Source organism: Pogona vitticeps, chromosome 6, assembly GCF_051106095.1.
Source record: "Pogona vitticeps strain Pit_001003342236 chromosome 6, PviZW2.1, whole genome shotgun sequence".
NCBI classification, from domain to species: domain Eukaryota; kingdom Metazoa; phylum Chordata; class Lepidosauria; order Squamata; family Agamidae; genus Pogona; species Pogona vitticeps.
This window is the reverse complement of record NC_135788.1, coordinates 92604326-92665231: the sequence shown is the minus strand read 5'-3', so window position 1 is coordinate 92665231 and position 60906 is coordinate 92604326. Positions and strand designations below refer to the sequence as shown.

The following is a 60906-nucleotide window of genomic DNA, read 5'->3' as shown; positions in this document are numbered from 1 at the left end:
GCATTTTGCTGCCCTATGCATTAAATCTGGGTCTGATAGAACAGGCAAACACAGGGAAAGGATGGGAGAATGGAGACAAATGTCTGTATTTGAGTGCATAGCAGCCATATTGGTTCTGCCCTGAACCCACCTTTCTGTTTATATTTGCCTAGGAAAGAGCACCTAGAGGCTATTGTTTCCAATTTTCTCTTGAATGCCTCCAGTGTTGGAGTGCTCACTACTTGTTTCCATTGTCATACTGCTCTAACACTTAATAAGTGTATTCTGATATTCAGCTAAAATCTGGCTTCCTGTAGCTTGAGCCCATTATTATGTGTTCTGCACTCTGGGATGACTGAGAGCAGATCCTACTCCTCCTCTGTATGACAGCCTTTCAAGTATTTGAAAAGTGCTATCCTATCTCCTCTCAAGTCTTCTTGTCTCAAGACTAAGCATACCCTGTTATTGTAGCCTTAGTTTCCTGGTCATCCTTGTTGCCCTCCTCTGAACTTGTTCCAGTTTGTTGGCATCCTTCTTAAAGTGTGGTGACTAGAACTGGACACAGTACAGATGAGGCCTATTCAGTGTTGAATGGAGAGGAGCTAGTAGCTCATTGCACTTGGAGACTATACTTCTATTAATCCATCCTGAAATAGCACTTGCCTTTTTTGCAGCCACATCCTTCTCACTTCAAACATGTAGTACCATGTTTCCCCGAAAATAAGACAGGGTCTTATATTAATTTTTACTCCAAAAAACACATTAGGGCTTATTTTCAGGGGATGCTTTATTTTATTTTTCATGTACAATCTACGTACAGTCATGTCATCTTCTTCTGGTTGCTGCATAATGGTGGAGGGCGGGCTTTCACTTAACTAGGGCTTATTTTGGGGGTAGGGCTTATATTACGAGCACCCTGAAAAATCATAGTAGGGCTTATTTTCAGATTAGGTCTTATTTTCAGGGAAACAGGACATTACTGAACCAAGTATTCCCCGTCTTGTAACTTTACACTTATACCTGTTAAATTTAATTCTGCTGTTTTCAGCCCAGTGCTCAAGCCTATTTTTTTAAAATTTTGTCCCTGACTTCCAAGGTATTAGCTATATCAGCCCTAATAGGCCACAAGGCAAATGCATTCTCCCTGCCCCACCCCCACCACTATTCTTTGCCACTCTCTGTGCTGTGATCCTGTGGGACCTTAACTATATCATCCTGGTTTCAGCCTTGACTACAGCACTGCAGATAGGCACATTAATACAGTCAAGGCAACACTGAAAGCCCCACACCCCAAAGCCACAGTCTCTATGCCGCTTTTGCCAAAGAAAGAACATTACAAAGGTAAAGGTAAAGGTTCCCCTTGACAATTTTTGTCCAGTCGTGTTCGACTCTAGGGGGCGGTGCTCATCCCCGTTTCCAAGCCATAGAGCCAGCGTTTTGTCCGAAGACAATCTTCCGTGATCACACGGCCAGTGCGACTCAGACACGGAAACTTCATATATAAAACTCCAAACATACTGTAAGGTTTTCTTTTCCTTTCTTTTCTTAAGACAAATTCAGGAAAACCTGCTGCTTAGTTCAGAAGAAGTCATGCAAAGTGAACAGAAAAAGTAAAGCTACAGTTTGCATCATTTTATTGCAAACCCCCAGCCCCCAGTATTGCAAGAGACATTTTTAAAAATGTGTAATACAAAATGCATCATTTTATTGCAATTCAGATTATCTTGGTGAAAACTGTAAACTCAATCCATCTTATTAGAATTCAAAAGAAAAACAGCCATAGTTTCAGTAAGGTGCCTGCTTTAATGTGCCAATACTGCTCTCTGCTGAACCTACGGAGATGCTCTTGCTAAAATTCTCTCCCTCCCTTGCTCTAGGCATTTTCTCACAGTACAAGGAACCACTTTAAAGAGTTTGGTCCTGGCTCGATGCCGAGGGCTCGACCTAATCTCTGGAGAAAAGAGTGTTGTACCAACAACAGCTGAGTCAGAACATGGTTCTTATCAGACAACTTTGCAATAAAGTTACGAGCCACCTTTGATCTTGAATCATAATTTTTTAAAAACCTGAGTAGAAAAGGCAGGAGTGACTTTAGCAAGAAATGATAGGATGCAATTGAAAGCCAAACCGCAACATGTCCCAGAGTTTCTCTACAAGCCATGGACTTGCTGATTGGGGAACCCTGAGGCCTTATAGTCCAAACAAGTGACATTCTTAAATTCTGAGAAGTGGAACAGGCTGCAAGGCATGTGTAGCTCTGCCCCCCCCCAAAAGAGAGGGGAACAGCCAGGAAGCTCAGGAGGACCAGTAAGGGACTGTCTGCTGCTGCCCCCCCCCCCAGCGTCTGCCATTGCCTCACTCTGCCTAACAGTAAGGCGAGAGCTGTCTGAGGATGCTGGAGACATCAGTAGAAGGGGGTAGAGTTACTGTGCACTTCCTCATTCTCCTTCCCCATGGGATGGAATTGGAAAGGCCTGAATGGTTATTCAGTCATTCTCTGTTATATATACTCTGTAGTATAACACAGTTTAATAATGCTGCTAATTTTGAAAAGACTTCTTTCAAAACTAAAGTTCTGAACAGTGTGCAAGTCTGGCTCACACTTATATTTTAAAGTCATTTGGTTCCAGCCAGGGAAATACCAAATGGCTGGTGGTGATGGAAGGGGAGACCCTTTTGAAGAACTGGCTAACATTGAGAAATAATCCTTGATTAATTCAAAAACTGTTATTCATACCTCTCCTCATCGGACCTGAAGGATGGGAAGTTCAAAGAGTAAGAGAGAGAGAGAGAGAGAGAGAGAGAGAGAGAGAGAGAGAGAGAGAGAGAGAGAGAGAGTGTGTGTGTGTGTGTGTGTGTGTGTGTGAGAGAGAGAGAGAGAGAGAGAGAGAGAGAGAGAGAGAGAGAGAGAGAGTGTAAGTTTCCTGGATAGCTCCAAGGCCATGAATCTTTGACACCTGGCATGGAAACAAAGAACTGCAGGTCTTAGTGCTATTTTCTTTTTTAAAATGCATGAATTAGTTCTAGTCAATTAAAATCTGCCCATAGATTGTAGTACTGTAGAACCTCCCTAAGCAGGGACAGAGCTGTCCACCTGTCCTATAAGCATGTCCATTTAGTGCCTTCCCCATGTAGAGCCCCCAAACTGTTAGAACAATATGAGCAGGGAAGAGAGATAAACTCCTGGTGCCTAGTAGGAAGGGAAGAAGAGGTGGGAGAAGGAAAGATTAAATGAGCAGCAGAGCAGGATGAAAGATCGCCATGACATTAAAAAGAAGGAAGCAGAGCAAATCGAAAGAGGGAAGGGAATGGGAATGGGAAACCCATGCAAAGTTGATCCAGACTGAGTACATACATATTGGGATGAAGAGAGCAATAGGAATAGCACTGTGAAGTGAAGATGGAGATGGCAGTAAAGGAAGGGAGTGAGCCGTCCCCTCACATGTCTAGGACACGATGATGCAGTAGCTGGTGTGGCAGGAGGAGTGAAATGTTTGGATATAGGAGAAGGAGGGGCAGGAGGAAAAAGGGAGGCAGAGCCTAAAAGGGAGAAAAAGAGGGGTAGGTCTTCCTTATGACAGAAGAAGAAAGCGAAGGAAAGGAGGAGAGTGTGGTAGCATGGGAAGAAGATAGAAAGGACGAAAGAGAGCCTTATGTGTTCAAGGTACCAGAAAGAGCAGGTGCAAGAAGAGAAGGGTGTGGCATAGTCGGGCATGGATGGGGTGAACAAGGGATAGAGGTTCAACCTAAAGGATTAGATCCCTTAGAATGGACGTTTTAGCATACCCTCAAGGTTCTTGGAGGAAGGTGGTTTGCCCAGGACCAAAGCCACCAAATCCCAGACCCCAAGAAGGAGATTGCGTCCGTCACCCATGTTGCGGGACCATTTATGCAGTAAGGAGCAGTCCACTAAGGAAGTCGATGGACCAAAAAAGGTTCAGACCCATCACCATGGTGAAAGATGAAGAATTGAGTTACGGACTATCGTTATTTTGAGCAGAGCTCCCTTTGGACCTTGGCCCTGTTGGCCCGATATAAGTAGTTGTTGATTCTCCTTCCACTTTTGTTAATAAAAGTTTAAATGAAAGAAACAGGACTCCTATGGTCATTCCTGCTGAAAAGGAGGAACTGCTTAGCTTGTCTACTGAACTTGATCACAAGCACCTAGTGGGTTTCTAATCAAGGTGAAACGAATATGTCTGCTATTTCTGAATATAGGACAACTGTTTTTAAAGCTATAAATAATCTTTGGATTTAAATACCTGATGCAATAAAACAAAGCAATTAGTTTCAGTATAAATATAAGAGGCGCAGAAATAGAAAGAATGTGGAGACTATGAATATATTTGGGCATCCCCTGGGCAACAGCAGTGCATGCCAGCTGATCCTTCCGCTCTAGAAATTATATTGGATTGCTTCCAACATAAAGTAAGATGTAAGTACATTTAATTCATAAGGACGGCTTATGAACTAAAAAAAAGACATGCTCTTTTGAAAAAGCAAACACCTCATATCTTACAGGATACTGTTACTCCAAATGGCCATCTCTCATATGCAATAAACAAAGAGGAAAGAATCACAAAGGTGAACTAGATTAATCTCAAAGCATTGAAAAGAGATGTTTCTTGGTCCACCTTTTATACTCTACTGACAGCTTCTTGGACTATAGCAGGAGAATGAAAATCAATCTCCCTAAAACTGGAAAGTAACTAGCTACAAATAACATACAGAAGCTACCATAACTAGTTATATTTTAAGTAATGAGGATGTAACTAAGTTTCATTTCAATAGCTACAAAGTTGCTTTTTGGTATAAAGAATAACATTTCCTAGTTATTATCAACAGTTATTTTTAAAGATCAATTAAGGGCATTTTAAAAGACATTTCATCAGGAATTTTTCAGGTTTCATGCCATTTATCTGTCATTCTAAAGTCAGAAAAGAAAGATAGTTTGTTATTTCTTTTTTTTTTAATTTTCGAGGCACTACATCAGAGCAGAAAGTAGAGATAACAACTCATTTCAAAGAGGGTTGTTGTTTTTTTTTTGTTATAAAATCCAATCTCCAGATTATTCTTTACTTTATCTCAAATTATCACAACCCATTCACTTATATACTTATGAAATGTCTCTACTACCACCTGAATAAGTTTCCATGACAGTTTACAAAAAAACATAAGATACAATAAAAACACTACTAATTGTGTGCCATCAAGTCAATTTCTGTGCCATCAAGTCAATCTCTTTTCACAGTTTTCTAGGTAAAGATTACTCAAAGTGGTTTACTCTTCCCTTCTCGAGTCACCCTGGGACTGTGTGGCTTGAGTACCATAGAAAAAGAATTCAGCCACAAAACAACCTTTAGAAGACCAATTCAAAAATAAGTTTTTTTAAAAAAAAAAAGTAGTGGCCTTAATCCTATAGGTGGAGGGGTTGGGGGGAGTAAGATTTACATAACCTGCTATGGCTTATTGACAAGAAGTCAAAGTGATCATAGTCATTGTGCCAAGAGAGCCTCATCACGGGGAGAGATCTACAAAAACAGTAGGCGGTATGCTGGCAGTTTAACCATCAACTTACTTCAGTACAGACACCTAGAAAAGTGCTGTCAAAGAGCTGTACAGGAATTTCTGACTGAAACATATGAATTAGTTGCTTTTCATGAGATATTTTATTACAATACCTTTGAAATGAGTCTACACAAAAAACATATTACACAAGATTTGTAATATACACCAAGTATTAGGCTACTTCAAGATACTCCAATTCTTCTTCTACAATGAAAAAGAAGATACCGTATGATTCCTTTATGTTTAAGTCATTGCTTAGAAGAGGAAATTTCACCAGGTACAGCTTTTAAGGCAAGCTACACTGCTGAAATCTCTTTGGATTTCTACAGTATCCAGAAAGGTAACTCTGCCTATTATTCATTGGTTCACCCTAATTCCCTTGGATTTCCCTAACAGGCCTAAACTCTCGTGTTGGGAATGAAAATGGAGATTAGGAAAGATTGCTTCTTCCAGACACAGCAGCTGTCCTCATCAGTGAGGGTAAGTGTCTAAATTTCAATGTTCTGCACTAGTCCACTCCACTTCACAGCACCTGAATTCAGCTAGATTTAGGAGAACGATAGTTCATTATCAGGAAATTCCTTAAGGGCAGATTACAACACGAACTTCTCTCACCTACCAGGCTTTACAAAATAGCTTGTTTTGTTTCATTGAATGGTCTTCAGGAGTTGGGCCTAAGCATGGGACTCCTTTGAATTTTGATTTCTGAAAGAAAGCCTGCAACACTAATATGGTTTCATTGGTACAGTCTCAGTGATGCTATTTCTGCCCTTAACTGCACTGTACGACTTACATCCTATGTATATGTGTTATATTGATCGATCAGTCCAGTTACCGTAGAAGGGAATGGTAAATCATCATCATCTACACATTATTTTAAAAATGCCCTTTGTCAAAAGTTGCCATGTATGAAAATACCCTTCCATAATTCTCAATTCTCCTGGAAAAGATTCAGTCTTGTACAAAAATCCGAAATCCCAGAGCTTCTCAGAAAAACGACAAATAACAAATCTTGTATTGTTTTTAATATGATATTTTGATATTTTACATTGTGTCCTGTAGTTCAAGGTATTTCATGACTTGAACACATGTTTTAAAGTTTTGCATCCCCTATTTGGGACCCAGTGTAGTTTAGTGGATAGACTGATGGACTAGGACTCAGGAGCCCTGGGTTTGAATCCCCGCTGAGCCACAGAAACTTATGAGGGGTATGTGGAACTGGTAGAACCACTCCTTAAATATCTCCATGAAAACCTTATTAGAGCTGTTCTAAGTCGAAAGCTACATAACAGCAACAAGAAACACAGCTCTAATTTTGAACTCCAAAGGTGTTGTAGCTTATGCTATTCAAAAGGCAGAAGACAATCCTTTCACATTTATTTGTTGTTTGTTTCATTTCTAGGCCACTTTTCTCCTCATGAGGGGATATCCAACCTAGTCTTGTCAGCTCTGACTGGCAGTATTCTCTAGGGTTTCAGGCTAACTAACTTCTTAGCCCTTTCTGGAGATCCAAGTATTTCTTGGTGGTCTCCCTTCTTAACTTCTCAAATCAGAGATGGTCAGATATGTTCAAGGTGGTCCAGAGCCTATTTTCTACCTGGACAGGGCTTGTATGAACAGAACAACTGTTAGACTAGATTTAAAAAAAAAAAGAAATCTTTTTCAGTGATGCCATTAGGGCAGAACTTCAGGGCAGACATATGGGTCCCCATTCAGAAAAATGAACTTGAGATCCTCACCTTACCCATAAAGTAGGGCTGCCTTGTTTCATTTCTTAAAACACAAGCTATTCCAATCTAATGAAGGTGGGCTGGTTTAGACCATTCACTCCAACATTCTTCAATTAGTTTATTTTGCTCGCAGATTCTACAAGAAGAAAGAGGCAGAAAAGAAAATTCTGTCTCTAAGGCAAAGGACCAAGGCATCAATATTTTTGTTATGGGACTGAACAGAAGAAACCTGGAGGGTAATTGAACGAATGTATGTCACTTGGGGATTTCCTCGGGGAACAAGGTGTGTTATGTCTGGGTTTGAGGAGAAGAAGAAGAAAAGAAAAGGAGAAGAACTCATCTACAATTACAACATCATAATGAATTTTTAGCTTTGTTCCACCCTGCTCCACCCTTAGCATAACAAACAACCTCGGGGCACCAAACTGCAAATGGACACAGTGTTGGATTAAATGCTAATGTACAGTGGGGGTGGGTAAAGGGAGAGGAAAACGAGTTGCAGGCTCAGATCTGCTGAGCAGATGAAAAAAAAAACACAAAAAAAACCACAGGTTGGAGGAATTATAAAAGCAACGCCCTAATGATCCCATATAAAAGGAAGAGAAAACGTCCCCATCAGCAGATTAACTACCTAGCCTTCCACTGCGTCTGCTGCCATTATTGCAAAGCACACCGCTCAGATATACAATGTCTCTTCGGATTTCTACAGCATCCAGAAGAATTTCTTCTTATGCTGGGGGTGATGGAGGTGTCAAGCTGCCGAGCATTGGAGGCAGCAGTGTCCATGGCTTTGGTGCGAGTTCTGTGGCAGGGCTAGGCAGTGGCTTTGGTGGAGCAGGCTTTGGGAGTGGAGGAGGCTTTGGGAGCGGAGGAGGCTTTGGGAGCGGAGGAGGCTTTGGGAGCGGAGCGGGCTTTGGGAGCGGAATGGGCTTTGGGAGTGGAGCAGGCTTTGGGAATGGGATGAGCTTTGGCAGTGCCTCGGTGGCAGGTAGTGGTTATGGAGGAGCCTATCGCCCCAGCTCTGTGGCAAGCTTGGGTGGTGGATATGGTGGAGGGGACAGCGTCTTTTTGGCTGGGGCTGAAAAGGAAACAATGCAGAACCTCAACAACCGCCTTGCAAACTACCTGGAAAAGGTGCGTTCTTTGGAGGAAGCCAATGCGGAGTTGGAGCTGAAAATCCGCCACTGGTATGAAAAAAATGGACCTGGTGCTCCTGGAGTAGTCCGGGATTACAGCAAGTATCATCAGATAATTGAAGATCTTCGCCATCAGGTGAGAAAACCCAATGTTTGTGGAATTCAGATGGAAATGGAAACTGCAGAAGAGGTGTACTCTTGTGCAGCTCCCATTCCTATCAATAAGCTTGCACAAACAGCATGAGAGATGGTGAGAAGTTTGTTTCTCTTTGCCTGCCCCCCTCTTTGGGGTGTGTGTAGGAATTTATCCATATTTACAGATTTCTCCATATTCTGGATGGGGAAATAATGAGATTTTCAAAATTCAACTGTGGGAGAAACTGAAACTGACAGCATCATCCATATAGGCTTAGGGATGCGATCCCATTGCCTTAAAAAAATCCGGGCGTTCTCTTGGAATATTATTGTATCAATTTGTGTCATGTGATCATTGTGTCATATTATTGAATCAATTTGTCATGGAATCGTTGTGTCACACTGTTCCTATGCTCATGGGATAAGCATAATGAAACCAGTTTGATTGGGTGCAGGAGAGCACATCTCTCTTTAAATCACCTTAAACAGACCCGAGGTTTGTTAAATAAATAAATAAATAAATAAATAAATAAATAAATAAATAAATAAATAAATAAATAAATAAATAAATAAATAAATAAATACAGTGACACAGGTGTTCACACAACCAAAAACAGGTGACTAATATCTGCAGAGAGATTTAAAATAAACAACCTCCTGGTGGGTCATCAAAAAGAAATAATTCCTTGAAAAAAAGTCCTAGTTTCTCCCATACTTACAATAAGATCATGTACTTGGGAAAATTTGAACCTATTTATATCATGCTAATCCCGGAATAACTGAAGGAGTGTATTGCAATGTAGTTGCACCCTTAGATGCTGAGGGATACATGCTTAAATGTTTCGGTTTGAATCCCTGTATATTCAACAATGTTTGTGTTGAGTTATGGCTGCAACCTCTGTTTCTCAGAGGCATCTCATCTTTAACATCCCTACACCAGACCAAGTAAAACATGGCATCTCAATAGTGTTAATAGCCATGCCTGCTGAAATTAGTGTGAGTAGAGTCATTGGAGATAATTTTTGAACAATCTACCAAAATTTGCAAATCTCTTCATACTCAAGATATAAAGAACATGAGTGTTAAAAAAATTCAGATGTCTGGTGAGGAGGGAAGTAAACGTGACAGGCTTCCCCATTCCTAGATGGCATTCGAAGGGTTCTGCTGACCATTGTGTATAAAAACTACGAAATTTGATAAGTTTTATCTTTGCCTATGCTACAATATGTGGATTTTGGAGTTAAGGAAAGCCATCAAAATTGCTTTAAGTATTTCATCACTCGTATTTCTCTGAAACATACACGGGCAGCTATTGTCTACTCCTGTATATCAAATTTGCTGTGTAGACAGGTAAATGTTAAATGTGGAGAGGTGAAAGTAAAAGAGTCCAGTGAAATCAGTGAGAAAAATTAGATATGGTTATGTTTCTCTTTTTTTGGCACAGAGTATTGTTAATGAAAGTACAATAATGTTACATTCAGATTATTCTGCTTAACTAGATTGGATTGCCTAATCTATTATTTAAAACAATAAATTCTTTTTCTTTCAATGCATAATGATTAGAGTGGATGTTTATGTTCATGATTCGAGTCTACATATTAATTCCACATACCATACACTTGAATTTATGTTGTATCACGTTTTCACTGATTTTATAAATTATAACCAGACAAGTGTTAGTTTATATTTATGTACTGTAGCTGAAAGAATGTGGGCTAAATCAAGTTTTATTGCTAATCCTTATATTTAACACTTTTTGGAATAGGGAAAATCTGAAGGAACAAACTGAAGGACAATGTTTGTTGCAGCAGGGCGGACATGTTTCCAGTCTTATACTCAATTTCCTAGAATTAAGTCCCACTGAGTAAGCTGCAGGTATAGGATCCCACTATAAAACACTGTTATAGGACAGTGATTTTTCTTTGTTTATTGGAAATCCCTGATTATGTAGAACTGTAAATGATGGGAAGGTGAAAAGGTGCCATAAAACTAACATTGCTTCTGTTCTTTTCATGTTTTCCATTCAGATTATGAACAAGACGACTGAGAATGCCAACATAGTCCTACAGATTGATAATGCCAGGCTTGCTGCTGATGATTTCCGCCTCAAGTAAGCTAGATGCCAACAGTTTTGCTTTTAAAATGCTTCCACAGTGTAGCTCTTTGTTCTCCCAGATTTCAAAACCACTTCAAGAAATGTTATGTCATTTCGTTGTAACAACAAAGATAGTGTGAAATACAAATACAATTTTTTTTAAAGTTCACAGAAGGAACCTTTCGTTTCCCCACCACTCTCCTTTCATCCATCTGTAGGCTTCAAGTACCGCTTCTCTGGAGGATTAGCTACTTTCATAAATAACATGAGATTAGCTCAGGAGGGAAGAATCATCCAAAACTGAGATTTGCATTGTAATTTAACTTAAAGAAGTTCATGAAATGAACATTCCCCAAGTCCTTCCCACATTAGTAACTTCCTGTATCCCCATTCCATATTGTTTAGGACAGTGCTTTCCAGTTTTGGATCCCCAGATGTTCTTGGACTAAACTTCCCAAAAGCCTTCACCACTAGCTGTGCTGGCCAGGAGCTTTGAGAGTTGTAATCCAATAATATTTGAAGACCCAAGGTTGGGAACCACTGGTTTAGAAGAACCTCCAATTCAACAGAGAGGTTTTTCATGGTCAGGGTCAGGGTCAGGTTTTTCATGACAGGTGGATACAGCCCATGGGCCATTTTTTTCTTTTACGAATATCCTAATATGATGTAAATGTACAACTGCTGACCATATACAATATGCACATGAAGACATGGTCTACAGTCCACATAAGCTTATGCCAAATAAAATGTGTTGGTCTTTAGGGTGCTACAAGACTCTGCTCTTTACTTATGGTAAGAGCCAAGCCAACACTTTTAGTTTGCAAAGTGCTTTCCGATTTTGATTTGGACTTTTCTCCTCCTGTCTTAACAAACAGCTAAGGTGAGCCATTGTCACCTATATTTCATACTTCCATTGATTTCCTTTCAGGTTTGAAAATGAGCTCTTCCTTCGCCAGAGTGTTGAGTCAGACATAAATGGTCTGCGCAGAGTCCTTGATGATCTGACCATGAACCGCTCTGACCTGGAGGCACAGCTTGAAAGCCTCACCGAGGAACTAGCATATCTTAAGAGGAATCACGAAGAGGTAAAGAACTTCAATTCCCCTCCCCATCTTTTACAATATTTCATTTTCTGCCCTAATCAAAAGCCATGGAGCGTCCATGTTCAAACATCACCCTTAAATATAGTTAGTATGATTGCTGCTTGCAAAAGTGAGCAGCAATGCTGGCAGGGAGATTGTGTGAGTTACAGTTTAAAAAAGAAAGAAACTTTCTGATACTCTGACATAAACAAACTTCAATGCAGCTTGGACTCCTATGATCACCGTTTCCATCCTCTTCCAGTACAGCTATGAAGAATTCAGAAGCCTTTGCTTCTATTTTGCTTAACCAGAATCTGTTTGAAACCATTTCATTAACCACAATTCAATGTTTAGAAAATGGCAGCTGACAAGATATGACCAGGCAAAACAGAAGCAACATCTTCCAACCTTGCAACAAAGTCTGAGCAAATTCCTCCCCCCTAAACTATGGATTAGTGTAGCATCTGGACTAAGCCAATGTGAGAATTTGGATATACATTGTGATTGGGGTGGCTGTTTAGGACAGTACCGGAAACATCAAAGCCATTAAGCGAGTCATTCTTAGTTTTATCTATTGTAGAGAGTTAATCAAGTTTTAATAGTCTACTTAAACCAAGCATGGGCAACTTCAGAGAGTCTATGGGTCAATTTTTAACTCCCATGACCCACTGAGGATACAAAATGAGCCTAAAATGAGCTAAAGGGGTTGGGAATCTAACATTCCTAAAAAATTAGATCTGATTTCATTTGTGTGGGTTTGGTGAGGGGTGGAAAGACATTGTGCCTTTCTTTATTGCAAGCCACAGTTTATGAATGTTTCAAAGAGTGGGAAATGATTTCCGGGGGGCATTCAGGGGCCAGAAAACAACATTGGAGGGCTTCATGTGGTCTTCCAGCCATACTCGGTTCAGTTCTGGTTTAAACCCAAAAGAATGTAAGACTGGTGAAGTAATTACATTCCCAACATTAAAACGCATCATGGATATGACATACTCATGTGTTTAAGTGTGGGTTTCCAAAACAGTTGGGAAAGCAGGCAGAGACAAGCAGAGAATCCTGACAAATACGTCACATGAAAGTCAATGCCCACATCTATTAGGTTTCTTTATATTTCCGTTTAAACTTTGGATCATGTAAAATTCAGTTACATCACTGTTTAGAAAGCGTAATACATTTCATACTGTATATTGTTCTGCCACTCAATTTCAGTTCTCCATCGTAGCTGTTATATAGTACTTCTATGGAAATGCTACATGAGCCCAATGAGAACATGAACTCTTTTCAGAGATTCTGGAAAAATTGCCAGGAGATGAGTATCTGTCAAAATTAATGCATCTCAGTTGAATCATACAGTGATTGATCAATTAGTTTATTCTAATGCCTACCCAATACTGCCTGCGTGGTCCAACATTAACACGTAAAAAATAGGAACAGGGTACTAGGGAGTCATGGACAAATTATTGTCTAGGTTGAAAGTGTAAGATGAAACTGGCACATCCAGACTAGAAATGTGTGCTACTGGAATTAACTCTTTAACCTTTGGAACAAGAAAGCTAGTCTCAAGCTTTTATGCCTGGCAGGTGTTCCCGAGCCAACCAGAGATAACAAACAAGTTCAAAAGCTTTCTATTTGTACAGTTAATGAGATGCAGATTGTTTTCACTGTTGTTCCAGGAACAGTTCCAATAGATAGTAGTTTAACATCTAAACATGCTGAATCTTCTTAGGGAGAACCTTTCACCTCTCAGAAAAGTGCACAAAGGTGAAACATAAAACAGAATTAAATTATATTAATTTATAAGCAAAATGGCAAAATCCATGATCAGGCAATATCTTTATCAGAACCAGCCAGAAATGCAGAAAGATGAGAGCACAAAATTTTGAGCTTTCCACATTTTTAATCAACCAATATGTCACACAAAGCAAAGTGGGAGGCAAAAGACAAACAGCAAAGGTGGCATGATGTTGAAGCTATGAAGCCTGCATTATCAAAGCTATGAGACAAGAGTGTTAAAATGTATGTCACATTTTGCTTGATAAAGGGAGTTGGAGATCTTGAAAGTCTAAGCTCCAAATTCTGTACATTTTCAGTTGGCGCTCACAGACCTCTTGTCTGACCATAGATTTAGAAACAATAAGGTTATGATGATTTTATTGGCTATGCTTTGATGGTGGTTAACGTATCCAAGTTTCTCAATTGCAGGGAACACTAACTTTGGGCAGTTAGAAGAATCTTGTGAAATTCACAAACTGGCACACAACTCTGTCCACTGATGTATGTCCAATGAACAATAAACATGCCTTTGCTAATTATGCAGCTCTTATCTAACATCAGCATGCCAGCATACCAGGAGAAAGTCTCTTAGCAGATGCAGAACTTTTTTAAATGCAGAAGGTTTCAAAGTCTCAGGAATGGGTTCTAGCCCTTGGCCTGCTAGCAACATGCATAGACAAGATGTATGGATTTGTACCACTAGTTTCTCAGTGATGAGAGAGCTCTGTGCCCATCAGAGGTTTTCCCTATTAGTACTTCATGATGCCCAAAGGAACTTATATCAGATCCTCGGGATGAGCTTTCCATGCAGGGTGGAACTTTCTAGGGATGAGGACTTGAGTTGCAGGACTCGCTGTCAAGTTCGACTTAAGTCACACCAGTGACTCAACCCAGACTCAACTCGGGTGTGTGTGTTGTTGTTGTTGTTGTTCCCTTCCAATGACTAAGACTCGACTTGCAGCTTGGAACCCATCCAATCCCTTCCTCTGGGGAAAAAAGTTGTTGTTTTTTAATAAGGACTCAGACTCAGACTCGGGACTTGAATCCAAAGACTTGCCAACATCCCTGGAACTTTCACACAAAAATGATTAGATGTACAAAAATAGTATACTAGACGTTTATCATAGAGTTTAGCAGATATCTTGCTGAAGTGAGTAAATAGTTTGAGAAGTGTTTATGGACTGAGGGCTTAATTTTTCAGCTCAAAGTATTCTGTTTCCAATATTTTGCTTAGGAAATCACTATGCTAAAGAGTAACTGTACAGGCGATGTCACTGTCGAAATGAACGCTGCTCCAGGAGTAGACTTGACTAAGCTACTGAACGAGATGAGAGCACAGTATGAAGACCTTGCAGAACAGAATCGCAGAGAAGCTGAAGAGCAATTCAACAAAATGGTATGGTGAACAACTGCTGAAAATATAGGATTCGCTTCACTTTCAATCTGTGCTGCTATCAATTCAATATATTAGACAAGAAGGAGGAAAAGATGAGACTCTTTGTAGACAGCATTTCAAAGCATTGGGATCAGTGCATAAAGTGTTGGCTAACATAAAAAAATTTGGAATAGAGTTTCCCTATGAAATCTTAAAATGCGGAGGTCCCTCATGATGGAACAGTGTATTATATATGGCAAAAGGGCTGTCAGGGTGGCTTAACTGAGCTTATCCACTACACATTTCTGTTTTTCTAACATATTCTTAGATCATAGTCATTTAAAGCTGCTGATGCTATTCTTACGTAATAGCATGCAAAATGATTCTGTACAAAAGTCCTCTCTCACAGAAACCCACTTTATAACAACAATAAAATCAGTTTGGTCTAGTGTTGTTTTACTCTTGCTTGTTTTTTCCTCTTCTTTCCCAGAGTCAACCACTGCAGCAGCAGATCCACGACGATGCTGGTGCTGTAAATTCTGCCAGAAACGAGTTAATTGAATTAAAACGCTCCCTTCAGTCACTGGAAATTGAGTTACAATCCCATCTTGCTAAGGTTCGTTCAAAAGTAGTGTCTGCATAATGAGGTTTCTTTCTTTGAAGCACTTCAAATGAGCAAGAGCTTCAAACTCTATTTTGCTGTCTGTAATTCTAGATTTATCATTCCATTTGTGATAGCATCCTTGTATTTGACAATTCACTTGGGTATCATAGGTGATCAGGAACATCATGCAGACAAGTGCGCAGATTCCTGTGCATATGAATGAGCAGGTTGGCAATAGAAGACTGGGTTCTTCCCTAGCCAGCATAAAAACACAGCAGGGAAGGAATGATCTCCCTTGCATCCACTCTCCTTGTTTTAAGTCACGTGATTTTCTAAGTGGTCTTCCAGAACTATAATGTATTGCACTTTCCTTTTTTTTTCATTCTGTACCACTCTTCTTCACACTTGTCATTTTCATATCCAAAAACAATTTCCATAATTTCATTCCTGTTACTGAGAAATTTCTAGCACAACCTGGAAGACCCTCGAGTTGCCTTTTCTTGCTGGACATACTGGGAGAGGTTTACTCTGCTAGCACTGAAAAACAGCAGGCTGCTAGAGTTTAAGTAGACTAGCATGGCATTCTTGCTGGTTATTAACTTATGTGAGCTTATTTACATGACTGGGGTAGAGAAATCACACAGATTGTCTTTATATTTGTTAAGGGTTGCCGAGAAGTCAAACTAACAAAGCAACAAAAATATGCTGCCTGTGGAGCAATCTTCAGGGATACACAAAGTATATACACTGGCCCAGAATTTGTGAGATAAACAGTTTAGAAAACTTTAAATGACAAGAGAAAGCACATTGGACATTTTGCTTCCATTTACATTAGAAGCCTCACTTTATTTATTTCTCTTAAAAACAGAAAGCCTCTCTGGAAGGCACATTGGCAGAAACTGAAGGAAATTACAGCAGTCAACTTCAGCAGCTGCAAATGCAGGTTAGCAGCCTGGAAGAACAGCTACAGCAGATCAGGTCTGAAACTGAGTGCCAGAACTCAGAGTATCAGCTACTACTAGGCATCAAGACTCGACTAGAAATGGAAATTGAGACATACAGGCGCCTACTGGATGGGGAAAGGTAAGTAAATTGTCTAAATTAAACAACAGAGATGGTGGCAATGCATCCTGCAGAAGACAAGCAAAAAAAAGTACATCCTATCATCATCATCATGATTTTACAACTGCAGAACTGGAAGGGAACCTATGGATCACTGAGTCCGGCCCTTGTCAAAGAGGCACCGTCGGGAATCGAACTCTCAACTGCTGGCTCCACAGCCAGAGACCTGACCCACTGAACTATGCATAATTTACTCGATATATTACTTACATTGCTTAATACTTCCTATATATTTAACCCACTGACGATGGCTGAAATCCAGTAGTAACCACAATTACAATAGGACCATTAAATCAGTGGAACATATAGAGGAAATGACCTACCAAATTCCCACTGATTTAACAGACCTAGTCTAGTTCCAGTTTACGACTGGATTTCAGCCAATGAACACACAAAAAAAGAGCATGTTTAAGACTCCAATATTTATTAAACATACTCATTAGGAGTAAGCTACTTTGAATATAGTGAGACTTCCTTCTAAGTAAACTTGCCCAGAATTATGGCGTAAAAACATTTCCCCGCTCCATTTATTTATTTATTTATTTATTTATTTATTTATTTATTTATTTATTTATTTATTTATTTATTTATTTATTTATTTATTTATGTTTCTTTGCTTGTTTATTGTTTTGTCTTGTATACCATACCACAGTGCTAGAGCACTCTCTGGGCAGTTTACAACAGTGGTTCTTAACCTTTTTGAAAGAAACGCCCCCTTGAGCCATTGAGGAAGTTATCATCGCCCCCCCTCCCCGCGGTGATGATATCTTATTTATTTATTTATTTATTTATTTATTTATTTATTTATTTATTTATTTAAGACACTTAAATCCAATGACCCCTGAAAACAAAATTCAATTCCAAGAAAATGAAATGCCCCCAAAAAGTAACATTTAATGATTTAGTTGCAAGCAAATTTTAAGACGCAAAAAGAAATTTAAAAGGGCATAAAAACAAACCGCAATGCAGGAACTAAAAATTTCAAGACGAAAACCCTGAAACTAAATTAAGATTGGAGGAAAATATATAATCATGCACATTGTAAAAAGGCTGCAGCCATCTTCACAGGTTTGGCTTGCTCCAGCGCCCCCACACCGCCCCTTTTCGTTCTACCGCCCCCCTGAAAAATGAAATCGCCCCCTGGGGGGCATTATCGCCCACGTTAAGAACCACTGGTTTACAACATAATTATGTAAAGAACACTTTCATTTCTTTTCAATTTTTTCCCTTTCAAATATTTTTTGTTTTGTACAATACACTTCTGAGTATTTCATTTAGTCCTCTTATATACACATATTGGTTATTTCCACTCTTGAATTATATTTCCTGTTATTATTTATAGAGCTGTAATTGCTAAATTATTAAAACAGATCAGATAGGGTTCCTATTTGCATTGTAGCCAGAAAGATACATAAAGCAAAAGAAGCAATACCTTTTTTTTGAACACATTTATGTAGAAGCAAAATTTATGTAGAAGAAGGATTTCTGTGTGGCTCAACTCACTCTAAGTGTTCTAAATTCTACATGTCCCAAGACAAGTTATCACCTCACATTATCAATGAGGCAGAACTAAGGCAGGTAATGAGGATCCTTTCAAAATGATCACATTTCAAAGCAAAAATTTGTATTAGATATAAAAAGGTTTTATTTCATTGTGTATATAACACCAGCAAAATCTACAAATGATCAAAGGTTGTCTACTCACAAAACAGCCATGAATTCTAATCTGCCAAATGTCATTATTCAACTGTTTTATCTCATATTAATTTATGATGGCAACAGCAAAGAATCCATGGGAATATGAAGCACACACCACACAGTGTAAAAATCTCATTTTAGTGACATATTTATTACTTTTGTACCCATTTGTTGTTTTTTGTTTTGTTTTGTCTTTCAAAGAATTCCCATCAGCATTATAAGATATTGTTGTATTTTTGTTTGTTAACAGCTTACACTCTTACGATACAAAAGTCCATATCAGAGGTAAGTATAATTTTATTCTTTTTTTAAAAAATGCTGATTACCATCATGCTTTTAGAAGGCATCACACAAATTTGAAAAAAAAAATTACTTCAGGGCCATCCCAGGACATTTTGCTGTCTGAGGCAAAAGGCAAGAGGGCACTATTTGTGCAGAAAATAACAGCATTTGTAATGTTATAGAATAGAACTGAGTTGGAAAAAGAAGTAAGAAGGTTATGTTTGGTATAAAGATCTTTATTAGATTTATTAGACTTCTTTAGCAGACCTTGAGGAAATTGTTTTGAACAATACCTCCCAGAATCCCTCAGCCAGAAGGGTTTCAGATTCATAAGCCCACATTCTTAAAAATAGAGCCAGCTTAGTAGAGAAAGAATAACCTCTGTATTATACGTAGAGGTTGAAAAGCTTTTTCAGTGCAAACCCGTCCCCCCAAAAAACTTATTAAACACCATCAACCAAAAGTGTAAACATGTATAGTCACTGACTGTTGTGAGGTAACTTTTTGGTGATTGGCACGAAGTGGCCAGTAGAGAGTGACTACTATAATTTGTTGGCACACAGAAGCCAAGTGAATTTTGATAAATCTGAGTATCAAAACTTGCCAAGGTTATATTGGCCCACCCTTATGCATGTTTAGCTCTAGCTCAGTTGATTTTACAAGCTGCACAACTTTTGCAACTTTCTTATGCAGTGGTTTGCACCACCTGAAACTGCTGAATTTTCCTTTTGCACATAGTTCAGCACTAAGAGTCTTCAAGTGCAATGTTACTTATGCAAGCAGAATTACAGTACTGTATTAGTACTAGCCTTAGTATCAACATTATTAATGGACAGCCTTGTCATTATCCATTTTTCTTTCTCAGAGCCCACCAAAACCAGGGTGGTTAAGACCATTGTGGAAGAAGTGGTAGATGGCAAAGTAGTTTCTTCTCAAGTGAAATCAGTTGAAGAAAGAGCAACAAAATGAGCAGCATGAAAAATGGAAGAGGGGACCTATCTGTGCATGCATCAAGGGGGAATCCAAGTAGATTAAGACTTCCAGGAACCAGAATCTATTGCATCTTGGTGGCTTCTTGCAGATATGGGTTCTAGCAGGGGGGGAAACCCCCACACAGTATGCTTTCTTCTAACTTCACAGAGCTATACTCTTGTACCGGTACTGAGAACTATATACTGCTTTCTCCTGCAATCCAATAAAACTTTCAGTGTTGCAAGTTATATCTGCCTTTGACTATTATATTTTCAATTAGAATTTGGTGAGACAACTCCTCTGTAAGTTCCACTGATCCAGCGGGCCTACTCTATTTACAACTTACTACACTAAGCAACAGGATTTCAGTCAATAGATTCTTATAATTCACATCCTGCCTATTAAAATAAAATAACTGATGCATTTAGAATCCAATAGCCAGATATGCTTCAGCATTCCTTATTATGATCATGGGACAAAGTGGTATTCATCATGCCTTCTGTTATTTATCAGAATACACTGAACCACAGAGCAACTACAGTATCTTTGACAAAGAGCATACACAGTACAGCTACATAAGCCTAGGGTACTTTGAGCCTCTGAGACCCAAACTACTTCCCCTGACTTCTCATATTCATCCTGCAAGGCCAGCTAGTTTTCTAGGCTTGCCTTTTAAAGAGACACTATAAAACTGCTGGTTAAATTTGCCTTCTCCATTCAACTTGCATGTTTTAATTCACATGTCACAAGCACCAACTGGCTAGTTTCTATGACAAGAAATAAATTTCCACCATCACTATGTCTTCATGACTTGTAACATACAAGAAAACGGTTTTCATTTGTGATGTGTACTTCAGAAACACAGCCATACAGGCTTTAAAAATGTAGTAAGTGTGGTTTATGAACAGGTCCCTACTGTACAGATATCTTAGGACAGTTGCACAACAGGGGCTAACATTGAAGACAACAATTACTTTTGTAAAAGAACACACAGATTGATCTCAGTATTGGACTGACACTGCTTTTATACAGTACTTCACAATTTCTCCGCACGATTAGAGTGGATCAAAGTGGGGGACTCTGACAATAGGCAAATTATGACCAAAACACTGTTCCCATAACCAGAACATTATTCATCGTCTGTGTTTAGATAGTCGTATAAATCAGGATCCCAATGAAATGATGGACTCTTTTGCTAATAGGTAACAATGAATAAGGAACTTTGCAGGGAAACCATCTTTTCAACAACTATATGATATACAGCACAATATTATTGGTCTTGATAAAGCTAAATTTAATTGTGGCTAAGTCTCGTTGAAGACAATGTGACAGGAGTTGATAATGATTGGTTTCCTTAGGCCCCGTTTCTCTGCCTGCATAACCCAGTGAGTTAGGTTTCTGGCAACACAGCCAGATGTTGGAAGTTCAGTTCCCCATAGTGCCTCCCTGAGAAAAGCCAGGGTTGCCATAAGTCAGAATCATCTTGGATTATACAGTACATTGTTGTTATTGCTGCTGCTAATTGTTCCCAACTTTTGTTGGCCACTCTAGCATCAGTGGAGCTAAATCAACCCAATAGTCATCTCTGTTCCATGCAGCAAGAAACACAAAGTGAATCATTCCATACTGGAGGGGGACATAAACAAAGGCATTTGTATTCTAAATTTCTCCAAGGTACCACATCCAGCTGCTTCAGACTAAAATGTCTGATATTGTAAACTTTGTTGAAGGAATAAGAAAAACTCCCTTTTTTTGCGGTAATAATAACAATTATGTGCTGTGAAGTGAAATCTGACTGATGGTGACCCTTTCCAGGGTTTTCTAAGTAAAGAGTAGTCACAAGTGGTTTGCCATTGCCTTCTTCTGTGTGTGCCTGGGGACAGTACAGATTGCCCAAGGCCATATAGGCTGGCTCTTCTGGGATGTACAATAGGGAATTGAACTCCCAGCCTCTAAGTCACTGAGCTATGTGGCAGTACTGGTCAATTTAAAAGCCAGGACAGAGTACATATGCTTGTCTACCAGGCTTTCTAATACAGTACTTTGAGCTGGGTACAGGCTTAAACAACTTCAGTTACCAGAAAAACATGGCATAATTCTCTTTACTTAATGTTATTTCTGCATGTTCTCTGCCATCAAGTCGGAACCGACTTACAGCGACCCAAATAGGGCTTTAAAGGAAAGTGAGATATTTAAGGAGTGGTTTTACCAGTTCCACTGCCCCAGGGAGTTTCCATAGCCAAGTGGAGATTCAAACCCTGTTTTCCAGAGTCCTAGTCCATCACTCTGTCCACTACACCGGTGGTTCTTAACATGGGCAATAATGCCCCCCAGGGGGCGATTTCATTTTTCAGGGGGGCGGTAGAACGAAAAGGGGCGGTGTGGGGGCGAAAGAACAGAAGGGGGAGGTAGGGGGGCGCTGGAGCGAGCCAAGCCTGTGAAGGTGACTGCAGCCGCAGTGCTGGCAGTAGATCCGGTGCTGCTGCTGCCGCCAGATGATCCAGCTCTTTCTACCTGCCACGTCTCGCCTTTTTCCTTTAGGGGAGCACTGAGTGTGGATCGGGTGGAAGGAAAGGGTCTCTTGGGTCCTCATCCTCGCCCCGTGAAGTGCTGCCTCGCACCCGGGTGGGGAGGGAGACTAGGTAGGTAGGTAGGTAGGTAGGTAGGTAGGTAGGTAGGTAGGTAGGTAGGTAGGTAGGTAGGTAGGTAGGTAGGTAGGTAGGTAGGTAGGTAAGATATCATCACCTCAGGGAGGGGGGCGATGGTAACTTCCTCAATGGCTCAAGGGGGCGTTTCTTTAAAAAAGGTTAAGAACCACTGCACTACACCACCCTGGGAATCTAATCATGTGCCATCAAATCAATTGGGAAAGCTTTGCTTTCAAATCAATACTTCATTCATATCTTCTTTCCCTTTTTTCCAATTTTCACTTTGCTTGTTTCTTATTTATAAGTTCTAGATATGGAGCAATAATTATTATGACATATATTGTTAATTCTGGGGAGGATACAACTGTTATTATTATTTATTTAGACAAATATTGGATCCACTTTCCCTAAGGACAGCATGAAGATAAAGCATAAAAGTAAATGCCTCCACCTCCAGCATCAGTAGCTTTTTGAACTCAGATTCAAAGGACTTGAGCATCTGAATCTTATTTGATAGCATCTTGTTTGAACATGCATATCAGTGTCAAACATAGTTTTCAGTGGCATTTGCTTGGCAAAAGCTTTGAGAAATCTTTGCCTAGATGATGTTGTTTCCAATCTTTAAGACTCTGAACTGTCAAGTTGACTGATTATTATCATCTGGGCCAGCAGAGTTCACACAGAAGACATCTATTGCTAGCACCCCATTGTGTCACCAAGGTTTGCAATCATATCCCAGACTGAAAAGTCATATTCAGTTATACATGCCTCAGCGTGAATTAACAGTGCATTGTGTCATCTTCTAGGATATGGTGTAGGAGTACAGATATAGTGAATTAAGGAGTTTCCAAAGAGCAGAGCTTGGGAAAGCTTCTGGTAGTAAAGCTCACAGGTGTAAATTAGGGGGTTGTGAATAACATCTAATCTGTCTAAGTATTAGACATATAAATCAAGATCAATTTATCCAAGCTGATCTTGCAATGGTATGAATCCATTTCTTTTCAGCTCTCTGAAAGTATTTGTATGATTCTGGACTGGAAGAAAAAATGGTAGTGGGGGAAATAAAGGGCTATAATCATAGATAGGAGTGCTATACAACACCATCAAACTAGAGAATATGGTGGTCTTTCTGCTTATAGGCAAGGCTCCTACCAGCTTCTTCTATGTCCCCCTCCACCAGGGAGACATGCTCAGGGAAAATGCATGTTTGGGGTGTATAAGATGTCCCCTTAGTGTCTGTAGTCAGTAGCCTGGCTTGCCCAAGTGTGCCCATTCACTGTATGATGAAAATCAGAGCACTATATGTTTGGTATAGGTCTTCTAAGTCTATGCATCAGATACATAGGCACACCAGCAAGAAAAAAAGATTTCCTTTGTATCTGTAGCACAGGAGAGGCTGTGCCCTATCAAAGCACTTTGGGATAGAATTTTCTTCTATTGTAGCGACTATAGGCTCATCCAAATGCGGCTTGTGTTGATGTGAGGACGAACCGTTTTTCCTTTCCCCCATAGATCTAAAATCACTCACTCCAAGCTTCTATACTTGTATGCAACAGTTTAACAAACATGTGAAGATGATGACAATCAATCAATCAATCAACCAACCAACCAACCAACCAACCAACCAACCAACCAACCAACCAACCAACCAACCAACCAACCAACCAACCAACCAACCAACCAACCAACCAACCAACCAACCAACCAACCAACCAACCAATCAATCAATGTATTTTCTTGGTAGCAAAGCATAACACAAACACCAGCAGGACTTACTTCTGAATAGAAGCACTCAACTCCCCCAACCCTAAAACATTTTTGGCAGGCAGCACCTACTACACCAAGTAAAACCAGTGCTGAGGAGCAGCGATTTTGGGGAGGAAAAATCCCACCTTTTTGCCTTGATTTGAAAACCTAACTGGGACCCAGATGAAATTAATAATTATGAGTCAATTTAACAAAAAGGGAGAATAACATATTGAATTGGAAACCTCCCACCTTTTTTCTTTTCCCTCTCAGAAATGTTATGCCCTCCCCTTCTCTTGGGGAAGGGGGCATGAAATAAATTTATAAGGCAAAAATATTTTTGGAGGGTTTTGGAAAAATAACAAGAATGTGCAGATTCATATGACAAACAATGGAAATATACATTCTCATATATGCTTTAAGAAAGAACAAACGAATAATCTGAAATCAAATTATTTATATAGCTTATATTTTCATAATAACTAACCTGGAGATGCAAGAAAACAATGATAGTACAATCAAAAATACACCCCATCTGAATGAATTTAATGATCTTTATTATTATGTCTAAAAAATCTAATAAACATTTTTTAAAAAACAACAACACTTCAGGTAACTAAGAAGGTATTTATATGTGGAAATAGTAAAACAATTGTTCCATTTATCACCCTTAGCAAATTCCTGACTCCAAACTATTTAGTCCATGTATGTCTTTTGTATTAGGCTCTGATTAAAAAAAACAACGTAGGTGCCACACCCCAAAAATAGTTGACTTGAACAACTTCTAGCAAATATGATAGAACTGGCCCTACTAAAATATGCTGGTACTGTATCTTTTCACCTTTAGCCTTGCCCTTGCCCATCACTGGAAGGTCTCTGTACAGTGGTGCCTCACGATTGCTTTGCAGGACAATTAATCCGCAAGACTATTGGTTTTTGCGATCGCTGTTGCGCTTCGCAAGACGGTTTTCCTATGGATGATTTTCGCAAGACGATGTTTGGGTCCATGACTCGCAAGATAATTTTTTTAGAGACGCTTTTTCACAAGACGATGTTTCTGACAGTTGGGTCCATGACTCGCAAGATGATTTTTTTAACAGATGCTTTTTCACAAGACAAATGTTTTTCTATGATATTTATAAAGTTTTTTTATTTGACTTTGTTCTGACTCTCTTTTTTTGCCCATAGGAACGCATTAATTAGATCTCAATGCATTTCTATGGGAAACCACATTTCACAAGACTTTTTTCCACAAGATAACGATTTTTCCCCCATTGGAAAGCATTAATTAGATTTCAATGTATTCCTATGGGGAACCGCATTTTGCAAGACAATGTTTTCACAAGAAGACGTTTTTCGCGGAATGAATTAACATTGTCTTGCGAGGCACCACTTTATTCCCCACCCCCCCAAAGGTCTCTGAAACTGAATACAGTTCTCAAGCTGAAAGAAATTCTGACCTTGAGTGAATCCAAACCAGAGTAAGAGAGAAGTGCAGTTCTGTGGATTCTCCACATCAGCCAGATGTGACTACAATCGGAAGAAACATCTTATGCTCAGCAGATAAAAACATTATTTGAGTTTACGTTGGCACAACTATTTCTAATTTGGTGGAAAAAAGAACAAGTGATAACTTGTGCTAGAGGCTGCTGTCTCTTTGTGCTGTTACCCCCATCCCTACAGTCAAAATGAAAGTTTCAAAGTTGTAGTTGCAGAAGAGGTAACCATGTTAGTATGTGCAAGCATTATAGGTAAATAAAATAAAATAAAAATACGACTTAAGAAAAAACTTGATGGCACCTTAAAGACATATTTTTTTATATTTCTGTAACAGTCTTTAAGGCGCCATAGTATTTTTATTTATTATTTTATTTTTAATTTTGTTTTTGCCTATGTAGTTTCAAAGCAGGTGGGGGAGGGCCAATCTCAGAGTACTGTAATTGGCAACCTTTTGGTCCTAGGAGAGGAGTGCTGAAATTCCAAACCTTGCTGCAAAGAGGCTTGAGACCGCAGCCTCAGAGGACTTACATCAGCTGTCACAGATCTGTGCCACAAATTTTTGGGCTCCTGTGTACAATTTTTCTGAATGATTCATAAAGGAGTTGTGCTAAGCTGAAAGTTGATTGATGAAAGCTTGAAAGTTGATTGATTTTTAGTAATTCAATAAAAGGTATCACCCACTATTACATCTGGGTAATCTTGGGGGCCACATGGCCTTTTCCTTGTTGTTGTCTCTAAAGAGACAGCCTTTCATATCCAAGTCCAGTTTAGAAAACAGAGAAGAAAAAGAGACCTTAAAAATTTGCCATTAGCACCTTGGCAACGGTCTGAGCAAGCATTCAGGTCCCCTGTTTAATACCCACTCTACTATGATGTGGTATATCTATTTCAGTCATAGCCATTGGACAGACTTCTACTGGTGTTCATGTAAGTTTGGTATAACTTGCTGCCTGCCAATTGCAGCCAACAGTCAAGGTACCAGGATGCATCTCCATTGCAGAAGCGGAGATATGGCCATGTATGTGATTGAGACACGTATTATCTCGTTAATGAACTGCAATTAGCCTGGCAAATTACACAAAACTTACACAAATGCCAACTGGATTTTAGCCATACGTATTTCTAAATTTGCATATACAGTACTGTATACATATAAACTATCTAATACATCTTTTGCACAAACTGGTGTCCTCATTTTGTTCTTGTGGATGGGGAATACATGTACTTTATCTCTACAGTATTTACAACTGATTCCCTGACACCGTCACTTGCTAGACCCTAAACATTTGCATTACCAGTGGATTATGACTTTGTCAGTTTCTTAAGAGCAGAGCACAAAGAAAGCAACTTGCTCTTCTGCAAATTGTTTGATTACTCCTATGAAGCAACAAAACAAGCATAAAGGAAACCACATATTCTTCTCCCATTCACTCTTGCTTGATCTGCCAGAAGGAAACTGTGTAAAACCTCTCTCTTACTTTTGTTTTTGTTTGCTTTTAAGCAGAGTGCCCCCACCCATTTCATCAATCTGAATTAGTGATATTCTAACTGCATGATGTATGATGATGATGAATGTCATTTAGGTCATTCATCACAAACACAATCTCTGTTTTTACTCTATCTGAAATCTAACAGCATCATAATGCTTGATGAATCCTGTGTCAGAGAACGAGGCCCCTTTCTCCTCATTGCATCTTAGGGCAACACATAGACTGTGTGCCCTTAAGGACAGATCTCCCCCCCACACACACACACACTTTCTACAACCACCTGCTTTTTTTAACATGTCAGATGAAGAGATCTTGGAAGCTTTCATACATTTTTGCACTCTTTTTTGGGTGGTGGGTTCATTCTAGTAAAGGTATTACAAGAGTACGATTTGGGAAGTTTAATTCTTTGAGCCGGCACAGCTACTTCTGCTTTTCATATAATACATCACTCTTATGTATTGGGCACAGAGATTAATCTCTGAGAAAGAGGGAGGGAGGGAGGGAGGGAGGGAAGGAAAGGCAAATAAGCATACAAAAGCATGCATGTCTTTGGGACTGTGAATACACAGTTTAAGAAACTATGGCGGAGAGCCATGTGACCTGTGGAGGGATCAAGACAACAGTAGTTTACAAAGCAACACTGAGATTAATTCTTACCATGACAAGAAATGTGACACTGAATACGTCTTCCAATGCCCTAAAATTGCTACAGACAGTAGGAATCAGGGCAAGCTCTCAGAGCTTGAAAACCTTAGAGCCATGATGAATGACGATGCTTCACCGTTGCTGATTCAAGAATAAGATCTTGCCACTTTAAAAAAAAATCTACGTTTCCCTCCTTGCTCACCCTCCTCTCTTTTCCTCTGGCTCACTTTCACTGCAGGCTGGGAACGCTCTGCAGCAGCCTTCTCCTGCTATCCATAAGGTTCTGTTAGCCAAGGTGGAGGATGGGAGCAGCATGGAACTGTCCCAGCTCCTCAATGAGATCAGGGCAAACTATGAAACGCTCATCACCCGAAGTCAGATAGAGACGATCCTCTCAGCAGGGACCCAGGTAATGATTCTATACAGACAGGCGCCTACCCGAATAAGGAGACAATCCAATGTGTACTCAGTTCCTCCCTCAGCCTCTGTGAGGTACAGTATTTTGTTTTTCAATGCAGCATTTTAATGGGGAAGGGAATCCAAATTCCTCTCTCTCTCTCTCTCTCTCTCTCTCTCTGTCTCTGTCTCTCTCTCTCCTCCTTTTCATACTGCAGCATGTATAGGGGAAGAATATGCTCAAATGTTATGAAAACAATGCGAAGGTCAAATTGTCACCTTGCATTCAAATATGTGTCTAAAAATAATGACAAATAATATTGCTATTTATTTATTAGCCCAAACTCCCTTTGTATATGCAATATGGCTCAAAGCTTCACTTTGAGCAAAAGAGAATACAAATTATATGAAATTTATCAGTGGGGTACAGAAATCAGGTTCAAGGAGGGGTAGCCTCTAGGCATTTATTAGATTGTGGATGCCTATGTTTATACACTCATGGGAATATTTACAAGTTCCCCCAGAAAACAAAAATGGGTGTTGTAGTGTGATGTTTTGCTTGTCCATGTGGAGTCACGTATTTCTTAAAGGTTACCTGGTCACGATGACAGTATTAAAAATTCACATGTCAATAAAATACCTCTGAAACTCATAACTGAAGTACAAACTGGATGATCATATACCATGAAATCTAAGGTGGGTGGAAGTTCAGTTTACCACCCCACTGTGCTTTGAAATGGTTATTTCTGAATGGATGATCCTTTTTATAACCTTCTAAAGCTGGCTTTCCTCTTAAATGGGCTGATACAATTTGTTTGATAGCCAGCTCATCTCAAGAGCTTGGGACAGGTTACAACATTTCTTTACATCATTTTATTCTAACAACAGTGTGATAGGTTAGGCCCAGAACTGAGCATCCAGTGCATTTCTCATTTGGGTCTCCCATTCCCCAGTTGAATATACCATACATCCAAATTCCTCTGGGCCGCACATAGAAGCAAGTCATAGACCGCAACACATTTCGGCTTTAAACTAAGAAGTTTTGGCTCTAAACGAAGACATTTACATATTTTCCTGTGCCATGGAAGTACAGCGCTGGAAATACCAATGACTTCAGGGTCACTGGGGAAGTGAGGGGAGCTGTTTATATTCTTGTTGATCATATCTTTTCTCAAGTACTTTCTGACTTCCATCATTACCTGGCAAGTGTCGGTAACCAAGAGTAAATTCAGCTGTCTTGTAGCAACTGTACTCACTATTGGGCCACTTTGACTCCCATCCCGAGAAAAACATGCTTTGGATTTTATTGTCTTTTACCCCAGACATCAAACAAAGGATAGGTAAGACTTTTAGCTTTTTGTTTTGATTTGTTTTGTTTAAGTTGCTCTTTGGTACAAGTTAACCAAAAATCACACATTTCTTCATATTTGGGACAGGAGGAATTTCAACGTTTTAAAATGTGAGAGAAAATGAAGCAGACAGATCCATCATTCCAGATCCAAGGCTTTGGGAGTTTAATTCTTAAAAGTCTGGTTTTGATTCTCAGTTTGGTCAGTCGCATCAGTGCAACATTAGAATTCCTCAAAGGGTCCTTTAATATCTGTATGGTAGGCAGATAAGTCCTCCCCTTGTGAAGTACAGCTCCCAGAAAAGATTATTTAATTGTTTGTTTGTTATATTTTTATATACTGTATATGTTATATATACCCATCTTTCTCCTTAAAATGGATTCAAGGCAGTTTATTAAAAGACAATATTTTTAAATATTGACTCATTAAAAGACAATATTTTTAAAAGCTAAAAACAGTAAGTATACAAAAATTAAAAAGAATCAAACAAATACCATACTAAAAATCATTACCCAAACCAGATTCAAAGCAACAAGGCAGAACACTCCATTTAAAAACCCCTCCCAGACAGTCAATCCCTAAGACAAAGTCTGTTAGAAGATAAAGATCTTCATCTGCTTGCAGAAGGGCAGCAAAGATGGGGCCAATCTGGCCTCCTGTGGGACGGAGTTCCAGAGTCTTAGCCAGTACATGTAGATTGGACTTGGCAAGTACACATAGTTGATAAATTTATTCTGTTTCTTTCTGAAAATAACTTGCCAGAGTCTATAAATTTGCTCATATTTAGGATGGCAATAACTTGAGGTTCAGATGTGGAAAACAGTGAAGCTGACAAACTATACTATTTCTACTCAGGTCCAACACATCTTGAAGACTACGTTTCTAATGCACTCCTACTCTGAGGTAATATCATACTGCAAGAAGCCACATTATCTGTGGCAAGGGCCAAGGCATTTAGATTTTTAGCATCTCCAAGTCACTGAATAGCTTTGCAGAAAAGTTCTATTTTAGTCCACTTCTCTGGGCCTTTAGATAAAAATTAAAACCTCTGTTTTGCAAGATTCTTGATACAGAGATTGGTTGCTCTATGGTTTTTATTTTGACCTTCTCTGATACAATGGCTTAGCTTAATAATCGGCAACTTTTAGAGAATTATTGTGCTGCTGTTTATGGCTCTGTAAGTATTTCATTCCAAGCTCTGTTGCTGCATTCTAAGTAATAAAAATATCCATGTGAAGGTCAAGACTTTTACTATTTAGTCCCCAGGTCATTTAGTTTGAGGAGTAACTATTATTACAGAGGAATACAGTATTCTGTTCTGTGGGTCCAGTATTTTTAGGCTTTCCTCCAGTAAAGCATAGCTTTTACTTGGTTGTTGTAGGTTTTTTAGGCTGTTTGGCCGTGTTCTGAAAGTTTTTCTTTCTAACGTTTCACCAGTCTCTGTGGCTGGTATCTTCAGAGGACAGGAGTTAGAACCCTGTCTGTGTTCTGGTGTAATGTGTGGGATAGTTGAGTATTTGCAGCTGTGGAATCAGCTTTTTGTCCTTTTCAGGAGATTGGGTGATTATGGTGATCAGGGTGTGTTTTTTGGTTGTTGTTTGTTTGTTTGTTGTTGTTGTTGTTGTTGTTAGAGATAACAATAACCATCAGATCCCGGCCACGAAAGCCTTTGAGAATATACAGCTTTTACCACTGGCTTAGTTTACTGTTTCACGTGGCTCATGTATACATTTGGCATATAGGTTGCTCCAACATTCATGTACATACTGTACATGTGTAGTTGGCTTCAGTAGATTCTGTTAGCATTTGGATCTCTGAGAAGGCATGGGAAGGCTGTGTTGGCTGGTTCTCCAATTTACCAGTTACTTACAGTGCTCTTGTGGTTCCTCTTGCTGCTTAGATTCTTGGTTCTCAGAATGTTCTCTAACCAAGGGGCTGGCCCTACCATTAAATAGAGTGGTGCAGCCCCCTCTGACAGCAGATACTGAGAGACAGGGAACAAGGTCCTATGTGCCCTCTAAGCTATTATGCAGCCCTGGGATGTAGTGGAAGACATTATCTTTCCTATGTTGAAATAACATTCAAAGGTAATTTGTGATTTGGCAATTGCACACTTATGACTTATCTAGGAGACACAATACTTCTGGGTACTGGGGGGCAAATCCCTTAGAAGCAATATTCTAATTCACATTGCCATCAGCATCTCTACACAATCTGTGTGGCCCAGGTAACTAACAATTATTCCCTACTACCCAGCTGTGGAAAGTTCAGCTCCCAGCATGATAGAATGAATCAATATTTTATATGCATTTTCAAAACAAGCTTCATCAGACTGAATGAAAAAATATATTAACAGATAAGCTTTATAAGGCTCAGAACAGAAGCAAGCAACCCATAGGCCAGCGATGGCAAACCCGTGCCACAGCTGATACGCAGAGCCCTTTCTGTGGGCATGCAAGACATATGTCACTGGATCACTACTCCCCCCTTCCGCAGCTAAACTTGTGGAGTCGACTGCAGCCATGGTGCTGGCTCTTCAACAGGTCAGGATCCAGAGCCACTGGCATTGGCAGTGGCTCAGGCGTGGGGTCTCGAGGCAACTCCGTGCCCAGGATTCCCCCTTCCACCACCACTTCCAGTTCCGCCACTTCTGGTTCCATCGCTGCGGCCCGCCACCTGCTGTTCACTGTCATTGCTATAGTCCATGGGCCATGCATTGTCAGTGTACTTCTGGTTGGCTTCACCCGATTCTTTCCTGTTTTGGCTGGAAGTAGCTCTCTTCCAAGAGAGAAGAGCGCTCATAGAGTATGGATCCCTCTTTCAAATGGCAGGGGTGAAGAACCCGAAGCAAAGCAAGGAGGCATTATAGGCAAAGAGAAGATATATTTCTGTCCCTCCCACTCACCCATGCTGCCATTACGAGAAAGCTTAAAGCAGCACGAGGAAGACTGATCTTCCTCTCAACCACAAGTGTGAAGTGAAAGGCTAAAATGTCTGCACAGATATTTTGGGGAAAACAATTAATACCGGTCCTGTATGGCAAATGGGGCACTGCTGCATCTCAGGCTATCCTCAGATAGCCCGGGCCTGTCTGCTTCCTTAAATATGGAGGTTAATGGCTCCACTTCTCTTCCCTCCAACAGAGAGGAAACTTCCAGTCTCACCACATGCATGAGAATCAGATCAAATGAGAGCTGGGAGAAAGTGGGGAATAAGGAACTTAGATGAGTTCAGGAGTCAAGCATGGGATGGGAATATGTCTGAGGTGAGAAGCAGATGCTAGGAATGGCAGGGGAGAAAGAAATTCTGTACTAATGTGAGCCTCTGAAGGTCAAAGCATCAGCTTCCCTTTCCTTTAGGATTACACAAATTAGCATGTTTTTTTCTGATGCTTGACCTTCAGGATTTAAGAATGGGATTTCTCAGAAGGCAGATTTCACAAATATGAAACAACAACAAAACCCAACCCTTACCACTATCACCTCTTTACAGCATTAACTATGTGGAAAGATGGATGTTCAGCTCTAATGATAGGCTTTCTCTAACAACGGTTCCTGGGCGTTCAGTGAATGCCTGCCTGCCACTGTATATATATGGGTGTGCCTGTCCTTGCCCTTCACTGTGTCTGTCACCCTGGGTGTGTTCATCATGGTGTGCTTGTGCCTTCTATCACATAACCACAATGGCCAACAGGGTCCATTGCTAGAGAGAAGTATATGAACTGAAAAGTGAGGGGCATGTGTATGAATAGTAGAAATGTGTATCTTTATGTTTTCGTGAGGGAACTTGTCAACACCGGCCCATGCAGGCCCAGAAAGATAAAACTCTTGAGGTAAAAAAAAATTGCCTGCTTCTGCTCTAGGTCAATGAACATATACTTATATTCTTCCTTGTGATTCATAACTTTCAGAAAGTTTGTGGCTTACTGAGATATTTTCCTTACACCTATTATTTTCCACTTTCACAAATATATTACACAATCCATTACACAGTCATCACCTGGAGGACAAAATTAATAGGTGACCAATAAATGTAAATCAATTATAATGCACAATGATTATACTGTATAAGATTTTTCAATGCAGATATATATATATATAACTTACATGTTCTGTTACAAACATGGGGAAAGTGTTGCTTTTGGACAAGTGCCTATTTTAGTTCCCTGTCAAGAAATATATTTACAAAAGTGAAGATAGAATTAGAAGTGTTTGAAGAAACAAATGTCTTACAGCACTTTAAAGATTAACAATATTTTTCTGGCATGAGTTTTCATAGGATAGAACCTACCTCTCAAATGCAGGTTTACAAGGTAGACAAGGAAATTCTCTATCCACAGGGTTTCGGACTATATTATCCACATGGATCTTTTTTAATTGAGGATTCCTGATTCACCAACTTGGTGACCTCCATGTGTTTTTGACTAGAATACCCGCCAGCTCCACAGAATATGTCTGAATGATGAGAGGGGGTGGAAATTGAATCCCAAAACAGCTGGTAGGTACCGAACTAGGGAAACGTGATCAACAACATTTTATAGTTTATTGCACATGCTGGGTCATTACTAGCCAGTATATTTTCAGCCAGGCACCCACAAGTGTGTGCTTTGTGGAAACATGTGCAGGCACCTAAGCATTTCATTTCTGGCCTCCTCTAGGAGCACTATTTTGGCTCCAATAATCTGAAATTCATTTTGTGACTAAGGTGCTGTGTATCACAAGCCAAGTGTAAATTTACTTCCTTGCTCCCTTTAACCTAAGGGGAGCCTTTCACTGTAGAATTTGAGAGGAAACTCTCTTTCCGACTTTTAAAGAACACTTCAGTCTTTTCCCACTACCGTGTGATAGACTGTCTGAGGAAATGAGTAGGATCATGCCCTCGTATACTTCTCCCTGCCAATCCTGAAGCCCTACATCAGGGTACATTTATCTAGAGAAGACTGAAAAGTTACATGCTCAGTACTCTCACAATAAGTTTGGAATTAGACACACTCATCATGACAGCCTCCATAGCCAGTCTTTGTAAAAAATAAAAATACAAAAATACAAAAATGCAAATGCTAAATCAGTCTATTATCAATAAATTACGATCAAATATTTTGACTAAATTGCCCATTCAAGACTAAACTACTGTATCTTCAAATACTTTCTATTACAACAGGGACAGCTTGAAACAATATACTTTTCCTGGAAAATTTGCAACTACTATGGATGAGATTTTTTGAAGGAGGGTACAAATCCCATAATTCACCATTCTGGAAACTCTACTTAATAGATAAATGTGGTTCACCTAGGAGAGAGGCCTAGGCCTAGCTCCATCTAGCTTCCTGTTTAGAAAAAAAGCTCCTAGCTATCACCGAAGGAGGAACAGGAAGCTTGGGAACAATTAGGCCTAGCTAGGCCACAAAGCTTTCAGTTTAGCTCTTTCTCCCAGGTGAGCCACATTTAGGTGTCTGTCTATTAGATAGATTCCCCCAGAATGGACAATTATGGAATATGAAGTCCAGCTACTCTGTTTTCCTGAAAGTAAGACCTAACCTGAAAATAAGCCCTAGTATGATGTTTCAGCATGTTTGTAATATAAGTTCAACCCCAAAAATATACCCCCGTTAAGTGAAACCCCACCCTCCACCACTGTTCAACAGTGTGCAGCAACTAGAAGAAGATGATATGACTGTAAAATAAAACATCTCCTGAAAATAAGCCCTAACACATTTTTGGAGCAAACGTTAATATAAGACCCTGTCTTATTTTCAGGGAAACATGGTACCAGCTACTAAGAGGCTTGCAACTCATTTCAGAGAGAACAGGGAAGCCTGGAAGGAATGTCACACTTGTATACATTGAGAAAGTGAGAGCTTTGACAATATGAACTCTGGCTCCACTATATATATCACTACAGTGGTGCCTCGCATTATGATGTTAATTCGTTCCAGCGAAATCGCTGTAGAACGTAAAGCGATTTTTAAAAGCCCATAGAAATGCATTAAAACTCGATTAATGCGTTCCTATGGGCTTGAAACTCACTGTCCAGCGAAGATCCTCCATAGCGTGGCCATTTTCGCTGCCTGTGCAGCGAGGAATCCGTCCCAGAAAACAGCGGGCAGCCATTTTTTTTACCCGGTGGCCATTTTGAAACCGCTGATCAGCTGTGCGGAAATCTTCGTTTTGCGATAATCGGTTAGTGAAAAAAACCCATAGGAAACATCGTTTTGCAATCGCTTTTGCGATCGCAAAAACTTCTTCGTTATGCAATTTCTTCATTAAATGAAGCACTCGTCTTGCGAGGCACCACTGTATATGATAGCTGTCTCCAAATTAGAGATGGGGCTATTCGTTTTCATATATGAATACCCCCACACAGGTGAACATAACGGTCCAGCCCCCCTCATGGTTGACTAGCCACTCGTCAGCTCATATTGACTAGCCACTCGTCAGCCTCGCAGGGAGGCTCGTCTTCCCTCCTTCTGCCAGGAGTGGCTAGTCGACCACGAGCTTTGGAGCAATCGGAAGGGAGCACAGAGCCAGCTGCAGCAGCGGACAGGTGAGTGGACAGTCCTCGGTATGTCCATCTGTGTGGGGGTATTCATATACAAATACCCCCATCTCTACTCCAAATATATGAAGGACCGCTACACAGAAGAAGAAGCAAGCTTGTTTTCTCCAGGTCCAGAGGGTAGAATCCGGATTAATAAATTCAAATTACAAGAGCTGAGATTTCAATTAAAGATTAGGAAGAAATTTGTAACAAAAGCTGTTTGGCAGTTGAATGGACAATAGTAGTGGATTCCCCTTCCTGAGTTTTCTAAACAGAAGTTGAATGTGTATTGGTCATGAATACTGTACTTTAGTTGTGAATTTCCTGCAGTAGTTGTGAATTGGACCTGATGACTCTTCCAATTCTACAGTTCTGTGTACAGAAGAGCAAGACAATGAAGCTAGCAATTAAGATGCAACAGGGATCAAAGGGATAATCTCTGATGTATTCTGATGAAACTGTAATCGATTGGGAGGAAAATGCTCTTGTTTAATATAGCTGTGGTGAACTTTGTATTCAGTACACATCAGTTATAGAAGTGGAGAAGCCACCACACATGCTTACTCATAATATACTGAGAAGGCTAAAGTAATGTACTTGAGCTATTCCTATCCAAACATCCCTTGTACAGTCTAAGACAGCTACAGTAAGAATATTAAGTTACAATAAAAATCAACCAACCAGAGAACAAATAAACCCAACAAGAATAATGACCCAAGAAGTAGAAATACTTAACAGCAAATAAAAATCTGTTAACAGAGATTCACGAGCATGATTTACTCTGCCAGGACAGTACAATGGACATGAGATGGATTGATTCAATAAAAGAAGGCACAGCCTATGAGATATGAGCACAGCTGTTAATACAATGACCTTTCAGAGGTCCTTAATTATAGGATCACCGTAACTCAGAGGCTACTTGATGGCATAGATCAGCAAAAGTGGTGGGCTAAATTCAATTGTCAGTCCTAACTACTGAAGAATCAGTGAATGAATGCAGCTTGTTAAATCAACATGTATATAAATCCCAATGATTTTAATAGGTCTACTGTAGACTAACAATTGGATTTAGCCCAGTAAGTCTGACAAGTACAGCACACTGCAGCGACCCTGCTGAGCCTAGAGTCAAGGCTTTAAAAGCCAGAAGCACTCCTCAACAGGAAGCTGTCCATGTTGCAGCAGAACATCAATAAGAAGAAGGAGAGTTATCCTTAATCAGATAATTCCAAAATAAAAGATTCAGTCCTCTCTCTTTTTCTAGGCAAGCATTAGTTTGAGACAGGCAGGAGATTCTGTATGGATGATCTAAATGAGAAGACTTGCTCAGAATGAGGAAGGCAGACTTTCTGATTACCCTGTTTTAAACCTTACAGGCCAGGTATTAACGGTAATTCCACTACTGTAAACTTAAGGGCCTTGTCACACAGCCAAAAAAACCTGGGATCTGACCTGTGTTAAAACAGTTTCACATTCACACAATGAATTCCATGGTGTGTATTTATTTTCCTCAAAACTGGATTTTTTTTTAGGAAGCAAGTTAAAATAAATGGCCACCAGAGGGCTGTTTATATTACAGTGGACCCTCGCCTTACAGACGGCTCGACTTACAGACTTTTTGAGTTACAGACTTCTCTGGCTGCAAAATTTAGATTAGACTTGCAGCCAGAGAATCGACTTACAGACCAGAAAAAAACCAAAATGGAATAAAAATAGAATAAAAACCACTGGTTATGGGATTAATCGGTTTTCAGTGCATTGTAGGTCAATGGAGATTCGACTTACAGACTTTTCGACTTGCAGCCACCATTCCAATACGGATTAATTCCTTAAGTAGAGGGTCCACTGTAGCACACTGTTTTCTTAACACTTATGCTCATGTGAATGTTACAGCCAGGTTTAAAAGACAGCATTTCAATTACTCAGTAGGAGGAATGCAGGAAATGACTCAAAAACCATGTGACTTGAGTTGGCTAAAATTAAAACACTACATACTGTATTGTGGGGTGGGTTTTTTTTGGAAATGTAGACAGGCTCTGAGCTTAAAAAAAAATAGGGACCCAGCAGTGTTGTTTCAGCAGTGAAGTGACACATTCCTGATATGTACCAGCAAGCTGGCTGTCAAGTTTTGAACAAGCTAGAGTTTTCAGACACTTTTCAAAGGCAGCCACTGCTGAAGCAATCTAGCTGAGATATAACTAAGGCATGTGTCACTATGTGTCATTAGCTAAGAATGTCGGCTAAGTTAGAAACAGAGTTCGATCCAGCCAGTGACAATTTAGATTCTTCAGCATATGGGAAATAGATAACGTACATGTTCTTTTTTTATAGTTATACTTTTTGGAGTTTTAGTCATGTTAATCTGTGCAAACATTTCAACAAGAAACACAAAACAAAGCAAAAGCAAAAGGAAGCTGTGGCACTTTAAAGATTAACTACTATATTTTAATGTAAGCTTCATCAGACGTATGAGTTAGAACACAGAGACTTCACATAGTAAAACACTAGTGCAAGGCTCTAAGATACAGTGGTGCTTGGTTATTTTGTACAGTGGAGGGTCAAATTGCAGCGGATGTCAGCTTTTTGTGGCTACCAGGATTTAAATTCATAATTTCCATCTCCTGAATTGCAATGTCAGATTAGTTAACCAAGTAAAGAAGCCCCAATATGTGCTTCCTAACAAAATTGGGTGGGAGAGCAAAATACTGTAGCACTTTAAGTGTGAGCTTTCATTGATCAAAATACACTTCTTTAGACTGAGTATGCTTAATTTCAAAAACATGTGATTCATTCACATGACCTATGCTGAAATTTTCAGTGGCAGTGAAAACAAAGCAGCTGGTGCTCTGAAGGTATGTGAGGATTGGAGAGACATGCTTCAGACATGTATCAGACAAATAATAATAATACATATGAGAAACAGACTTCTCAGAAATCATGTTATTCAGTCCTGAAACCAATCACAAAACAAAGCAGGCTAATTTTGAAATTACATAAAGCGAAGAAAGCCCCTGCTATGCACTCCAGTAGAAATATGGCAAATTCATCTTCTTTTGTTTTGTGATTGGTAATTTGGGGATAGTACAGCTTCGCTTGCAGGTCTGATGTCTCATGCGCACAGCAATGAAAAACTTGCAATGTCTGGAGGGAAAATTTTATAAGAGGAGGAAATACCCTTTTGCCTTTACGGTTGATCTGACCATAAGTGCAGAGCAGTTTTCTCAGCTTATACAATTTGCAAATTAGCTAGCTTTGTTTGTGATAGGTCTTCAAGATTTAACCACGGACCTCCTTTGAAATTTGATTTCTTAGCCATGAAAGACTGTTTCACTCACCGTCTCGCCAGCATTAATATGCTTTCGACAGTGATCTCGGGCTATTTTTAATGTCTGTTTCCGCCCTTAGATGCTTTCAGCAGTTAAGGAACTCCTCTGCTAATGACAGATTATCTGTAACATCCATTTTTACCCTCACTCAGATCCTGGACTAAAAGTGGGAATGCTTCCTTGCAGCTTGAAGCAGCCACTAGTGAAAGAATGAGCAAAGACGAAGAAGTGCTAAAAGCAGCCAGGGCAGAGCTAAACGAAGCTAGACGCCAGTGGCATCAGATGCAGATGGAAATTGACTCTCTCCATGCTGTGGTAAGTTAAGTGGAATTTGTTTTTTGACAATTTTTTTCGATATATACCATGTCCATTTAGCGAGCATGCCACTACTCTTACAAAATATTATAAAACATACAGCTAAAATATTTAAACCATATAAAACATATTAAAAGAAAACAAACAGAACCCTATCCCACCCCCCACCCCCATATAATCACCAGTCTGAAACACAGGATGGCAGCCAGTGGGCCAGCATAATTTTACAAAAGGGTGGTGTTTGGGAAGGTCTTGGTTAAAAGCCAGGTTTTTATTTGCTTGTGGAAGCTCAGAGGGTGGGGGCCAGTCGAACCACCACAGGAAAAGAGTTCCAGAGCAGAGTGGCCACTACTGAAAAGGCCCCGTTTCTGATCGATGCCTTCCGGGCCTCTTTTGGAGTGGCCAGATGCAACATTAAAGACTGGGAGGTGCGGGTGGGAATAGTTGTACTATTTCTGTACTGGGGAAAAAGATATCTGCTTGTTTTTCTCTTGGCATTCAAAACAGTTAGTCGAGCTGAGATGTCCAGCGCTCCGTCTTGCCCGGCAATTTTTGACTCCTTTCAGCCTGTCACGCCTGACACTGTCGCCAGGGCGCTTGATCGCTGTCGCGCCACCACCTCCTCCCTGGACCCCTGTCCGGCCTGGCTAATCAAAGCAGCCAGGCCTACAACAACGGAATGGGCCACCGTAATAATTAATGGGTCTTTCCTTGAGGGCAGATTTCCATCTGCCCTCAAGGAGACACTCATTAGGCCCATCAGGAAGAAACCAAGTTTGGCGGCGGACGAGATTGGCAATTACAGGCCCCTCGCCAATGTTTCTTTCCTAAGTAAGGTGGTGGAGAGGGTGGTGGCCAATCAGCTTCAAGCGCACCTGGATGAAACAGATGCCCTGGATCCATTTCAGTCGGGCTTCAGGCCGCGCCATGGCACAGAAACGGCATTGGTCGCCCTGTGTGATGACCTACTGAGGGAGGCTGACAGGGGCAAAGTGTCCCTGCTGGTCCTCCTCGACATCTCAGCGGCCTTTGATACCATTGACCACGGTATCCTCCTGGGGAGGCTCTCCGAGTTGGGAATTGGTGGCCTCGCATTGGCTTGGCTCCGTTCCTTCTTGGAGAACCGCCCCCAGAGAGTGCAGCTTGGGGAGAGCGTCTCGGCCCCGTGGAATCTCAATTGTGGGGTCCCACAGGGGTCGATCATCTCCCCAATGCTGTTTAACATCTATATGAGGCCGCTGGGTGGGGTCATCAGGGGGTGTGGAGCCCGGTGTCATCAGTATGCCGATGATACTCAGCTCTACATCTCCTTTCCACCTACCACAGGAGAAGCCGTTCTGTCCCTTCAGCGCTGCCTGGGGACCGTACTGCAATGGATGCAGGAGAACGGGCTGAGGCTGAACCCGGACAAGACGGAGGTACTAAGGGTGGGTGCTCCCACAGTCGGGAACTTGGGAAACTCCCTTTCTTTTGGGGGGGTGACCCTTCCCGCTAGGGATGGGGTCCGCAGCTTGGGAATCCATCTTGACCCGGCGCTCACTATGGAATTCCAGGTGACGTCGGTGGTCCGAACCGCCTTTTACCATCTCAGGCGGGTGGCCCAGCTGCGGCCCTATCTTGATGTTGGGGCGCTCACCACTTTGGTGCACGCGCTCGTAATCTCAAGATTAGACTACTGTAATGCGCTCTACGTGGGGCTACCTTTGAGGCTGCTGCGGAAACTTCAGGTGGTGCAGAACGCGGCGGCCAGACTCCTTAGTGGGGTGAAAAAATTCCAACATATCTCACCCACTCTGGCCGCATTGCACTGGCTGCCCATCCGATTCCGCATCGACTTCAAGGTGTTGATGCTCACGTACAAAGCCCTAAACAGTTTAGGGCCTCGATATTTGGCGGAACGCCTTCTACCACCAAGTTCTACCCGTGTCACTCGCGCGAGCCAGGAGGTGAGGTTGAGGAGCCTAACGCCGAGGGAGGCCCGGAAGGAGAAGACAAGAAATCGGGCCTTCTCGGCGGTGGCTCCTCGCCTCTGGAACAACCTTCCCCCGGACATTCGCGCGGCCCCCTCGCTGGGTATTTTTAAAAAGCAATTAAAGACAATGATGTTTCGGCAGGCCTTCCCCCCCATCCCACCCTTAGCTAATCATGATTTTCCTTTTTTCTTTTTCTTAGTTTATAATTTTATGGTTGAAAGTTTTCTTCTTTGTAAATTCGTTTTTAGTCATTGTTGTACCCCTGTTGTGAGCCGCCTAGAGTGGTCTATTGACTAGATAGGCGGGATATAAATAAAATAAATAAATAAATAAATAAATAAATACATAAGAGCTTCATATTTCTATTGCTATTCCTAAAGTTACTTTTCTCTTATTAGAATTGGGGGGGGGTGTGAGGAATTTAATTCATAAATATTTCAGACAAGGTCTGCAACTTTGGAAGCAATGATGAGATAGGTGACTGCTTTATAGTAACATTCTCCTGTTTTAAATGTTGTAATGACAAATTTCAGATTCCAGTGTCTTGAAAAACAAAAGATTACAGTGGTGCCTCACATACCGAGCGCACCGTATAACGACAAATTCGCATAGCGATCCCTTCTCCGGGATCGCTAATGCGGAGGCATAGCGTCCGTCCATATGGAGAAAACTCGCTTACCGAAGGGTGCCAGGAAGGAGCCGCCGCCGCCGCGAGAGTGATGCGGGGCCGCGCTGGCCAGGAAGAGGAAGGCAGGCTGCAAGACAGGCAGGCGAAGGGAGGGAAGCCGCGCGTTCGCACGTCCTCCCCCCCTTTCCCTCTTCCTCCTCGTCCTTCTTCTGCCGCCCCCAGGGACGAAAGCAGGCTGCAAGGCAGGCAGGCGAAGGGAGGGAAGCCACGCGTTCGCGCGTCCTCCCCCCCACTTTCCCTCTTCCTCCTCATCCTGTTGCTGCCGACCCCCCAAACCTCCCACAGAGTCGGGCGATCAGCTGTTTGGCGGTTCTAAAATGGCCGCCTGATGCCCGAAATGTCCGCATGCAGCGTTTTCGCGCCCTCCCCTCGCTTACCGCTGCCGCTATGGAGGAAACTTCGCTGAACGGTAAGTTTAGGGCCAATTGGGCTTTTACATTCTGTTTAGCGACGATTTCACATAGCGAGGGTTAATCCGGAACGGATTAACCTCGCTGTGCGGGGCACCACTGTATTTCAGATTACAAAACAGATAGTCTCCTGTTAATGCTAGATTTTCACACAAAATGGCAATTTTATATTCAAACAGCATGGGCAAAATGTAGCCCATTAAGTGCATGCACCCCCAGGGGCCCAAATGCTGCACTTCAGAGTCCCCTAAAGTCACCCTATTTTTAAAAATGCTTTAAAATCCTCTAGAGCAGGGGTCCCCAACCCCCGGTCTGTAGCCCGGTGCCTGGGCCACGGAGACAAATCTTCCACCCACCCCCTACATGCACTCCCGCTCCCCACACTTTGTGCATGCACATGCCCCCACCCCTTCACAAGTGTGCGTGAATGTCCCCCAAGCACCACCTGCCCTTCATGCATGTGCACGAGTGCGCGCGCATGAGCATGAAGTGTGCCCTGCCTTCCCCAAACGGTCTGTGGAGTTAAAAAGGTTGGGGAGCACTGCTCTAGAGCATGTGGAAGTCAGTTCTGGCATGCCAGCTTCACTCACAACCAAAATAAAAGGTTTTTTAAAATGGAAACATACTTCCCCCCCCCAAGAGACACTTTTGTTTTGTTTTCCTTAAAAAAATCTTAAAGAAAAATAATTTGGAAGATGGATAAAGCACAGGAGCATGTGCAGTACTACAAGGTGGAGAGCTCAACATGTGTATGCCCCCCTAAACTTCTCCTGCACAAAAGGAAACAAAAGGACTCTAAATGGAACGAGGCAAGGGGAACTGACAATGACCACAGTTTCATTAGCAGAAATCGAAGAAACATGATCATGAAGTCCGTCTAGTCATTCACTCACACTGACACTGACAGTAGCAAGAAATGTCACATGCTGTCTCTCAGCCACTCCATGTCATTCACTTGCATGTTCTCACCATATGCAGAACTATCAAACAGTTATTTGCTTGCAAACAGTTATTTTCATAACTAAGTTTTACTTTTGTTTGTTTTTAATGGAGGCGGTACGTTAGAAAAGCCAAGTTTTACACAAACAAGCAAGGAAAATTAAGATTTTGTTCTACGTTTCCTGTTCTTGCTTTCATTTATTCATTTACTCATTCATTAATTCATTCCATTTTAACTGCAAAAGATTATAACATTTCTTCAAGCCTTTACAGCCCCCCTGTGAGGGCACTGGGGTGCCCCAGGGGGGCTGTGAACCATAGGTTACGCATCTATTCCTTAAAACAGAGGTCCCCAACCCTTGGTCCGTGACCTGAGCTGGACCGGGCCACCAAGACAGACCGACTGCCCCACCACCCGCATGCACTCACCCCTGCACAGCCTGTTTGCACCTACGTGTGCACTCCAGCACACCGGTGCAAGCGAAGTGCCACCATTTGCGCATGTGTACAAGCGCAAGCGCGCCCAGACAAGCGCACACTGCCATTTGTGCGTGCGCACCAATGCGTGTGCGTAAACAGGCATGGTGCGCTCATGCAAGAGGGCGTGCACACTTGTTCACGCATTCGCACAAGCACGGCGAGTGCCCCGCCTTCCTCAGCCAGTCTGCGGACCGAAAAAGGTTGGGGACTAATGCTTTAAAAGATTTGGTGTCAGGTTTCTACAGAAATAACCTCCCTACCATCCAAGCCTACCCATGGGATCAAGATAATTAGGAGAGGCACTTGTGCACATCCCTGTACCATGTGAAAGGTCGAGAATGGAGAGCAGTGGCTGGGACATTTTAGTAGGAGGAAGACCCAAACTATGCATTCTTTTAGCCCGTGAGATATAGCTTGCTGCCTCAGGTAGCACATTTGTGAAAAAGATTATTTTTGCTTTCTGTAGTCACATGATTCTATTCTGATTTATTGATTGTACTGCTCTTGAGGGGGTTGTTTTGTGAAAGTGCTTTTCTTCAACGAATGCTGAAATGTGTTTATGCATTTGCAAGCAACTCTGAAGACCTTTGGGGCCAATAAATACATTCTTGTTTGCCACCATAAAGACATTGCCTGTTGATCCAGCATTTTGTTTGTTCATGTGAACCACATCGTCTTCATATATTGCTCACATTACAAAGAGCTGACTTAAATATTACTCTATTTACACTTAGTGAGGTTGTAATCCTAAAACCCATTGAAGATTGTGTGTACATGTGAGTTTTAAGGTTAGGTAACAGCATCCTGTGTCTAGTCGCGCTGGCCACGTGACCACAGAAACTGTCTTCAGACAAACACTGGCTCTATGGCTTGAAACTGGGATGAGCCCTAGAGTCAGACACAACTGGACTAAAATGTCAAGGGGAGCCTTTACCTTTACCATATTATTATTATTATTATTTTTTCAAATAATTCTAGATCTATTCATTTTTAGAAATCCTTTATGGAATTTTAACAAGTTACTTCATGTAACAGGAAAAGGGTTTGGAAAATGCTTTGCGCATCAAAGAACAGCAATACCATACCCAGCTCAAGCATTTGGAAAATGAAATTGAAGGCCTGGAGAAAGAACTACAAGAAGTGCGAGAGGGCATTGAAAAACAGCTTCAGAAACATGAAATATTACTCAACACTAAGATGAGACTTGAGCAGGAGATAGCAACATACCGTAGTTTGCTGGAGGAGGAGGAGAAAAGGTACTTTTATATTATTGCTATGTGCTGACAATTTATATCTGACTTTTGATGACCCTAAGAGAATTTGCAAAGTATGTGAAATATTTAAAAAGTGGTTTCATCATTGTTACCATCCAGTGGGTTCTCCTGGCTGAGCATGAATTTGAACTCAGATTTCCTGAGTCCTAGTCTAGCACCTCTACCTTCTACATACAGTCTTTAAATAGTGGAAATACATGAGATTTCTTGGGGACTGTGTTATGATTACTCTTAGATGTATATATATATATTCCCATTCTTAAGTATCCGGGACTATGGCAAGTCCAAGTCCTGTAATGTAACTGGGAAGTGATTAGAATTGTGCTCATCGGTTGCCTAGTCTTTTGTACCAAAAACTAAACATTCATTCCATGTTTAATTCATACTTTGTCTTATTCAAATAATGATTGGGTATTAAAATTACAGTTTTCTACTGTACTGAACATAGGGTGATGGTTGTTCATACGAACTCTGGTTCATCAATATATACCAGGACAAATCAATAATTTAAATCTTGGTTTGTTAACTTCCTTGGGTAGACACAAGAAAAACTGTAACTAGTTCACCCTAAAAATAGAACCTTTGAATTTCTTCACATGTACAAAGGACAGAGAAAGCAAACAACAAATTCATGCCAGATCAGGGTGTGACTAGATGGGAGAATCTGGAGTGATCTGAGTCATGTTTAAAAGGCTGTTATCTTTGATGTGATCTATTTTATCTTGCACTTCAGTGATCCTTCCATTCACACAGGAGACATTTCTTCTCCTGTGGAAAGGATACAGACAGCACTTCAGATGGCTCCAATTTATTTTATTTATTTATTTATTTATTTACAATATTTTTAGCCGCACCATTGCCAGTGGCTTCTGGGCGGCGTACAACATTAAAACCTAAAAACATTAAAACATTTCAAGAGACCGTATAAAATACCATATATTAAAATATTTCTTAAAACATTAAAACATTAAAATTAATTAATTAAAATGCTGGGTGAACAGAAAGGTCTTTGCCTGGCGCCGAAAGGCCAAGAGTGTCGGAGCCAGGCGGATCTCTCTAGGGAGGGTGTTCCAAAGTTGGGGGGCAACAACCGAGAAGGCCCTATTCCGACATGCCATCCCCTTCACCTCTTTCAGGGATGGCACCTTCAGAAGGGCCTCCTGGCCTGATCTTAGAGGACGGGCAGGCACATATGGAAGAAGGCGGTCCTTTAGGTAACCAGGTCCTAAGCCGTTTAGGGCTTTATATGTCAAAGTAAGCACTTTGAATTGGGCCCGAGCAGCAACCGGCAGCCAGTGTAAATTTTTCAGAACCGGCGTGATATGAGTCTGTGCGGCGGCACCACTTACCAGCCGCGCAGCCCGGTTCTGTGCCAGTTGCAGTCGTCGGACCGTCTTCAAAGGTTGCCCCACGTATAGCGCATTGCAGTAATCCAGTCTGGTTGTTACCAGTGCATGAGTGACTGCTGCCAGGCTCCGCTCATCCAGGTAAGGGCGAAGTTGATATATTCTCCGCAGCTGTAAGAAGGCACCCCTGGACACCGAGTCCACCTGGGCTTCCAAGGTCAGACTGGGGTCAAGGAGCACCCCCAAGCTGCGGACCCTATCCTTTAGAGGGAGTGTGATCCCGTCTAAGGTAGGGAGATGGCCCTTTAACCTATCTGGCGGGGCACCTACCAGCAGCACTTCAGACTTGTCTGGATTGAGCCTCAGTTTATTGACCCTCATCCAGACCATTATCGAGTCCAGGCACGAGTTCAGAACGGTGACTGCCACACCTGGATTGGTAGAAAATGAGAGGTAGAGCTGGGTGTCGTCAGCATATTGCTGACTCCTCAGCCCAAACCTCCTAACGACCTCCCCCAGTGGTTTCATGTAGATATTGAACAGCATGGGGGACAGTATAGAGCCCTGAGGAACCCCATGACGCAACCGCCATGGGTCAGAGCTACTGTCCCCCAGCACCACCTTCTGGACTCGATCAGCCAGGTAGGAACGGAACCACTGTAAAACAGTGCCTCCAATTCCCATCCCAGCCAGTCTGTCCAGAAGGACACCATGGTCGATGGTGTCGAAAGCCGCTGAGAGGTCCAGGAGAATCAACAGGGATGCATTACCCCTGTCTTTCTCCCGGCAAAGGTCGTCAAACAGGGCGACCAAGGCCAATTTCTCCCTCTCTTGGTTAATAACACCCCTTTCACTGCCCCTTTTCCCACCTTTTGTCATAGTTGTCATTCAGTGGGCCATGGTGTCCTTTTTTGTTTAATTTAGTAAGTGATGCAGCACTATAGCAATGCATCAACCTAACATGGTTATTTCCTTATATCAGAAATAGCACTGTGTCACTTAAGAGAATATTTGTTAAAAATTGTGAGATAAGGAAAATAGAGGTTTCTCTGCCATCATTTCTACCATCACAACTTACTGCATATGTCACAGGGTTGTCACAGGAGAGAATGCCACCCATAGCTCTGTTTGGCAGCAAATTAAACAACCACATGGATTGCAGGACAAGATAATCAGGAATGCTTCCAATTGCACCAAATAAACTGCAGCCCTAGTGCTTTGTCAGAAAGGAGCAAAACAGCTCACAAAGGGGCAGGATGGATCATTCTTATTTAAAACACATGTAGTTGCCAGAAAATAGGGCAAACCAAACTGCTCAAAAAGCAAACCAAGTAGCAAGCTATATTTCATATGACTGCCCCTCATTCTCTTAAGAACAACCTGTTACTTAGTACATGTGAACTCTGTTACTGGCCCATCTCAGATGTAACTCATCTCAGCATATTAAACGAAGATATCCATGAGCCCTGAGCACTATCAATCCCTACTTCAGTAGTTTGAAGATTTCCTGGTTTAATAGATTCCTATTGGGTCACTGATACTATAGTTTTCAGAAATTAAAGGTTCCCTGTGAGACACATGCTTGCGCGTTTACATGTGTGTGACTCAACCTTGCTCCATGCAGCCTTCCTCCTCCTCTGCGAACCAGCTAAGATCGTTTTCAGTCCCTTTGGTTCCAGTGGTGATGAAACACTGCGCACATGGGGGGGGGGGAATCAATGTGCACAGGCAAAGTCACACACTGACCAAAGTACAGCTCTGCCCAGCAGGGCTGAAACTTAGAGAAACATTGAAATCAGAATCTCCAACCATCATTTGGATTTGGTTTCAGATCCTAGCCTGTTTTAATCCCAGTAACTACAGTCTCCCACTTGGGACATAACACAAAACTAAGATTAATTGAACCAGGAATCTGCTATTATTATATGCCAGGAATGGAGGAAGGAAGGCTCAATATGATGCAATAGAAGGCTTGTGCATATTTTAGCTTAAAATACATTATATCTAAACCATTCCCTTAGCAGGTTGATGGGGCTTCTCTTCTATGAAGGATCATAGAACTACAGGAAAAATCAGGTGGGAGCTACATCAAGTGTAAGCAGAGCCAGAGCTGATGGGCAAGTGTGGCTTTATCCTTTCCTCTTCTTTCTGCCACCTACTTTTCTCTGACCGACTCTCCTTTTTCTGCCAACACGGTACTCTGAATATTTTGAGTCCAAAGTTCTCATGGCAGGCCCAGAGTCCTTCCTTGGATGAATCTGTTGTTTCATCAGTACCACAGGGGAAGCAAAAATCATGTGGAGCAGGCTGGAGCTAATCCTGCACTGAGATTCACGCATGGGACATGTAGTCAACAGAAAAAGGGTAAAGGGCCTTTACACTACAAGTAAACAAATGCAACATAGACGGCACTGAGTATCAATATATACTCTGACACAAGTTAACCCACTGCAAAAATTTATGATTTCTATAAACTTTTATCATAAATAAGCTCAATTGATGTTTTTTATAACTTTGGCTCTTTTTTTAAGGTTTCATCATCCTGCACACCAAGAAACAAAAGATGAGAAAAAGCCTACTACCAGCCGGATAGCATTTATCTTGCCTTCACGTGAGTGACTTTAAAATCAAATAATGACCAGAATCCTACTGGTGTTCAGGTGAGGTTTGCAAATCTTGCAGTGGCTAATTGCAACTAATAGACAAGGTGGCACAATATATCTTGGTTATACAATTGAGCATGTGACCAGGCGTGTGACCAGATTTAACCTGGCACCTTGTCACTTAGCTGCAATTAGCTATGAGAAGTTATACAGATCTTATGTGAACTCCTAAATGATTTTGTGCAATTACATAAAAGCTATACAGAATATAAATAAGGTTTTATTTGAACATAGGACACATAGGAATTTTGGAAAATAATCTACTGGCAGGGAAGGGGGACAAAACTACTCTCACAATAACTGTAATGGTCAATCTGATCAATTTAATAAGGCAAGGTCTATTCCAAAGCTACCTTGTCAGAGGCACACCTCTTTGGGGAATACCTGAATTTCCCAATTCCCAATACAACCCTCTAACCACTGCACCACCCTGCCAGTGGCTCCATATTAATGCCACAAATCTGCCACAGCATCTGCTGTAGAAACCTTGATGTAAATAACTGTTGGCATACAAAGCATAAAAAACAGCCACTCAAAATAAGTCTAATGCATATCTTACAGTTCAAATGTCAGAATTGTTATCTGCTGCTACCTAACACTGAACATTTTTACATGTTTTCACTTTTTTTTCAAATTTTGCAGCAAGTGAGCTAAAGAAGCACGAGATTGAAAAGGTGGAAATACTGACAAAGCAAGCAATCTTAAATGCATCTGTTGCAAAGGAGAGTGCAGAAGCTCAAGGCACAATACAGTAAGTTAAATAGAACAAAACATACACACACACATGCCTACCAGTTATAAAGGTTGTGTAAGGCAGATTCAGCCTATTGATACTAGATCATATGTGTGCTATTAATCAATAGGGGCACAATCCATCAGAAAGTTTACCTGCACAAATGTAATGTCCCAAATCTACCACTTAAGACTTCTCCTGCCAGATAAACCATATAGTAACATGTATTTGTACTCTTTTCAGCCAACAGAAAACTACCCATGAGTGTGCACCCCCCAAGCCCACCAGCCACAGGGCCGGGGTTCACAGCATCCCCAGTAACTAATTCCATAGGCTTCAGACTGCTGGTGTGAACAGGCACAGGGTTTATTGCTTGTTGACCAGGAGACACAGAAGTAGAGCTTATCTCACCCTCCTCCTGAACAAGCAGTTTGCGGAAGAGCTCGGTTCTCAACACTAATTCCTCTGGCTCAGTCTCTCCAAGTCATCCTCTAGTTCAGTGGTTCTTAACCTTTGTTACTCGGATGCTTTTGAACTTCAACTCCCAGAAACCCCAGTCAGGACAGCTGGTGGTGAAGGCTTCTGGGAGTTGCAGTCCAAAACCCCTGAGTAACCCAAGGTTAAGAACCAGTGCTCTAGTTAACCCACACTCACAAGTCCAAGGAGCTGGGGTGCTCCCACATCCTGCTTGGCTCCTATCAGGGGCAACCAGTAAAGGCAGCTGGTCAGTAGCTACTGGCACCATTTGACCCCTTCTGAAGCCATTGGAATTGCCATTGCCTCTCTTTCCAACACTTACAATGCCAATGCCAATGCCAACATTGGGTTGGGGTCGGGATAGGGAGGCCTGTTGGCTTCCCGCATCACCATGGGGAAACTGACTGAGGTGGAGATTCTAGTAAGATAAATATAGGAGCTCCACCACCTTGCTTATTAGCTATCACTACTTCTACTGAGGCACCTTGCCAAGGATCTTCCTCCAGCCAGTACTCAAAGTCCTCCTTGAAATAGAACATCAGCTCCTCTGGGGCTTCTCCCTAGGTTTTTTCATCATCTGAGGTAGCTTCATTGTCTTCCACAGTCCTCAAGGAAGCTATCCCTTCCTACCTCCTCTTGTCAGCTTCCACTTTGTCTCTCTTCCCCTCTTCACTCCTGAAGCCAAATTTAATGCTGGATAAATTGAATAATGCAGAATTCTAAGTCAGGTAGGCAAAAACAGTTTTTGGGCTTGGCTAGACGGCCAAACTGGACCAGTCTGGCTAAACAGAGTCACTAAAAGTCACATAGAGGTGCTCAGTGCTATCCTTGCATTCACCTGCAAGGATCAGGTGATTTCAGGACAGGGAACCACAGTGCACCTCAAGCAATCTTGTTTAGCATAATCAAGATCTTCTTTCCCTTTAAAAAGAAAGATTCTTTCTCTTTAAAGGGAAAGATTTCTCAAAATTGTTAAGTGGCTAACTGGCTGTCCCTCTGGAGAAGCTTCTTGAGAAATGGAAAACTTCCACTTGGGCTCTTTTGGAAGCCAAGGGAGACAAGTCTTTCCATTTCTTTTTAATGGTTGTTAACTGAAACAGCATATCAGCAGTGCTTTGATGGGGTTTTAAAAATAAATCTTTCAAAGCAACGCTGATTCATTAGCAAGAATTACAGACAAGTACAAAACTTCCTATCCCCTGCCTTCCATAGGATAGCCAAGATGGAAGCTTTCCATTTCTCAGAGGAAAAATAATTAAGATGATTTTCCAAAGAGACAGCCAACAACCACTTTGATCCCAGTTATCACACATACAGGAATCAATCCAAATCAAAGCAACCCCCCTGCCATCTCTTTAAAAAAAAAACAAGGAGCCCCCTATAGGGGCTAGAGAGGTGTGAGTAGGAATGGTCCAGGGCTGGCACTTATGTTCTCTAGTTTGCTGGCAGAAGGAGTGAACTAGCTCATCCTTAGGCGGACCAAACAGTGGGACAAATGCCCTTGTAGTCAGACACTTTGTTAGGCAGCCAAAGGCCATCAGTTAAAACAGAATAATGAGTCACAAAAGACAAAATATACTCATAATGCAAAAAAGAGAGAGATAATTTGTTTGGCCAGGAACAATCATTTCCACTTACACAAAGAAAGTGTTACAACATCCCTTCCCCTTTCTCATCAGGGTTTTTACATCCCCTCCCCTTTCTCATGAGTTTCATTACCCAGAGTCTTACTGACAGTCTATCATAAATTTTAACTCATTTCTTCGTAGTGGACTGCACTGTCACTGAAAAGACAATCAAATCAAATATGATTCTGGAAGTCTGACTTGTCAGCAAAAACTGCAATATATCCTGTTTCTTTGCATTGTTTTTATCCTCTAGGCCTGAGGTCGTCAACCCCTGGTCTGTGGCCTGGTGCCGGTCCGTGGTCTGAGCCGGACAGGGCTGTGAAAACAGACCTCCCGCCTGCCCGCACACACTCCCTTCCCCACAGTTGCTTTGTGCACGTGTGTGCGTGTCAGCACTGGCGTGAGCATTCCCCCACCCCTTCATGCATGCGCCCGAGTTCCCGAGCGCCCGCGTGAAGGGGTGGTTGGGTCGTCAGGCATGCGCGAAGGGGTGTGGGAGCGCTCACACTGGTGGGCAGGCACTACCCCACCACTTTGCGCATGCACCCAAGAGTGCACACACACCCGCACACACCTGCAGGGGATGCCCCACCTTCCTCAGAGGCTCAGCTGGTCTGCCGTCCCAAAAAGGTTGGAGACTGCTGCTCTAGACTTTGCAGAGCCTTAAATCAGTGTTGCTTAGTTCAATGGAATTACTCACTACCCTGTTAACTTGAAAATAAGACCTAACCTGAAAATAAGCCCTAGTATGATTTTTCAGGATGATCGAAATATAAGCCCTGCCCCAAAAATAAGCCCTGATTAAGTGAAACTCTGCCCTCCACCATTGTGCAGCAACTAGAAGATGACACGACTAAAAAATAAAACATCTCCTGAAAATAAGCTCTAATGCGGGTTTTTGGAACAAAAATTAATATAAGACCCTGTCTTATTTTTGGGGAAACACGGTATCTTTGGTCCTGAAAAAGCCTATGAAAGCAGCTTCTCTAGGGTACCTTTTCTTTTTCAATATCATGGAACCCTTTGGTAATTATACTGACAATTTTATTTTGTAGGATAGTCCTCTAATTTTCTCTGCTCATTAAAACAGACTGAGAAGACTGTATTGATGGATATGGATGGATGGATGGTTATTGTTTTCCCCCCTTGCATGTTATTCAGTTTATGCATATTCAAAATCTGATAACTGTTCAGGACCCAGAAGTTTTTGACTGGCAAATATACCTCAATTTGGTTAATGGGTTGATGAATTAAAATAAAAAAGAGGAACCCATGGATAAAATTCTAACCCAATCACACTGAGTGCCTTTTCCTTTGTGAAAAAAGAAAAATGGAATGGTTACACTTTCCCAACACGTTTCCAGTCAATACAGCAGCTTTTAAAAAGGAAAATAACAGTGTTTGTCACGGATTAAACCTATCTCCATGTATGGTCAGGTCCTGCCATTTTCCATTTGTGAAATCTTAGCCTGTTCTTCACTAAGTGCTGTGCATAAAATTTAATTTATTGTTTCAGGACAGAAAAAGTAGATGAAGTGATTAAAGAATGGGAAGGCTCTTTCTTTAAGGACAACCCTCGCTTAAGGAAAAAGTCAGTTTCTTTGCGCTTTGATCTCCATCTGGCAGCCACAGATGAAGGTTGTTTACAGACTAAGCAGAACAGCCTGCCTGATATTGAAGTGAGACTGGTGATGAGAAGGTCTTGCAGTATCCCATCCATCAAAACTTAAGTTAGCACTCAACTAATCCAAAGATTACTCATGGATGGATTTTAGAAATAAAGGTTAGTATGGACCTACATGGACTACCAGATTGCATTCTGCCTGTCAAAACAAGAAGTACATCCTATCAAGTAATATACAGTACTATAATCCAGTGATATTAATGAAGGTACGAGAGGTGGTTAAGAGGATTACATTCTGTGATACATGATTCCTATTTAATTGTTATTATTATATATCTGTTGAAGTACTTTGTGTTTTAATTTATTTTCCTCCAAAGAAGATTTCTTCAATTTTAGAATTTTAATAAGTACTTAAGAATAAAAAAATGCTTTTATTTTATATAAATCAATTTACATACAAGTAAATGGATTTGCTTCAGCACAGGATTATGACTGATGTAACTACCTTCAGGTATCTGCATCACCATTATAACTGACAAGACAAATAATTTACATTTCTCTCCGAGCAACCAGTAAATCCATGCAAAAGCTTCAAGGGGGCAAGTAGGCCTCAACCCACTACTTCCAAAAATAATTCCACTCAAATCCATGAACTACTTTTTGAAACATTCCTAATGGTCAAAGTAAAACGTACGTAATGTTTATTAAAGTTGGTCAATACATTTGCACTAATCCTATACTATGTACTAATATTGCTGGACTTCTTCCCATATTTCCATGCTAACATTTCTGAAAGCCATTTTAAACCATAACACGTAACAGCACCAATATTTTTGTGAAATCTTGCCAGCTTAATCCTAGAGGAGGCTACAGGGTAATAACTAACAGTAGGTGCCCAGAATTGCCTGTGGCTGCCAGCTCTTACTTTTCTAACTGCCTTTCTTTGGTGAAAACAATCGGGGTCTTGTCCTCTGCCCCATCCCAAAGAAGAAGACGAGAACATGGTCACAAAGAGAACGATAGCTATCCATTACATGAATAATATAAAATGTCCTTTTGAATAAATTCTTTGCTGTACTTTTACAGCAGTAGCCTTGAGTTTTAGAAAGCAAAATAGTCCCTTTAAATTGAATGTTCAAATATTTCAGGTTGTTGTTGCTGTTTTCCTAAACAGAAATGGCTTTCATATATTTATGCAGACTTTTCCCATCTTGCCCACAGGCTGAGCAGCAATGATTGGCTTTCCAGCTTCGGTTGCAATGTTGTCCTTATTATAGTAGCCAGGACAACAATGTTTGAAGGATAAATTAGTCCATGGTGTTTGTGCCTATACTAATTAGTTTATCATTGTAACTGAAAATGGCTAATCTACAGTCTATCAAATGTATCTAAAAAGGGCTAAATGCTGACGTCAATATTGCTCTAATAGCCTATGTGCATAGCACCTTGCTGATGCTAATCAATCAGGGAGAAGCTACAGGGAAAAATGTACACATTTGTGCTTCATCACACCAAATTCACTACCATAAATTGTGCACATACAACTATGAGAAAGAACACAATGAATCCTAAGACTTCTTGAGGTCTCATTTATTGCGTGGCAAAATAAGACCTAACCTATAAATACTCTTAAGTAGTAGGCTATAATAGACTACCCTTATGTTTCCAAAGATCCTTGTCTTGGTCCAGAAGCTTCGTTATCTTCCACTTCATTTTTCCTAGCTACCTTGCATTAGAAAGATTTTCCAGACCAGTGTAACATCACAGAGCCTCCAAAGCACAGCTGAACTCAGGGTGGAAACGAGGGAAGAGCAACATCTGAACTTTGTTATTCCTCCCTAGGATCTTTTTGTTACTCTATGTTGACAACAAATGCTCACCCATTTAAATTAATGGAAAGGATCTATGCCAGCTTCAAGACTGGCATAGATCTACAGGTGTTGGGTTAGATTTTTTTGCATGTGGAGTGGGGCTCACAGACCTGCAGATTTTGTGCTTCCACGGGTTCTCATGGCACACCTACTGCCATATTCCTGATACACCTATCCACCTGCCCCCAAGAGGTCAGGGACAGCCCAGGAACAATGAGTTCCATGGCAATTGAGGTGGGGCTTCCTAGGTTTACCTCTCACCCTCTGAAGACATACTTCTCTCGCCATCCCCAGAGAGTGGGGTTTAATCTAATATCTGAGATTACTTCCCAAGTTCTGTAGAATTGCATTTTCTAGCCATGCAAAAAATTAGAAGAACAAAGAAATCAAGTAATTTTTACTCCTCTTTGGTCAAATATGTCTCTCACAGATTCTGTTCAATGAATACAATAGTAGATTGCTTCTTGGTATGAGATGCTAGAGATCAGAGCTATCAATAGGCTGCTGTCCAGAGAATCAACCAACCAGGTTCTAATCCTGGGGCAGCTTTGGATATGTTTCTCAAATAAAAGTTATTCAAGCTGAGCAGTGTCCCCTGTGTGCAACCAAGTAAGTTTTAAAAGTTGCTGTATGAAGGACAGTTGCACAAAGATTAGAAGAAAAATAATAGCAGTTGTACAGGTGTACATTCACCCTCATACTACAGTAACTCCTTGGGACACTTTCTTTATGCAAGGAGCGGGCATAATCTTTCATTCTCTTATCAGTAACTTTTCTTGAAAAGCTGAGGTCTTATATGAAAAGACGTATAACAGAAACCTCCATCCTGCAGTGTTTGTGGCAAACATCTAAAAAAAAATCATATTATTTTCTGTCAATGCACTGGCATACTACTGTATTTTTCCGTGTATAAGATGCAACTTTTTCCTAAAATCATTACACTAAAAATTATGGGGCGTCTTATACACAGAAGTAAGCTGAGAACATGGAGAGAACAAAACTGCCCATACCTTGCCTCTGTAAGCAGGCTTCCTTCAATCATGAGGCTTAGCTTCCTACAGTGAGGAGACTTAGCTTCTTCCAATCACGAGCCTTATGGAACTGATGTCAGCTGATGCTGAATAAACCAACTGAAACACACCTTGTTGGAGGTGGAGCCTGTATGCTCAGATGTAACAAGGGACTCGTAATGTCTGAGTGTTCTGAGTCCAGAGGCTGAATACTGAAAGATAAGTTTTCTTAATTTTGGGGTTAGAAAAGTGGGACGGTGGAGTCTTATAGACAGAAAAATACGGTATATATATTCTTACACCCTAGAACAGTGGTGGTGAACCTTTATGGGCCCCAGTGTCCAAACTGGGGAAATAAAAAAATTCCCAGCGGACCACGGCAGAGGAACTGGAAGTGGCAGTGGTGGCACTAGAAGTGGCAGCAGAGGGGGGAAACCCAGGCACAGAGAAGCCTCAAGATCCCACTCTGGATCCACCACCAGCGCAGCTGCTCCAGATCCTAGCCCACCACCTGTCGAAGTGCCAGGACCACACCTGCAGCCGCCTCCTGAGGTTTGGCTGCAGGGAAGGAGTAGCAATCTGGCGACTTATGGATCGCATGCCTGCAGAAAGCGCTTTGCGTGCCAGCTGTGGCACGTGTACCATAGGTTTGCCATCGCTGCCGTAGAAACTCAAGACTGCCTCTAACCATCTTAAGAGGATTTTTTCTTCTTTCCACACTACAGACAGGAAACTTTTTTTTCTAAAGAAAGGTATAAAATGAAGTTTGAAAACAGCATTTAGGTATTCATTGAAAAAACACAGAGATGAACTTACAACAAACTAGGCGTTTCTTGAAAAATCGGGGTTGGTGTTTTCTTTATTTAGGACTTCAGTAGCATGTATTAAATTTTATTAGAGTGTCAACAGTTGCCTTATTACATATGGCATGCATACAAAAAGAAATGACACAGCTACATTCAGTAAGCTTCCAAATTTTAACAACATATAAACAATAAGCATTTCCACTGCAGGTTCTTGTTCTGTAACATAAAATGGTATGCTAGCTATTAACTATTAATCTTACTAAGCTCTGATCTAGCATTATTAATATTTGTTTACTTGACATTCTGAATGTAAAACTGTCTTACTACTTAATATGTGCAGCTTTTTCCTTTTTCGTTGGGACTTAATTTGTACTTTTTACAACATCTGGATTTTAAAAAGGATACTTAAAACCTACTTTTGACCATCAAAGATATGGGATATGAATTTACCAAAGTAAATGATACCACCCTAATACAGATAATAAAACTGAAACTGGCAAATATAACCTTTGTGTATAGCTCTTGTGTTATCTTATCAGCACAACAGAATACTATGTGATAAAATAGATTGCATGGGAGGGTTCAACAACTGGATATACCGTTTGTACTATTAGTATTCAGACTTACTAGTCACCTTAAGCAGTTCAACACTCAAGACAACTTACAACTAGGAAAATGTTTATATTTCCTATGACTGAGAGGAAACTAGAAGCATCACATTCTTCTAAAATTGTGCACAGGCTAATGTGCAAATCTACAAATGGAAGAATATCTCTTTAGTTAGAAAAGCAGGGTATATATTAAAGAAATATATTCATCTTTTTAAAGGGCTTAATGTGTACCGGGAGAAATGTTCCTTACTGCAAAAGTAATCTCTGAGTCCATTCAAGCCTTGAATCATCAGTCTTTGTCAAGTGAACCCTTCATTAAGGGCCACAAGGACAATGATTTCACCCTTTAGTTTCCATGTTTGTTTTTGCCCAGACCTATCTAGTCACTGACAGCCAAAACCAGCAAATACATATTTAGGATATAGCATGCCAATTATTGCACAAGGAAAATAACTGTGAAGTTGTTGTTGTTTAGTCATTAAGTTGTGTGTAACTCTTCGTGACCCTCATGGACCAGAGCACGCCACGCCCTCCTGTCTTCCACTGCCTCCCGGAGTTGGGTCAACTTCATGTTGGTAGCTTCAGTGACACTGCCCAACCATCTCATCCTCAGTTGTCCCCTTCTCTTGCCTTCACACTTTCCCAACATCAGGGTCTTTTCCAGGGAGTCTTCTCTTCCCAAGAGATGGCCAAAGTATTGGAGTCTCAGCTTCAGGATCTGTCCTTCCAGTGAGAACTCAGGGTTGATTTCCTTCAGAATGGATACATTTGTTCTCTTTGCAATCCAGGGGACTCTTAAGAGTCTCCTCCAGCACCACAATTCAAAAGCATCAAGTCTTTGGCGGTCAGCATTCTTTATGGCCCAGCCCTCACTTCCATACATCGATACTGGAAAAACCATGGTCGACACGGTCAAAGGCTCCTGTGTAGTCAATGAAGCAGAAGTAGATGTTTTACTGGAACTCTCTGGCTTTCTCCATAATGCAGCGCATGTTAGCAATTTGGTCTCCAGTTCCTCTGCCCCTTCGAAATCCAGCTTGTAATTCTGGGAGTTCTCGGTCCACATACAGTACTGTACTGCTGAATCCTGCCTTGGAGGATTTTGAGCATAACCTTGCTAGCATGTTAAATGAGTGCAATTGTACGATAGTTGGAGCACTCTTTGGCACTGCCCTTCTTTGGGATGGGGATGCAGACTGATCTTTTCCAGTCCTCTGGCCACTGCTGAGTTTTCCAAGCTTACTGGCATATTGAGTGTAGCATCTTAACAGCGTCATCTTTTAAGATTTTAAATAGTTTGACTGGAATGCCATCACCTCCACTGGCCTTGTTGTTAGCCATGCTTTCTAAGGCCCACTTGACTTCACTCTCCAGGATGTCTAGCTCAAAGTCAGCAACGACACTATCTGGGTTGTCCAGGACATCCAGATCTTTCTGGAATTACTGTAATTCCTCTCTGAAATACTAGAATTGAAACAAATGCTTTCCAGTGTTACACAAGCTTTGCTACAGATTCAAAAAGGAAGCCCCATCCATCAGATCATTGTCAGCTATGATAATCTTATTTCCTGTCTTCAAGAATGACAACCTTATTCCTGAAGCCAGAATGTCTTATAACAAAATTATTTAAAGAAATAAGAAGGGCAGATAGAATCTTATGCATTGCTTTTTACTGAAGTGCATACAGCCGACTTGGCAAACAAAACAAACAGCCAACATTCAAGGGAAATAACTATACACACCCCTTATCAAAAATAAGTATTTCGTATAAGTCCTTAGTCATATTTCAGATGTTTGTCTTTATCCAGACATGTCAAAGAACGCTGACAGACTGTTTCCATCCAAATACACACAACAGAACCCCACTCCCAGGAAATTGTCACATTGGTATGATAAACGTAGTCACTTAATCTGACTTCAAAGTATTAATTACTACCAGTTTTAATAGAGAAAAGAAAATACCTTTTGGGATGACTTGACACTTGGCTGCTTCTCCAGACAGCATTTATTTATTTAAAGACATTACGTAGTCCTTGAAATTTTCTTTGTATTTGCTTTCCATCCAGACTTATTTTTTTAATAGCTTAGTCCTTTTCATTCAAAAGGCTTGTAATAAATAGCAATATTTTTTAAACAAAGATATTTCTTTTTGGATAGTTGCATGAACAAAAAATATAAGAACACTAAAATGTCTGGCAGACAATTTAAGGGAAGGTTTAAATGTTGAGGTAGCAGCCATCATGTCTTACTTTCTTTAGTTTTCACTCACTGATCTTCTTTCTGTTCTTACAGATGTCATTCTAGCAGCAGGTGAAAGACAGCATTTTAGAGGAAGGCAAATTAGGCCCAGGGGCTCCAGTTGCTGACCTGTAAAGCAAGTTGTACTTTTTTCTTAGTTTGCACTAATAATTTAGCTACCTATATATACACACCTTCAACTAAGGCATTAAGAATTATGGTAAACAGCTAGCAGCATCCAAGTCCCTAAAATTCATGGCCAAATATGAGAAGAAATGTGCTTCTATGATGTAATAGAAACATAGGAGAGAAGATTGGAAGCTGGGATTTCTTCTGGGTCAACAGACTTGGAAACTGAATTAAGAGCATCTACTTAAATGGTCCCAGAATCCAATACTATCTGGTCTTTTGAAGACCAGGCAGACAGTGAAATGTGCACAACAGCTGAAGTGGTTACCATCATTCCTGCTAAGGTTCACATTGCATGTGGCTTACCTGCAATGGACATAACCCTTGGGGAACTCTTCCAGCCCCTACACTGCTGCAAGAGATTGTGGAAGTCTCATCACCAGTCAGCTATTTTTTTTCTTCCTTCCCTGGTTGCTCCAAATTACACAATGGGCCTACATGCATGC

At 41.0% G+C, this 60906-nt stretch overlaps 2 protein-coding genes across 4 annotated transcripts; both read left to right on the top strand.

The window, feature by feature from the left end:
- The first annotated feature begins 5946 nt into the window (after positions 1 to 5946).
- Positions 5947 to 19799, top strand: LOC110074904 (keratin, type I cytoskeletal 12). The gene is made up of 9 exons (XM_020785641.3): positions 5947 to 6027; positions 7411 to 8549; positions 10576 to 10658; positions 11572 to 11728; positions 14733 to 14894; positions 15364 to 15489; positions 16346 to 16560; positions 18548 to 18582; positions 19445 to 19799. Exons 2-9 carry the CDS (start codon positions 7965 to 7967, stop codon positions 19546 to 19548), a joined length of 1467 nt encoding a protein of 488 aa, XP_020641300.3. The 5' UTR covers positions 5947 to 6027; positions 7411 to 7964; the 3' UTR covers positions 19549 to 19799.
- Positions 19800 to 22470: 2671 nt separating this feature from the next.
- Positions 22471 to 57928, top strand: KRT222 (keratin 222). 3 transcript variants are annotated; one of them, XM_020785498.3, is made up of 6 exons: positions 22471 to 27989; positions 39372 to 39500; positions 45026 to 45246; positions 49142 to 49221; positions 49916 to 50024; positions 53628 to 57928. In XM_020785498.3, exons 1-6 carry the CDS (start codon positions 27894 to 27896, stop codon positions 53839 to 53841), a joined length of 849 nt encoding a protein of 282 aa, XP_020641157.3. In that variant the 5' UTR covers positions 22471 to 27893; the 3' UTR covers positions 53842 to 57928. The 3 variants fall into 3 exon arrangements, with proteins under 3 accessions (XP_020641157.3, XP_078233993.1, XP_072860354.2); XM_078377867.1 differs by having other exon boundaries at positions 22471 to 28072; XM_073004253.2 differs by having other exon boundaries at positions 22471 to 28072; positions 39338 to 39500.
- Positions 57929 to 60906: the final 2978 nt, after the last annotated feature.

What these genes read in the sequence shown, in the direction of transcription:
- LOC110074904 (XM_020785641.3), top strand. Translation starts at nt 7,965, where the DNA reads ATGTCTCTTCGGATTTCTACAGCATCCAGAAGAATTTCTTCTTATGCT. An exon ending in TTAAGAGGAATCACGAAGAG is followed by an intron (nt 11,729 to 14,732) that starts GTAAAGAACTTC and finishes TATTTTGCTTAG; the next exon opens with GAAATCACTATGCTAAAGAG. An exon ending in CGCCTACTGGATGGGGAAAG is followed by an intron (nt 16,561 to 18,547) that starts GTAAGTAAATTG and finishes GTTTGTTAACAG; the next exon opens with CTTACACTCTTACGATACAA.
- KRT222 (XM_073004253.2), top strand. Translation starts at nt 27,894, where the DNA reads ATGGAACTGTCCCAGCTCCTCAATGAGATCAGGGCAAACTATGAAACG. An exon ending in TTGACTCTCTCCATGCTGTG is followed by an intron (nt 39,501 to 45,025) that starts GTAAGTTAAGTG and finishes TTCATGTAACAG; the next exon opens with GAAAAGGGTTTGGAAAATGC. An exon ending in AGCATTTATCTTGCCTTCAC is followed by an intron (nt 49,222 to 49,915) that starts GTGAGTGACTTT and finishes CAAATTTTGCAG; the next exon opens with CAAGTGAGCTAAAGAAGCAC.